The sequence below is a fragment of the Micrasema longulum genome, unplaced genomic scaffold, assembly GCF_059751315.1.
Source record: "Micrasema longulum isolate JH-2025_06_02 unplaced genomic scaffold, ASM5975131v1 h1tg001108l, whole genome shotgun sequence".
Classification (NCBI taxonomy): Eukaryota; Metazoa; Arthropoda; class Insecta; order Trichoptera; family Brachycentridae; genus Micrasema; species Micrasema longulum.
Window position 1 is genome coordinate 41,312 of NW_028278296.1, and position 72,089 is coordinate 113,400.

General features: G+C 31.6%; 7 protein-coding genes and 1 long non-coding RNA gene across 10 annotated transcripts in view; 3 read left to right on the forward strand and 5 right to left on the reverse strand.

The window, feature by feature from the left end:
* Window positions 1–1,648: 1,648 nt before the first annotated feature.
* Window positions 1,649–2,497, reverse strand: LOC148276997 (uncharacterized). Of its 2 annotated transcripts, XR_015823617.1 has the most exons (3): window positions 2,270–2,497; window positions 1,953–2,143; window positions 1,649–1,801 (listed from the first exon to the last, which is right to left on the reverse strand). It is a non-coding gene; the product is annotated as an uncharacterized LOC148276997 (long non-coding RNA). The 2 variants fall into 2 exon arrangements; XR_015823616.1 differs by having other exon boundaries at window positions 1,649–2,143.
* A 1,196-nt stretch (window positions 2,498–3,693) lies between these two features.
* Window positions 3,694–6,645, forward strand: LOC148276998 (thioredoxin, mitochondrial-like). The gene is made up of 2 exons (XM_088233463.1): window positions 3,694–3,941; window positions 5,300–6,645. The coding sequence occupies exons 1-2, from the start codon at window positions 3,766–3,768 to the stop codon at window positions 5,544–5,546; spliced, it is 423 nt and encodes a 140-aa protein (XP_088089589.1). The 5' UTR covers window positions 3,694–3,765; the 3' UTR covers window positions 5,547–6,645.
* LOC148276999 (uncharacterized) lies at window positions 5,942–6,520 on the reverse strand. The gene has a single exon (XM_088233462.1). The coding sequence runs from the start codon at window positions 6,518–6,520 to the stop codon at window positions 5,942–5,944; it is 579 nt and encodes a 192-aa protein (XP_088089588.1).
* A 1,472-nt stretch (window positions 6,646–8,117) lies between the features above and the next one.
* Window positions 8,118–16,888, forward strand: LOC148277000 (uncharacterized). Its single transcript, XM_088233475.1, has 5 exons — window positions 8,118–8,452; window positions 8,654–9,169; window positions 11,260–11,379; window positions 12,400–12,508; window positions 14,081–16,888. Exons 1-5 carry the CDS (start codon window positions 8,261–8,263, stop codon window positions 14,140–14,142), a joined length of 999 nt encoding a protein of 332 aa, XP_088089601.1. The 5' UTR covers window positions 8,118–8,260; the 3' UTR covers window positions 14,143–16,888.
* A 1,884-nt stretch (window positions 16,889–18,772) lies between these two features.
* Window positions 18,773–23,754, reverse strand: LOC148277001 (uncharacterized). Its single transcript, XM_088233476.1, has 4 exons — window positions 22,988–23,754; window positions 22,646–22,896; window positions 21,895–22,049; window positions 18,773–19,868 (listed from the first exon to the last, which is right to left on the reverse strand). The coding sequence occupies exons 1-4, from the start codon at window positions 23,117–23,119 to the stop codon at window positions 19,645–19,647; spliced, it is 762 nt and encodes a 253-aa protein (XP_088089602.1). The 5' UTR covers window positions 23,120–23,754; the 3' UTR covers window positions 18,773–19,644.
* On the reverse strand, window positions 23,119–45,424 carry LOC148277002 (uncharacterized). Of its 2 annotated transcripts, none has more exons than XM_088233472.1 (5): window positions 44,977–45,424; window positions 28,279–28,708; window positions 26,228–26,354; window positions 25,491–25,639; window positions 23,119–25,363 (listed from the first exon to the last, which is right to left on the reverse strand). In XM_088233472.1, the coding sequence occupies exons 1-5, from the start codon at window positions 45,041–45,043 to the stop codon at window positions 23,419–23,421; spliced, it is 2,718 nt and encodes a 905-aa protein (XP_088089598.1). In that variant the 5' UTR covers window positions 45,044–45,424; the 3' UTR covers window positions 23,119–23,418. The 2 variants fall into 2 exon arrangements, with proteins under 2 accessions (XP_088089598.1, XP_088089600.1); XM_088233474.1 differs by having other exon boundaries at window positions 44,851–44,996.
* A 13,745-nt stretch (window positions 45,425–59,169) lies between these two features.
* PDCD-5 (programmed cell death 5) lies at window positions 59,170–61,051 on the forward strand. The gene is made up of 3 exons (XM_088233469.1): window positions 59,170–59,341; window positions 59,697–59,811; window positions 60,637–61,051. The coding sequence occupies exons 1-3, from the start codon at window positions 59,276–59,278 to the stop codon at window positions 60,849–60,851; spliced, it is 396 nt and encodes a 131-aa protein (XP_088089595.1). The 5' UTR covers window positions 59,170–59,275; the 3' UTR covers window positions 60,852–61,051.
* A 719-nt stretch (window positions 61,052–61,770) lies between these two features.
* The window catches only part of Tmx3 (Thioredoxin-related transmembrane protein 3), a 10,825-nt gene continuing 506 nt past the window's right edge, over window positions 61,771–72,089 (reverse strand). The window contains exons 2-9 of the mRNA XM_088233468.1: window positions 72,032–72,089; window positions 68,491–68,674; window positions 67,857–68,001; window positions 66,992–67,214; window positions 66,062–66,278; window positions 65,443–65,638; window positions 64,349–64,429; window positions 61,771–63,546 (exon numbers count right to left, since the gene is read on the reverse strand). The exon at window positions 72,032–72,089 is cut by the window's right edge and continues 198 nt beyond it. Coding sequence (XP_088089594.1) covers window positions 64,410–64,429; window positions 65,443–65,638; window positions 66,062–66,278; window positions 66,992–67,214; window positions 67,857–68,001; window positions 68,491–68,674; window positions 72,032–72,089 — 1,043 coding nt within the window. The 3' untranslated portion in view covers window positions 61,771–63,546; window positions 64,349–64,409. The remainder of the gene's footprint in view (window positions 63,547–64,348; window positions 64,430–65,442; window positions 65,639–66,061; window positions 66,279–66,991; window positions 67,215–67,856; window positions 68,002–68,490; window positions 68,675–72,031) is intronic.

The window sequence follows — 72,089 nt, forward strand, 5'->3', positions numbered from 1 at the left end:
GTCCGCAAAATTTGTCAGAATAACATATTTCTATCTTGATTGCAATGGCACTTATTCAGACAGGAAGAGGTGCCAATCTCATTTCGTCTATTTCCTTCATTGACATTATGGACTCCATGAAGGTTATCACTGAGTTCCATGCTTCCTGTGACTGCAACATATAGTCAACAATGTTATCTACATCAATGTTTCGGCCCATTTGAGAACTTAACGCTTCCCGCTCTCCGCTCCATTTCGCACAGGCAAACAGGGTATGTTCCGCATCATCGGTTACACTTTTGCAGTACATGCATGCCTGAGTCGGGAATTTTTGGATTTTGTGAAGGTATTTTCCAAAAACCCCGTGCCCAGACATGCACTGCGTCATTCGAAAGGTGATTTCACCGTGTTTTCGGCTCACCCAACTCTTTATATCCTTTATTTGCCTGTGCGTCCATCTTCCTTTTAGAGAGATGTCCCATTTGCCTTGCCACCTATGATGAGTCGCCTCTCTTTCTTGACGTTTTATCTCTTCGGTGATCGGTGAGTTTTTCCTGAATAATTTTCCTCGCTCTTCAGCAAGTAAATCTGCTGGGATCATTCCCGCTAGCACTTGCGCGGCATCAGTTGAGATGGTCCTATATGCGCAGCATACTCTTAAAATCAGAACTATCTGTCCACATCTTATCATTTCCCTGCAGTACTCTCGACCGAGTGCTTCTTGCCAGATCGGTGCCGCATACATGATAATTGACTGTACTGCCATCGCCAAAATTTTTCTCTTCAATTGTTTCGGTCCACTAGTATTTACATTACATCTACTACCTGCATCGAATAATTTATGGTTAGTTGTGATTTTTTTTACAATCAAATTGAAATGTTCATGGAAGCAGAGAGAGAGGGAGGAAAGTAGAGTAGCTTTACAATGTCTTCTCCTTTTTATGTAATATTTTTATTTTTACTTTTTTAGAATTAAATTATTTTCCCCCTCTCCTCCTGCATTCATTAGTGTGAAATCTGTAATTGGTCTTACTTTTTAAAATTGTTCTTTTGTACCTTGTTTTATATAAAGACTGTATGATTTCATTAATAAATAAATAAATAAAAAATAAATAAATAATCCAAGACACCAGCCACAGGACCACGACGTCCACAACCCGACTCTTTTAAATTTATTCCTTCACTTTCCACACCTTTACTAATTTTTTCAGTCACATTTTTAAAAAATAATTTAATCATGAAATGGCGAATAGTAAATATATAACTTCATATCACCACCCAGATAGCAATTTAAACTTGCCTCAAGCTTGAAGTATCAAGAGTTCAAGCTTGACCCAAGTTTGAGATTGCAACTCTGTAAACTTGAGGCAAGTTTAAAGCAAACTTCCTAGTTACCATCCAACAAACTTGCATGATGTTTGTTTTTTACAAAAAAACAAACATCATGCAAGTTTGTTTTAACAAAAGAACAAACATCACGCAAGTTTGGATTAATTTAGCAAAAAAAAAACCAAAAAACAAAAAATACAAAAAAAAACAGAAAAAACAAAAAAACAAAAAAAAACAAGAAAAAACAAAAAAAAACGAAACAAAAAAAAACACTAACTGAAAAAAACAAAAAAACACGAAGCTTCTTGAAAATATTAATATTAAATAAAATATCTTGTTATTATTACTCAGTATATTTATTTTGAATAAATAATAAAAATTACGGGCTATTTTTGCCAAGAAAGTCAGATGATGTGATGTCAGATGTGATGACAAATAATTCATGTCAATTGACTGGAGATCAGAGTCCGGTGCATTCTTTTGTCTCTCAACTCTGAAACAAATAAATAAAACGGTTTTATGACTTACTAGCTTTTCGACTAGCGGGGTTTCTCATGGTAAAAAGTATCCGATATTCAAATCAAAATTTGTTGCAACAAAGGGAAAACGTTTTGGGAAGGAAGTATAGAAGTCTAGGTATTTACTGGGCTTATGTACTGTCATTGGCTGGTTGAAGTGGCCACTTTACAAACTGTGTAACATTCAGCGTTCTGCCTATGTTTAAACATCTTCATTTCCTCAACTCTTCCATCTGTTAACTTTTGTGAAGTATAAGAGCCTCTGGGGTTAAAGTATTGGTTTATTATATCGATATATTATCAACAGCCTTTTCGTTCTGTAAATAAAACATAATTTAATCAATTCAATTCAATAATAGTATAATTTTGTGATATTAAATCATTAATCAGTTTAAACTATTGTAAGCACTATGCAGTGGGTGAGATATTAATATCATACTTACTTTTAAAAAGCTCTTGACAAGACGGTTTTGTCGAGTGACAGTGCAACAAAAACTCATTTTTAATGTTTTTTCCTCAGTGGCATACCAATAGTTTATCCTTTAAACTGAGTATTAACACTTCGACAATATTAAAAGTTTTAAAATCGCCGGAAAAACGTCCAATGATAAATGCGTAATTAAAGAACCGCGCATTAAAATATCTGTAGTATGTGATTAAAAATGACATGAAACATGAAACCCACGGACAAAAACGGTGGAATATATCATTTTTCTATGACTTTGATAGTATTGCCAATCTGAATGTTGTTTGGAATTAACCACTTTTTTGGATATTTGTCATGCACTTATTTAATTCGGCGGCCTTCGTGGTGTAGTGGTTAAGACATTTGGCTCACTTATGGAAGGTTTTGGGTTCGATTCCTGGTGAAAACACAAAAATTAAATGTGATTTTTCTTAAGTGGGTGTACCGTGCTGTAATTCACCACCGTAATTGAGCATCACGGCCTGTTGTGGTGCTAAAAAAAATCGGTCTGGTAGAAAAGTCCTGGGATCAAATATAACAGTTTAAATAAAAAAAATTAAAAGTGGAGTTCTCTCCATATTTTTATGTATATGGCAATGTGTTGATCATCACTATATGACTTTCGGATTCCGAAATACCATTATTGACATAACAAGATTCCAGGAAGTTTTGTCAAAACTTGTCTCTTCAAATTTGACATAACAATATTCCAGCAACTTTTGATAAAAACTTGTCGCCTCAAATTTTCCTTTTCAACCTTCCATCAATCTTAAATCAAGTTTGTACCAATTTTCACTGATATCTGGGCAGTTCCAACAAGTTATTATTGTCAACACTTTTCGCGAAGAGATGCTTCAATTTCTGGAAATACTGTCTACATTCAATTTTATTTAATGTATAGAACATTATTTATGCAACTTGGCATAACTTTATTTGTATACTGGCAAGTCAGTTGGCAATATCTCCCAATAATGAACGAATGAATTTTTAAAGTTTCAACACGTAGGTACGTGAAATAAACAAAATATATAGATACTGATATAGATCGAGCGATATGTGTCCACAAATAAATTGATTCGTGCTAGTCTTCTACAGGAAATATAAAAAAAATACCGGAAAAGTTTAAAAACATATTTACAAAGTCGAACCGTATGGACAGTAAATAAGGTTGTAAAGTCGGAGGAATTATGAATATTAATCTTTAACCACGTTAAACAATACTATATAGTCGAAAGGGTATTTGAAAGTGCTTTTATCTTAGTCTGTAGGATTTTTCTTTCATTTCAGAGTGATTCGTTTATTTTTTATTTTTAGTCTATGGTTATAACCTAGTCTCTGGTTTTGCAGATGTCATATTTTACAATATATTTTACGTTATCTGGTCATATATTTATTTCATCTATGCATGTCATTTCATGCGCGAAGTAAGGTCTTTTTTGCGCGTTTAACCGATTAGATTAATATTAAGTAAACATGTTTGTTACTAAATTTATTAAAAATACAGGCTTAAGGACACAACACCTTACAAATACTAGAGCTATATGTCTCACTGCCTCCAGTAGGGAATCATTCAAAATCCAAGATTTAAAAGATTTTGATGAAAAGGTAAAAAATAGCAAAGTTCCAGTTATTGTCGACTTTTTTGCTACGTAAGTTACATAAATGTTTATTTTTATTCAAACTTATTGCATTTAACCACCAATAATTAAGTATCATTTCATTTTTGAGTTCTTGTACTCACCACGTAATTTAATGTGTCACCAATGAAAACCTACTCACCCAAAATAGAAGTAATTTAATGCAAAGAAATATTTTATTATTTATTTATTTGAATATAGATAAAATATACAAAAACAAATCAAATTAGATTGTGCCAAAATAATAATAATACTTAGTTTGTCAGTGTTTCTAACACAACACATAGGAAATAAAACTTGTATACTTGAGCATGATATGAATTGAGAGACTTATCAACTTCCAAGGATGGCACATATAGTTTTATATTTTGAAGCTAATGAAATAGTATCCTGTTGTGAAAAGATCTGCTTGAAATTTGAATACCTTTTCAGTAAGTTCTTGAAAACTGAGACAGCTACACATTAAGAATGAGGATTTAAGAGAACTTTTCCTACCCTTATCTGCATCCAAATGAGCTTCTAAAATACTTACCTTGCCTTCCATGTTACAAAAATGATCCAAATATGCTGCAATTGACGTACCAGGGCAGTGCCATATGCACCACTAGGTGCATATATATATAGGAAAATGGTGATGATGAAAGTATAATAATGACTCTGTTGACTTTTTACCCAAGTGTCGGGTTTTAATGTTCCTACTTGATTTCTATTTTCTAGACGTAGTCATTTACAACTAGTAGAATATTGAAGTATTTTTAAGAATATAATTAATGCGAGCTTTTGTTGTTAAAAATATCCAATATCTTTATATAATCACTTTGTAAAGCGCCCTTGAGGTATTATATTACGAAAATGGCGCTATATAAGTTATCCATAATAATAATTATTATTATTATCCACTGAACTAAACAAAACCAAATTTCTTTTAAAATGTATTTGCCGAGGCTTGAAGGGTATAATAGTTTGTTTGTTATGGATATTGCATCCCCCAAAAGTACACACACTGTGGTATGTCTAAATCGGTCATTTTGCAGGAAAGCAAAAACAAATTTTTAAAACTTATTAATGCTCCGTTTACTTTATAATGCTCAATATTTTTGTGGTATTTGCTCATTTGACAGTTTAATATGGGAAGAATGCTGTAGCATCATAATTACTGCAGTGTTCCTCTTGATATTTTACTCTATTGATTTCAAAGGATGCTGTAGTTTTTAGATATATCTCACTCAAAAAAATAACACAATACTTGCAACAGTGTATTTCTGGGGGTATGAAATATTTGTGTAAATCAGAGTATAAATTTATTTGAATTTTTAAAAAATCATTCCATTCAATCATAATCAATGTATTATTCTAACTAATTATTGTAGGTGGTGCAATCCATGCAGGATGTTGACTCCACGCCTGGAACTTGTAATAGCCGAACAACAAGGTAAAATCAATCTAGCCAAGGTTGATATTGATGAAAATACGGATCTGGCTTTAGACTATGAAGTTGGCTCAGTACCCGTTCTCCTCGCCATTAGGAATGGGAAGGTAGAACAGCGTCTTGTGGGACTGCAAGACACAGACAAGCTACGTAAATGGATCGATCAAGTCCTCGTAAAAGAAAATTGATTAATAAATAATTATATTTGCCTTTTAGAATCTGTATTTATCATTCTGTTGCTTTTGTAATAAGAAATAATGTTTACAAATAATTGTTACTTAGGTCACATTTAATAAACTATTGCAATGAACTAAATTATTATTTCTGACCACTGTCAAAAGCATAAAAGCCTCATTTGACCACACATTTCGCAGTGAAAAGTATACCCTTCTCCAGCTTATTGTGGGAGGAAAGATGGCAGGCAAGGTGTGGGGCAAAAATGAGTGTCACGGCTCAGAAGTAAGTTAGCTTGGTGTGACGGATGCAGTAGCGGTAATAAGTCTGACCCAGGATTGACGACGACAAGTTCAGAATGATGGTCGTCAACCTCAGATATAAGAGCAACAAAGGATGAAGATTTTTTTTATTCTTGTATGTTCTGTATTAGATCTCTTGCTCTCTGGTATCCCGTTTCGGACGGTTTAGTTTCAGCATTACTGGCTTCTTCATTTTTTTCGATCCAGGCTTCCATTTCTTCGATAACTTTTTTGGAGTCATTTATAATTTGTTGTGTGATACCACCAGAGGCTGCGGAGAAATACTCCACTAGCGGTTTCCACAACTCTTCAGGTACTTTGTTACTGTCGAATTTATGTTTGTGTAGCCATATTTGCTTAACTTTGTTAAACTTCCATTCTGCTTTATTGTGTTTCCAAAGTGAAAGGTAACTCAGTGCGTGCACCTGAACAGCCTTATGAGAGTTGACTTCGGACTCTGCGATTCTCTGGGCGTGTTTCTCCTTTTTCATTTGGCGTTTAGACATCTTATTATCAGAGGGTCCTGTCTGTTCTTCCGCCTTTTTTTTCTTCTTCTTTCGTTTGAGTATTCCTTCGCTTTCAGTAGCATCTCCGATTGTATCTGTAGGTTCCTGTGTTGATTCAAACTCATCGATATCGTCATTCTGAGGCGCTGTTCGTTTCTTTTTTTTGTTTTTTGACACCATTGCTTCAAATTAAACTATTTTATTTTAATATCAATAAGCTTTGTATTTTATTCTGTCAAAAACCCTTAAATATCGGCGTGTAGTCCTCCAGTCCTCGTTTTATTGATTGAAAGAAAACCGACACTAGAGTTTGAGGTTATCCAAAAACAATAAACATTGCGTTGTTGCCAATTGCACCATAGATAAAAGATGTTTGGTTGCCGAATAAAAATAATCGCATAATAGGAGCCCGCTAAAATATTTTTTTTTGTGGAAAATCGTATTCATTTTGCATTAAAATATTTTTATATCGGCCGATATTATCAATTATCATGTTTAGTAGAAAGCTTCAATAAATCAAAAAAAAAAAATCTTCAAAATCCTAAAAAACTGTATTTTTTTAACACAATAAGTCAGGGGGTCCATTATGAATCTTCTTGTGGGGGTGGGGAAGATTTCTATTTTGAGGATTTTAATTTTTTGCATCCGACTACAATTTGCTCATATTGCCACACTGATGATTAAACGTTTGTTTTTATAACTATTATATTTTTTTCCATATAACTTTGCTTAATATATGTTATTTCTTATGCATAGAATTATAATATACTATAATTCTTTGATATTTTTTTCTGCGTAGTTTACCGATATAAGTAAATACATATATATGCATGTAATAAACATTTATAAAAGTTTTTCGACTTGATAGTAAAGAAAAATAAAACAATTGGGATTTAGCACAACCCCCTCTAAAAGTGGTTTTGGATTTAGGCCCCTCGCGATACACTGCGTTGAGTGCGTTTATCTTTTATGCCTAGTAAATGTCGGATTCAATTCCCGGCAAGGATGACGTGATACGAGATTGAATAGTCTAGTTTTTACCGCAATATTTTATTGTGTGCCCCATTCAACATTAGGTGAGAGTTATATGATTAATGCTAGATCCTGTAAACATTAGACAACACTGGATAACATTTAAAAATTACTATCTCGGACCTCATATTGTATATGATAAAAACGTTCCAAATTTTTTATTTTGTTTTAGTTTGATTTTTAGTTTAACAACAAACCTGTATCGGACGGTTTCGGTTAGCGCTTGCAATTCTCAATCCATGTACCTACGGCCCGTTGCATTGTTGTAATCTGAAGCTAACTTCATGGTCAATAATCAAAGAATTTTTTTTTTTTGTATAGGCAATTCTATTGGAATATTACCAAAAAGTTTCAGATTAAAAATATACATTTTAATAATACGGGTAAAAATACAATTATTTCAATTTTAAAAAATATTATGTTGACTTCATGATTTACAAACAATATCAAATACAACGTACCTAACTCTAATTGAAATGAAATAACACCATGCACTTTTATTATTCGCAAGGGATATAAAATAATTTTCTCTAAATTTTCTATATCTAATTAATGGTTACTTTTACTTTATCTATTTGTTTTATGACGAATTATTTATACTAAAATAATAAGATTATTGCGAAACCTTTCACGTGCACAATAATTCCCACTCAAATTTTCAAAAATATGTGGGGCAAACTATGAACACCTTTTATGCAAAAAAACGAAAGGTGGCAGCGGTGGCAGCTCATGTCAATTTTTTTCTGTCACGTCACAGCCGCGTCATCATGAACCCGTATCAGCCGTGAGTTGGCTGTTGGCCGTTGCTTATCTGGCATCTGGACTGGCGATAGAACAGTGTCTTATGTGGAACCGTTGATTATTTTACTTGGCATCTCGGAAGAAAACATGGAATTACTTAACCAAGTTACGATAACCGAAATCCTATTTCCAGCCATAGCTGTGGCTGGAGTTTTGATAGGTGCTGTTTTAGTTTTTGTTTTCGGTTTCAAATCCGCAGAAGAACCACAGTTTGATAAGTTGCCACTCGTAGTCGATGACCGAAAGGCTTCTAGTAAGAAACGGAAAACTAAAGAAAAGGTATTTATAGAATATATCGACCTTATTTCATACAATTAATCTTCTTTCTCCTCGAACATTTCTTGTTGCCAATTTTATTTTAGACCTCCCCATATGTCGCAAATGTGTCACATGTCCACTCTCTTTTGCGTACTGCGTTATTTATCTTTGAAATTCACCCTTTTGAGATAAAATGTTGTTATTTGAGGATGTTTTTTGTAGAAATCTACTCCAAATGGTCAAGTTTCTCACGAGGCTGAAGTAAAAGCTAAAAAAGTGAGCTCAGAAGCAACCAAAAAGTCTCCCAGCAAGGAGAAAGCAAAGGAACAGGCAGAAAAGCCTAAAGCCAAACCAAAAGAAAAGGTAGATGTAAAAGCGGTCGAGAAAAAAACTCCTAACAAGGAAGTTAAGAAGACTAAGCAGCCAAATGTAAAGCCAGCTGATTTTGATGATGGTGAATGGGAGAAGGTTCCTTCAAAAAGCGACAAAAAGGTTAAGAAGGCTCAAGATGAACCCAAGAAGGACAGTCCCGCCAAGGAAAAGAGAGGGTCTCCTTCCAAGGATAAGAAAGAGAGTCCCTCTAAGGAGAAGAAGGAAAGTCCAGTAAAGGACAAGAAGAAGCCCAAGGAATCTCTTCCTGAGCCAGCTCCCGTTAAGAAGGAAGTAGTTCAGAAAATGCAAGTGATCGATCCCGCTCTTCAGCAACAAATTAATGAACTGCAGAGAGCTCTTAACGAGGTAATTTTTTCATAGATATTTTAGTACCATTTGACACAAGCAATGTGGCATTATTTAATGTGATTTTATGGCTGAATTCCTCACTTTATAACTATATTAGAATGCTATTGGACCATTGAAAAATATTTTTTCACATGTGTTTGTATAAAGTAATATCTAAATGAACTAATCTCATAAACAGGGATAATTGATATATTGTTGAAATTGAACAATATATTTTTACTTGTATAATATAGATACATTTTTGTGTATTTATCAATGACTAGCCGAACCCGGCCACGCTTCGCTATGGCTTTGTCTGATATTTATTATTAGGGTAGTAAATAAAAATAGTCTAGCAACTATACATTTACTGAGAAAACACATTTCTCAATTTAATATCTTAATTTGCTGTAAAATATAAGGAAATGCAATTTTCTATAAAAAAATTTAAACAATCCATTAATTACTTTCCGAGATATGGTCACAAACATACGGAACCTAAATTTTTATATAAATAGATTCTAGGGAAAATAAAGTTTTGTAAATTTGTCTAAAATTGATAAAATAGCAGCACTGTCTAGATCTGTCATTCAGTACTTTTTAACAATGACAAGTTATGAGTTAATTTAAAACATATAGAATGTTCCGTTTCCGTTGATACTTCCGAATAAAAAGTACATAAAAACACTCTTTTGCTAAAATGAAATGTTCTATAAAAAATTGAGTCAATCCATCGATTACAATCCATAATTACGGCCACAAAAATTTGGAACCTATATTTTTATATCTATAAATATAGGTAAATGCATATAAGATTTTCCAAATTTTTGCTTTTTGCCGATGATCTTAATATATATTCTAATATTCTTTCTGTTATCGACTGTGCAATGATGCAACAGGACATCACTGAAATTCTTAACTGGAGTAAGGAAAATAAACCAGATTTTGCTATTGACAGGTGCATGGTGATGTGTTTTACTGGAAATTATTATACTTTGTATTATAAATATAAGATGGCTGATGTTTTTTTGAAGCACAGTTTGGAAACCAAGGACCTGGGAGTGACCTTTGATACCTCATTAACGTTTCATAGTCACATTGTCAATGTGCGTTGCTCTGCTTCCAAGGTGTTGGGATTTGAATACGTAATTCTAAACACACAGAGTTGAATACCATCATTACCTGTACATGAGGAAGTATGGATACTACCCATTGCAGTACCCATCATTGGGGTTTTGGTAATAACCGGTAGCCACTGGGGGCTAGATCAGGTGAATATGGGGGGTGTTCAACCGATTCAAACCCAGCTTTGTAAATAACGGCCTTTGATACTAACGCCTTGTTGCTGGAGATTGTCCAGCATTTTGCAGTGGTCAACAGCCTGTTGTAATTCAACCATTGCAGGTTTCAACTTGTTGCTCGGCACTCTAGGCTACATAATACATACACATCAGCTCGACTGGTTAACTCGAAGCAGGTCCTGACCTGTGTAACATATCAATGTAATAAGAGGGTGGAACATATCAATCGATCCTCGTACTTAAGGCCTACGAACATCTCCTTATATTCTCTATAACATTTCTTGTATCTTAGTTGTAAAATAAATAGATATCCCTTATTTATTTTTTGAAAAACTACTTGTTCATTGAGCAATATATTATAATTTATCGATTTTCTAGTCGCTTCTCAAAAACTTATTTGACAATAATAAAATTATGACTGCATGAAGGTTATTACAAATTGTAAAAAATCCTCGTCGAAAATAAGTAGTATTGACTTGAATCCCCTTCTTCAGCAAAATAAATATATATTTTAAGCTCTCATTAAGACGAGACTATTTTTTTTCACGGGGCAACATGGTTGCCTTCCGAGAGCCTTAACTACAATTGCTCACTTCACAGGGAATCAGATTCTCGGCATCTTGGATATTACTGACAGTTTTCCAGTAGATTATGTTTGAGGTACGGGATGCAAACCTGATGCACGAGTACGTACAAAGGTAGCAGCCTGGAAACTATTTGTGGAAACAAGATGCTCCGCATAAGGAGTGTACTTGGAAAAAGTTAATAGAGATGTAAATTTTTAATGATGTTTTTTATATTCATTAGATGGAGAAAAGGGAACGCTCGGCTACTCCAGTGAAGGCTCCTGTGGTGCCCCCAAGCCCCACTGTGGCTCCCCCTGAAGTCAAAGAGAAGAAGAAGAGTGAGAAGAAAGTAGCTGAAGAAGTGAGTTCAACAATAAATTACTATTTATTTTTTTATTAATCCTTTTCTAAATTTCATAGGGGTAGGCTGAAAGAATGGAACGTCACATACGTCTATCCTAACTTACATTCCAAGTTTCTTCCACATTCATGTGTGTCTACTTAACATGACCAGACTTCAGATATTTTGGTTTATCTGATCATGACAATACCTTTAATAATACAAATTGAAGACATCAGTAATTGCATGACAATATTAATCGTGAATTATTGCTGATAATAAATAAATGCTAGAAGAAATAAAAATGCTAAAATGTAGTCAATTGTCAACTTTTTTCTTGTAGCAAATAACTACTCTTATTAATTATGTATGAAATATTTTTTAATATACCCTTGTATAGTATAAGTAAATATAATATATTATACAATTAACAATTGCTACAAATTTAAATTATTTAACATAAAAATCAAAAAATCTACATTTCTAGAGAATATATTAAATGTATACATATTATGTAAAAAATGTCCTTATTAACAATTGTCATACCCAAAATTCTCGATACAAGAAAATACGTTGATTGTTCCTTTTTCAATAACTGCACCGATATTTTTTTTGTCAGTGAATGAGCCAATTTCTGTTCTAAAATTAATATGCGAAAGTAGGGAAAATTATCAATCTAAAGGAAAAAATTAACACTACACATATATTAAACTCCTCATTAAGATTTGTATTTGATGTTTTATGTATTTAAAATATCTGAATTATCGATTTTGTTATTTAGTATTTTTGTCATACAGTTTGAATTTCATTTCACTAAAAAAAAATAATTAAAAATACACAAAAATGCATAATAATACAAGTGTTGTATGTATTTTTGTATTTTTATCCTTATTGAACTCAAGTGGAGTCTACAGAAGATTTGAACTTAAGTGCAATGTAATAATTTTATGCATTTCAAATAATTTGTAAAGAGTTTTCCACTTTATTTGATGCATAGAATGTTTTTAAAATATCTGTATATAATAATCTAAAATATTTTAGCCTGCACCTGTGGTTCAAAAAGCAGTGAAGAAAGAAAAACCTAAGTTGGAAGCCCCAGAAATTCCAGCTACTTCTGTTGATAACTCCCCGGTGTTTGATGAACTCGGAGGTAACATATTTTTTTTATTTATTAAACTTTTGTACACATTGACAGTTTTTTTACTATAATTTTTAACCAACCAAATAAAAATGAAAAGAATGGAAGTCAAGATTTATACTCAATTTATATGCATAATTTAAAAATATGTAATATCATCCATCTACTAAATTATATATTTTTTTAAAATATTTTTTAAAAAATTTAAATCTTAAAGTAGGGCACACATATCATACATATTGTTATGTGTGTTCTAATAATAACATTGCAAATATATTTAATTTATTAATTGTTTATCACATATGTCTTGACCATTATTTTAAATTTTGATATGTTTTTTTCTTCATAAATATTTTTTTCCATTTCGTAATACTTTTTGATTGCTTTAAATAAAATTGAATTTTGTGACTTTGCCTTTTTCCTAAATGGAAGTCTAATTTTGTTCTTTTCTCTAGTATTGTGATCGTGTTCATGCTGGTTCCGATCAATTTTTTTCCAAAATTCTGTTTTTTTATTAGAGTTTATAATTTTATGAACAAATATCATTGTATTGTAAAATATTCTTTGTTTATTTAATCAATGTTATTTAACCCTTAATAATAACTGCATCATTATTATAATAATAAAATGCTACCCTCTCTGCCTACCCTTACGGTGAAAGGGCGTGATGGTTTGTTTGGAAATACTCTTTAGCCACTCCAGTTTTATTTATAATTTTCTAAAGTCTAACGATGTCGGTCACGATGAAACCCTGTCTCTGGAGAAAATAATAAATAAAAGTGGAATTAAACTTAATAAGTGTTTTTACTTTTATAATCAAAATGGACTTACACCAAGAAATGTCAGTTGATTAACTCAACCTAATTAATTAATCGGTTTGTGGTCCCGTGGCTAGTGTCTCGGACTCACGGACCAAAGGTCAGTCGTTCGAATCCCACTCTACCCCAACTTGATTCCATTTTCTAATAGTGAGTTATTTACAATTCGTTAAAAATGGCTTTCAAAATGAAATATTTGGGTAAATCATAAGAACGCAAATATTTCTTTTAAAAATAAAAAATAAAAAAATTAAATATTTGAAAATACATGAATGATATACATATACTAAAAGTTTCCATTGGATAAGTTTATTTATTTAAAGAAAATATTTTTAAAGACTAAATATTTCATAGGACTTATAAATTCTGTTGAGGTGGGACAATGCATAGATTAAATATATGTATAAACATAAATAATAATGCTGTTGGCAAATAAAAAATCTTATGTGGGACACAATATGTAATACTATATTTTTAATTTAATAAGTTTTGTTAATTGTTTAACCTTTTGCAAATACAATACTTATAGTGTTTTGAAAATTGACAAATCTTGCGAATGATCATTTATATAAAATTTTATTTTAAGGATTATAAATGCATCTACTTATGTATTTTTTAAAAAAAGCAAAACTATTTTTTAATAGTAATCTAGAAATTGTTCATGATTCATAATTAAAATATAACATTAAAAAATATTTTAAACACATATTTTAAATTTAATTATCAAGAGAAAAAAACTTTAATATGTCATCCGAATTGTCCACAGATTCATGGACTGATGCGAAAGCTCCCAAGAAGGGTAAGAAGAAGGTCAGAAAAGATCAGTGAGTAACTTCACAGGCAGCGTGAGACCCACTGGTTCACATTGAATCGCACATTAGTTGCAAAACCACGGATAAGGAAGACATGGCTACGAGTCTGTTCCATTCCCAAACTCATACCATTAACCGGAGTAGAAAATTCTATATAATCTATTCTTTATGACAGCAATATCGTCACTTTTTTATAACACATTTCTTTCTCTGTTACATTTTTATCCTATAAATTATTTGGATTATCTATTTAAATTATTTTGGTGATTTGTATATTGATGTCTTGATGGTGCAAAAGGATAATATTTAAGGTTATTTATAGGTTTAACCCGAGCATTCATATTTGACTTTTGAGTGTGCTTTTTGTTTCTTATTTTAAGAAAGTGTAATTTTTTAAATATTTGTTATCTAAATTGATTGTTGATAAGTTTCCTACATCGTTTTGGCTTCTGAAGAGTAAACAAAGTCACGGTTGGAATGGAGAGTGTAGTACATAATAATATAATGGAGTTTTAACATTAGATACTGTTAATGTCATGTTGCTTCTAATCTTCCTAATTGCAGCTAATCGGAGTCCACACAAGTAACCCACTCTGTTGATGTACTACCTCGCTCAGTACTCGCTGTGGAACCTAATTCTATTTTACATGACAAATATAATTTCCACTTTGTTTTGCTTTCCGATATGGTGGTTTTCATTTTTCAATTCGTATTGTCTCCGAAAATTTAAAATGCTTTTAAGGATAAATACAAATTAGTCAAGGGGAAAAAGATAATAGTTGTTTATTTGGTAAATTTTTTACCTTCATATTTCAATGAGTATTTGTCGATTATGATGTTATTAACATTCAAAAAATATTTATAACAAGTACAATACTCACAATTAGAATATTTAAAAAAAAAACATGTGTAATATGACATTATATGCTTTGATCCTTAACAGCATTTCTGAATTTCTAGCGACAATATTATGTGACACACTATACGAAGGTACTCCTAAAGAACTGCTCATTTTATATCATAGTATTCATTATCTTCTGCAGTACCTAGTATGTTATATTAATTTTCTTTAAAATTATTAACTTCACTCGCTCGAGTGAAAGATTTTACTAGATTACATTTCTATGTAACATTTTTCATTTATATGTGCTATTTTTCTATTAGATATTGTTGTATCTATAATTCATTCTTCCCTGTCTATTTCCACTACTGCCAACTTTCTTCAAAGTAATCTACATTTGAGCTGATCGCCTCAGTTATTTTTAGATTGGCATTTTATAATATGTAATTAGATAATGGTGTAGCGTAACATTGTTCCTCCTCCTATTCCATATTGTCATTGTTTCGTTTTGTCAATTCATAATATACCAGAGATTATTTATTTTTTAAAAGTATGTTTTATCAATTTATTAGCTCATTATTGATTATTTATCCGTGATATTAATAATGTAATTATTCGATTTTCACCCTAATAAAAAGAAACTATTTATTTGATGTTGGTTAAGTTTTTTGTAAGTATTTTTATACTTGGTAATGATATTGTGATCCTGAGAAATTGAGTAGTATATATTTTTATCGCTAGTCTCCCCTCGGAAGTATGTATTTTGGCAATACAATCCTAGTACAAAATTTTAGAAATCTTTTTCCTCAACGTGGAAAGTTCCAATCAAATAGTTTGTCAAATATTTACAAATATCACTAAACTAAGGATATATTATCATTTGCTTGTGCCAAAGGGATTCAAATTTAAGATATTTCTATAGGATTTAACAATTTGGCATAATTAATGTACCTTTATCTTTAAAATTGCGTCCTAATGGAACAATGAAAAAAGGCCTTAAATTTATTAGAGTAGTGACTTTACGTTCGTTGAATTACGTATTACATAAATATATCAATATTTATCAAATAATACTATGCATTTTACAGTTCAAGTTCTTTGATTTGTCCACCTTTCACATTGTTTAAATACCACCATCATTGTATTGTAAATAATATGAATGGGATGAAAGAACAATAAAAATATATTTTTGCGATGCGACGTTTGCAGTTTACATAGAAGTCACATTTTTATTTAGATTGATATAAACTTTAACCACCCACAGTACACTAATGTCTGCCTTAGAACCTCATCATATATAATGTTGTTAGAAAAGAGAAAACCTATTTATTTTAGTATTTTTATACTCCAAGCCGAGAAATAAAGTAAAATGCCGAGCGTGCTCATGTCGGGTACGAGCTTGCATTTTATTATTGATGAATAGCAGAATTTGACCAATGCATAATTAACTTTTGTCAATATATGTATTAATGTTGCTATGGTTTGTATAAATTTGATAAATCTTAAATCTCTCCAAGATGGATGTGTGTGTATATAAAGTAATATCTATTTTCCAAACATCACCTCGGGTAAATGTGAAACAACTGTGAGAATATAGATAGTATAACTTTTTCATTTTATTTGTTGATGATTGTTTGTTTTACAATATTGTGATAAGTGTTAATTTTTTAGATAGATCATTTAGTAATAAGGATCCGTAAACTTTGTCTCGGAAAAGCCCAGCAATGTCGTACTAAACAGAAAGAGAATAATTAGTATGTCTAGTTTGTATTGATAACTCTTTGGTCTTTTATTTAATTATAAGGATTGGGTATCTTCAATACTTTGCGCTTTGACAAATGAACGATATATTTGTATAAATTGTCAAATAGCCTGTGTTTATATTTCCAGATTGAAATAAAACAATTATGAGTCATTTCAACATTTCGTATTTATTTAACATTCATTGTTACCAATATCTTCTATTTCAGCTAATCAGTGAAAATCCACTACATTGCAATATGTTCTAGACATGGAATGTATAAAGTGCAGAAAAATCCAGAAAATTAGTGTAGATTAAGAGAATGAAGTAAATACGTTTGTATTAAACCAGTTTTTTCAACTGCAGTTAAATCAAGTTAATTTTATTGTAATATTAAAACTTCACTTAAAAAGATTTATGTCAGATAATAACGATGTCTTTTAATTTAAGAACTTTTGCACTAAATATTCAGCTTTTGAGCTTCAATGTAACATTAATTAAGTGCTGTTGTAAAATGAAAAGTGTTGTGAAATTTCAGAATCTTATTGATTTAGTGATATCCGTGAAAATGAATATCGTTTGTTAATTATGAGAAATAAAACAATGTCATAAGTAGCACCTTTATTTTTGAGCTTAAAATTTTTGAAAATACCTAAATGCAGTACATACATTATTTATTTTTTTTATTTTTATTAGTGTTAACTAAAATGATCAATACACATTGAAGATACACCGCAAGACAAAAAAAATTACGAGTTTACCTGCTACCGCGCCCCTTGACTTTACTGAACCCTTTTTCTAAGAAATCCTTTATCGATACCTCTTTCTTTTGTTTAATAAATTAAGGACACTATGTGTCACCTTTCTACAATATTTACATTTTAAAATGTCTCAACAGTCTTGTTTTACCCGCGTTTGAGTGAACATGACACAACAATCATGGAAAGTGCAAAGCAAATGTCGATTGCGATAAAATCCAAAATAATCACATTGTCGCAAGAAAACATATCTAATTGTGAAATATCTCGTCGAGTTGGGTATTCAGAAGGTGCAGTGAGGTTTTTATTAAAAAAAATCCAAGAAACTGGATCCATAGAACGGAAAAAAGGAAGCGGACGGGGGCGCGTGACATCTGCCCGAGATGATCGCTTAATAAAAAAAATTGTTATGCGCGATCGATTTTTAACGGCACCTGAAATACACGCAGAGGTGCAGTCTACCAGCACATCAACATTTTCAGTAAAAACAGTGTCCAGGCGGCTGTTGGAGCATGGTTTCCAAGCACGGAGTCCCGCAAAGAAACCATTACTCACGGACAAAATGAAGAAGGCTAGACTGGATTGGGCGAAAGAGCACCAGAATTGGACCTTGGAGGATTGGCAAAATGTTGTTTTCTCTGATGAATCAAAATTCAACCTTTTTGGTCCAGACGGCAGAAAGATAGTTCGACGAAAACGTGGGGAAAGATATCATCCGTCGTGCGTCACTCGAACCGTTAAACATTCCCCCTACGTGATGATTTGGGGGTGCATGACAGCATACGGTTTAGGACCTCTAAATTTTGTACAGGGTACGATGAATGCCATTCAGTACAAAAAAGTGTTAAAAAAACATATTATTCCAACAATCGAGGACATTACGCAGTATACCGCGGACCCAATTTTTCAGGACGATTCTGCGCCGTGCCATAGAGCCCGCACTGTGAGTACAAATATATATATTTTTAAATGCATTTTGTGACCACATGATAAATAATTTATTGTTTTTTTATAGATCAATGAATTCAAGGAGAAAATTGGCTTAAAATCGTTGACGTGGCCCGGGAATAGCCCTGATTTGAACCCGATAGAAAATTTATGGGCGATTATGAAAAAAAAAGTCGGGAAAAAAAAATCAAAAAACATTGAGGAATTAAAAAAAAACTTAATTCAAGTTTGGGAAGAAGAAATAACATCAGAAATTTTAGATTCGCTTTACGCTTCTCTAAATAATAGAATTTTACATGTTATAAAAAATAAAGGTGAATTCACTAAGTACTAAATATTTTTAAATGTTATAAATATGTTTAAATGTAAAATACTTTAATTTAAAATAAAGCGATAAGAACCTACTTCTTAAATATGAATTAAAAAATAACATGTCTTTTATTATTCCATCACAAACACTCGACCATAAATGAACCGTTATGGGTCTCTAAGGTTCGGGTAATCTGATACCTGATATATAATGGCAATTTCTAAGTACAATTCATGAGTAAGATTTTTTATTTTAACCTTGAAATAACGAGTAGTCATCACATATGTCAAACAATATAAAAAAAACTAATTAAATATCAAGAATAATTCATTATATGTCAATTTTAGTTTTTTTTGAGAACTCGTAAATTTATTTGTCTTGCGGTGTAGGTAAACATACTAACTTAAAAAAAATATTAATATAATTTTGAATTATGTTGCAGACAACATCAGAACAACAAGCAGAAATCAGAATTTCGTAAAAAGGTAACTTATTAGATTTTTTAGTAAAAAATAGTATATGGACAAAACCAACACTTCTCTTAGTTTTTATGACATTATGCGCAGTGTTAATATTTTAAATTGAAAAGTACTGTATTTAAAAAATATACTTCATAAGCCACATAGGCACAATATCTTAAAATTTTAAAAATCACAATACCAATAAGTTAATAACAATATTGAACAATAAGTACCTAATACAGTTTTTTGTATTTGAAGTGAGAATACTTCCGTGACTTTGGCCTTAAAATAAACCTAAATACCGGTCTTAAATGTTTTACTACGCATTGTGCTGATACAAAATGCCTAAATAATGTGCTTCTTAACCAGCGAACTTTTGATATAAATAAACATAAATATTTCATGAAAGCAGATAAATATTTTAATATATGGCAGCGCAAAACTAACTATTGTAACTGATTACATTTCAGTATCGCTTTTGGTTCCAGATGTTTTTCCATTAGTCTTGGTGTCTTGTTTGTTTACAGCACTTTTACTCCTAGTTTTCCTCTTTCCTCGTCGCTTAATTCTTCTCAGTTTTCCGCCATCTTGATTACTTGCAGAAGGTTTCATTATTCCTTTTCTTTCTGGTTGAACTTGAACTCTTGCCAAACCATCATAGTTGTTTATACTGCACAATTTTCCTGAAATATTTCTATCTAATTATTAATTATTTAAGCGTAATTAATGTAGCATCACTATTTCATACTAAGTATAATATTTAATTTTTTAAGTACAGTAAAACCTCAATATAACGGACCTCTAGTTAATGAACTTCAGATATAACGGACAAAAATTCAGCCACATGTAAAAAACTTAAAAACGTCTTGGGGGGGAAAAAAGTATTTTCGTATTTCGTGCCCTTTTTTTTCAACTAATTAGTATATCTCGTTCATTATTAGTCACATCGGATCATACGATACGGCGTTGTAAAGGTGTGAGTGTATGCTACAAACGCTTCTTTGACAGCATTGCGCATGGTCGGTTCAGTCGTGAACCATCATGCGTCGAGTATGGAGGTCTCAAAGGAAGAAATTCGGCATATTTTACATTTTTACTACCTGAAAGGGAAAAACGCATCGAAAGCGACCAAAAAAATTTGCGATGTATATGGGGCCGATACTCTTTCGGTTCGTGCTGCACAACAGTGGTTCGAGCGATTTCGTTCTGGTGTAGTGGAGGTAAATGATGCACCATGCTCTGGCAGGTTAAATTCTCGTTGGCAACAAGTTATCGAACAGAATAGCGCATATTTGACTTAAATCGGATGATTGTAAAACTTTTTATAAAGCATTGAAATAAAGTGAAAAATACGAAATTACTTTTTCCCCAACCTAATATTATACATGCAAGTGTCGCCGCATGTAAACAATTTTTAGCGGCCATGATAATCACGTAATACGTCTAGCACTAGAATTTGAAATAAAATGCCTCGTAGATTCTACCTAGCCGGAGTGATAGGGGATTCCCTGATATAAGATTGCATAGGTTTTGAGGCAGCACACTGGTGTTTTCCATGCTGCTCGGGGATTCACGCAACTCTACAGCAGTTTAACTTGTTTACTCGAAGTGAATCAACGCATTTAGTGTATTCTAGTCAAGAAATTAAAATGTTCGCAACCCTGCCCTGACAAACAGAAAAGAATCAATCTAATTATCAATAAAAAATTAGAAATTGTACAAAAGTTGGAGTCTGGAATGTCTGCGTCTCGTATATGTGAACAATATGGCATAAAGCAAACTGTTGCCGACATAAAAAAAAGCAAAATAAATCAATTTGCGTTAATGTGTGATGTAGGAGAGAACAGCCATCCCAGAAAACGAATGATATTGGCTCGTGAAACATCACTTGAAGAATCAATCTTAAAATGGTACGGTATTGAAATCTGCTGCAATTAAATTAGCAAATCATATCAACATACCATTCAGAGCAAGTTATGGATGGCTCTGGCGCTTTCGCAAAAGGCACGGAATCATGAATAAAAGAATTTACGGCAAAGCTTCAAGTGCACCAAAAGAAGAAATTAAACCTTTTAGGCAAAAATTGATAGAACATATATGTAACGAAATGCTATTAGAATCTCAAATTTATAATGCTGACGAAACTGGTTTGTTACGGTGTAGTTTGCCTGAAAGCACACACGCCTCCAAATATGAAAAATCGAATTCTGGAAAAAAAATCAGCAAGGACGGGATCTCGGCCTTGCTTTATGCCAATGCCGTTAGAGCACATAGGCTGACTCCTGTAATTGTTGACATGTTTTCAAAAATATATGATTGAAAAAGGTTATTATGTTATAATTTCAACATTTGTTACATATAAAGGTACCTACTATATTCAATGTACTTGAAACATAAATGCTAGATTTTACACCTTGAATATTGCAAAAGACCTTTAAATATTAAAACAACACATTAAAATATTGTTATTATGTTCGTGAGTCATTTAGGTTTGTCCTCTTATTATGTTTTGTAAAATGGAGTCAACATAAATACATAAATATGTATATATATGTACATATACATATTAAAATTGATTTTTGCATAAGAATATCAGTGGGCGGTTCTTAAATAAGCTGATAAGTGTCCGTTCTAGGTTATTTGCTTTGATACTTGTAAATATCAAAGTGGGTGAGTAAAGGTCTTTATAAATAAAAATAATGCACTCACCATCACAAAATTCTTCCCCACACTCTGAACATGACAAGACTCTAGTTTCTACGACTCCAGATTTATTTTTTGTTTTCCTAACTGTTGTGTTAATCATTAGATCCCTTTTATCTCTTGCTATGGTTCTGAGCTCAGATTTTCCCAATTCTATTAACCTAAAAAACATGTTTTTTTTTCAGCATGTACAAATACAAAATCTTACTAAAAACGATGTAATAAATAAATTCTTACATTTGTAATTTTATTGATACTGGAAATAATTGTTTTCTTATATATTCTATTTGAAACATTCTATTTGAAAAATGGATTTTAGGTTTTATGATTTTTTTAAATCCTTTGGTTTTTCGGCAATCAAATAAAATAATGTTTTTTGCTAGTGTTAAGTTCAATTATTTTTTGGACGCTGTCAAATGTAGAATCTTTTTGTAAATTATTTTTAAGTATGAGACAATTATTAAATTAAAAAGTTGTTTTTAAATGACAGCTTGCCCACCACATACAGCACACCGCATTGAGAATATAAGTCTCCTTGGTGGTGCCCACATGCACTAAAAATTTACTCGTTGCTAAACGAGAAAAGCTGCCCGAAGTAATCTCTTAGCCCCTGTAATCTGGTAGCCTTAGCGTCTTTGTGCTAAAAGAAGGTAATCCAAAAGTACATGATATACAGATGTACTTCATTGGATTGAGAAAAAGAGGGAAGTGAATTTTTCTTAAATGACATTAAAGTATTGGGATAATCGTATCTTACCGGCTAAAATATTCTTCGTCAATTTTTAATTTTGGTCTTATAGATGTCAGCATCTTCCAGTCTATGGATACAGAATACAAATCTTCTAACTTTAGTGATTGCATTTCTACAGGAACAGGGTCCATGAATAAAAAATGCTTATCCTCATAACCTTTGGTGCCACGTTTTTCATATGTTCTGAACTCTTTTTTAGAAATTTTGAATTTTTGGGCCTCAACTCCATCTTTAATGCGAATGTCTTCTGGTCGAACCTAGATGACAAAGGAATTTTACTTTAAAATAATAATATCAGAAGACTATTTTTTTAATTTGAATGCACAACACATATTCAAAAATTTTTACCTTCTCCTGTTTCACTTTAAAATCTGGCACTTTTTCGAAAGTTATTCTAAAATCTTCTTGTGAACTTATTGTGACTTTCGACAAATCCAAAACTTCTGCAACTTCTTTTTTTTTTTCAAAAAGATCATCCATTTTTCAAAGCATTTACTTATATTATTGTAGTAGAATAAGCTAATCAAGGTTTAAGAATAAGCTGCAACAGAAGCAAACACCTATCTGGAGAGTTACATCAATATGTATACCTACTAAATTTATTGATCAAACAAACTATGGCTGTTTTCCCTACATAGTGACTGTCCATAAAGGTGGGTACATATTAATATACTACTTGATCCTTATTTATCAATCTTAATCCAGTTTACTTAATTAGTACATCAAGTATTTTATAAAAAGTATAAAATTTATTCATTATAAAAAAGCATGGTCAAATATTACTCCATTTCCAAATCAACATCATTTTTAGGGCTCGGAGAACGATCTGTTGGATCATATTTGCCCCAAAGCTGTTGTTGTTTCTTCAAACTATCTCTCAAAGATCTTAACTGATCTAATACTATAGGTTGGTTAATATCCCCATCACAGTAATATGCAGACTGTTCCTTCTTAACTCTGTTTACACTGTCAAGATATTGTTGTCTTTGATCAGATTTTTCTTTGAATCTTGTGTTCTGTTCATCTTTTACATCTTTCCTCTGACTAATTTTCTCATCTCCATTATTCCATATTTTAGGATTTCCATACTTATCGTTCATGAATTTTTGGGACAGAGTTATTCCTCTTTTAAAAGCATTTTTTGTTTCCGTATAAACCTTTTTTTTGTTTGTGTAATTCTCACCTATTCGAACAATGCCTGTTTGATCGCACTCCAAAGGTGATATCTCCGTTGTTTCTATTGTGAAATTAGAAATGTTAATATCTTTTTCTTGTTTCATATTTTTCTTTCGCCAGTAATTTTCACTCATGCTTACTCTATTTCTGTCTAATTTGGGATAATTTTTACATAACTCTCGAGGAGGAGTCGGTGACATGTTTTCATCGCTAGAATGAGATGTATAATTCTTTTCTTGAATACGCTTTCTTTGGCGTAATTTCCGCTTTTGTGGATAAAATATGTCTTTTTCACTTTGTTTTTTATATTGTGTTGGCGGTTTATTGACTCCCCATTTAGGTCTGATGTCCATTTCTTTAGATTTTTCATCTAGTCTCTTGTCTTTTTTATAAGAAAGGGAATTTAGTTTTTCCTCTGAAGTATTTTGATCATAATTCTGGTTGAGAGATATGTCAGATTTTTCTTTGATTTCTTCTTCACCTTCTTGCGTCATATTTTCCTGTTTGTAATTAGTTTTATATTCTATATCAGTCTGAGTATAAGCATCTTTACAATTTTGGTTTCTGTATTTGGAAGGTGTTAATACTTTATTTTCTCTTTTTTCACCTACATCATTTTGTGTCTGCAATAAATTATTTTGATGCATACAAGAACCCTCTGTCGGAAATAAAGCCTGCATGCTTATTGGCTGATGTAAACACGGATATATCGGGTTCATATGTTGGGGCATTAGAAATGCCATTTGAACAGTGCTTCCATGAGCATAATGCATTGGTGCCATAACTTCATGTGTCATGGGTATTTGAACTAAACCGACAGGGTTTTCAGCCATCAAATTTATCGAAGGATTGTTTTGGAATGCAGAATTAGAGGAATCAGAGTAGATTCTCTGACTTTCCTGTCTTTTACTTATGTCTAAGGATTGATCAGTCACATAATTTTCTGTTTGCTGATTATATCGAGCAGATTGTGGATTTGACATTATAATATTAGTTTCAGTACTCATGGGAACTATATGAGAAATATTTTCATGATCAGAGATAATTTTCCGCCTTGGGCTAAATGCTTGCTCAATATAGATATTTTGTATTAGTTTAGATTCATTGAAGGAATTTGGTTGCTGGCTTAAACTTTCTTTTCGGCTATACTGAGGATCATTTTCAGAATTAATGCTCATTGCATCAAAATTATCTCTCATTTTCCTGATTTTTTTATTTTCTTTTTCAGTTTTAGCTAGTTGTTCAGCCTTTTCTAATGCTTGTCTCAGAGCTTCTGCACGCTTTTGTTCCCTATGTTGTTTTTCTTCCAAGGCTCTTCTTTCCTCTGTCAGTCTTTGTCTTTCAATATTAAGTTGCCTTTTGAATCTTTCTTCTTCTTCTCTTTCTTCTTTAAGTCTTACTTCTTTTTCATCTCGCTTTTTTCTTTCTCTTTCTTCTAATTGTTGCATAATTGCAGCCTGTAGCTCCAATGCTTTAAGTCTCTTGCATTCACGCTCTGCTTTGATATTTGGCTCAATTTGTACATTTTGGCCAAGAAGGTAAGTGCCTCTACAAGAAAAAAAAACAGTATTACAGATTTAAATGTATACTGTGTAATTATGTATGTTTATATAATAGAAATAAGAAAACGTATTTCAAATTTCAAAAATATAATGCGATTGTTAGAAAATATTACCTGTTGAAGTTGTGTTCTGATTTAGATTCAGCATTTTCTATAGCAGAGGAATGATTACTCATTTGATCAATCATAAGAATTTGAGATCTTCCACTGTCGATCATGTTGAGGCCTCGTTCTACCCAAGATGGTGTTCCTTTCATGAGCATCTAAAAATATACATTTATGTAATATTTGTTTATTGTAATGTTTCGTATTTAATACTTTAAAGTGACAAACAAGCCAATAACAGGTCATAATCCTAAATTAAAATGTCAGTTTTGCCTTTCATAAATCTTACATCTTTATAATTATTTTCTCTATATTTAAAGGTCTTATTTATATTTAAACGAGCTGAACCCGGTAATACTTTGCTATTGCTAGATTTGAGTATTTCCTTGTATATTTTTTTTTATTGATTAAAATAATTACATAATTGATACGTTTTTTTTTCTCTATACAATCTATTTTTATAATTTTTTAATGTTATATACCTTTCACTTTCCAGTTTTTTGGTATATGCATTATCGTCGAATGCAGCCCTGGTGAACGATGAAAAAATATTTTCGCTCCCAACTTTTTTCTACTTAATAAATTGAAGATTTTAAGAGCCATAAATATACTCATGGTAAATATCTACATTTCGCTGAAAACTACACGTAAATCGGTCCAGTTATCGCCTATCAAGAACACACATACGAAGATTGCAAGAAGTAGATATTTATATATAAGTGCTGTTGAAAAAAATTGCAATCTACCTGAGGTAGTCTGGCCTCTGGTTCTTGTGGCTCCCACAACCGTCCTGCTGCAACTCCTCGATCCCCCCACTTGGGTCTTTCTTCCTCCCTCACCAACTTTCTGTATTGAGTACTATCTCCTCCACTTCTAAACATAACACATAAAATTAATGGCAATATATCATAGATCAAGCATCTAACATATTGATTCATAATATTTAGTTTGAAATCAATATATAATATATGTAGTTTTTTTAAATATTAATAAGGCAGTGATTTCAAACAAAGTATTAGTATAAATTAATGAAGTTTTTTTTTTTACTTTTTGATTTGTTTACATAAAAAAAAAACCTATTTTATGTATGTTGATATAACGAGTCAATAGTCCACCTCGTAGTATAATACATAGCTACCGTGATAAAATTAATTCCATGTAGGATACAAAAAATACTGGAAACATATACCTTGTCACAAAATTTGAGAAAAAATAAATCCTACAAGAATTCAATATTTTTAACAAGTAAAAAATCTGCGAAATCTCTAATATCTGAAATATAAGACGGGTAAAAAAATAGGAAAACTAAAAATTCTACGAATAGTGCTATTCAAAATTAAATTTTATAAATAAAGTTAAAGAGCAATTATATTTATTTTAAGCAAGTTTATTTTGGAAATAAAAGACAAATGATCCCTTAATCCACAAATTTGGAGTAACCAGTAACCAGTTTCATCACTTTCCCGACAGTTTTGAGACTCGAGTCTATTGAAACTCTCAAATATGTCACGAATACGATGAAACCAGTCACCGGTTATTCCAAATTTGTGAATTTAACTATCACCCGTCTTTTTTTTCTATAATGAATTTCAATGAACTTCCGCCAAGAATTTTCACTAGCAAATTTGAAAAAGGCAAAGTTTTTTATGATAAATTAATCAAATTTGCACGTCGTAATAAAACACACGTACATAGTTTGAAAAATGAGTGGCTATACCTTTTAAAGAGAGATAATAACTACTTTTAAATTAATTTCTTTATGCAGAAAATCATTAGAAAAATCTATGGTTTAATATTTACATATGTATGAGAGCTGTTATCTTAAATTAGTTTTGGAATGAATTAATGTCATTAATATTGTATTGTATACAGTTGTATATTAAAATTTTTAAAAAATAAACACGTATTTGATTAAAAACATAATTTCTAGCTGACAATAAATTTACCTTGCTTACAACTACGCACACTATGAAAAAATAACGTCTGAACACCTGAAAACCGTCTTGTACAAACTTTATAAGGGCAATCAATACAAACTGTGTTATCAGATATGGATAACGTTGCTATAATACAAACAACTTTTTAGAATACTCTTAGTAGATAAGAACGTGCCCAGTTTAAACATATATCCAACAAATCAATCGAAAAATCAACGAAAAAATTGGCTTCCATAATTTAACTTTTGTGAAAAATGCGTTCATAAATTTGGGATTTAAACAAAAATGTGCAAAGGTTAAAAATACCTACCTAATAATCTAAATTCACCAACTCTGTTTAATTAATTTTATGTACCACTGTAATACATTTAAACCGTAATTTTTTTTGGTAAACGGCTTCAACAAAGGAAAACCAAACATTTAGACTGCTGAAATCATCAATTAAAATTGTTTTTAAATTAGCTAGTCAAAACAAACACAGCCCACCATATTCATTCGTGTTGTACTCAGTCAATACGCACTACTTCAATGAAATTATTTAGTATTTAATTAGGCGCACAAAATTCTGAATAAATAAAAAGGTTAGTATACGGTCACTTCTGAAGGCGACTGGACTAATAATGATTTTAGCAATTCTCCGCAACCGCAAATTCGTAGATACCTTTGTATAAAAGCATGCATTACTTTTTCTATACACAATGTGCTCGATAAAACTATTGATTGTGAAAAGTGTGACGTCCGAATATAGAAGGAAAAATTGCGTGTGGAAAAATCGGCTACAGCGTAAAAACTTTTGCTCCACTTACAAAATAAATAATTAAAAGAATAAAATTTCAGTTGTGGTTTTATTATTAACAAACCTATCCGAATTTTGCCATGCTGGAAAAGATTGATTGTCATTGCGTGCGTCGCTCCCATCGTTTATTTTTTTTTGTTCGTTTTTCCAAAGTTCAGGCGAAGAATGTGGAGCAGAATCGCTCGCGTATCCCGAAGTTTCCCCCTCGCCATCTTCATATCGATATTTTAAATTCTGTATTTTTTCCTGTTGATTTTTATTTGAATAATTCATCTCATGTTGGTTTTCACAATCATGTCCCGTTTCTTGCGTTTTGAGAATAGGTGGCAGCGAAGGACTGCGCTGTCTGCGTGGAAGCAAATCCTGTTGGGCAGTTTGTGGACATGTGTTTCGTATTTCTAATGTCGATGCGTATCTGCTTCTATTTTGAGAGTATCTTATGTTAAAAGCCGGCTGCGGAAGACCCCATGGACTGCACAAGCCTTCCATTTCAGCTGGAAATAAAACACACATAGTGAATATCCCAAGAAAATTTAGTAAATTGACATTGTTTACAACATTTATTCGATAGGACTGCATTTTAATTGAAATAAAACATAGGTTGTATTGTTTATATAATAAACACGGCTAATATGCATGATATTACATAATTAAAGTACTGTTTTACCACTCCAGGGTACGTATTATGATGGAAAGTTGAAATGTATCTTCAATTTTATCTACAAAGTCAAATCAAGTGTTCTGTATGAAAAATAGAATATGTTTACAATTTTTTTTTCTAAACATGTTCAATTTCCGGTTACCGACGAATATTCTTTAAATTTTCCTACACATACACACTTTCGTACATAAATATCGATATTAGTTTATACCGTCTCAGTACATACCGATGAAGATAGCCGTTCATAATCGCAACCCAGAGCTACTTTAAAAAGAGATTTTCGGTTTGTTAAATTACAGTGGGTTGTTAAATTAATAGGAACAGTACAAATATAATGTGTTTTTAATGTTTAAATTGTCTCTATTTCTAAATAGCTTGGATTTGATGGGAACTCCTGTATTATTTTTGCTTCTACTACCACCACTGACACATAAGAAGTAAAAATACTAGAGGAATGTCACATTTGTCTAAAATTGAAAGTTATTTTCACGTAGCCAGCATTTTTATGAAAACGCGCGATCGAGGGTCTTGTAAAAAAGTATATTTATGAATTATTTTAAGGAGTTTTAACGGTTCAGCTATACCAAAACTTGAATCGGGTTGCGGTCCCGTGGCTAGTGTCTCGGACGCACGGATCAAAGGTTCGTGGTTCGAATCCCACTCTATCCCAACTTGATTCCCATTTTCTAATAGTGAGTTATTTACAACTCGTTGAAAATGGCCCTCAAAATGAAATATTTGCGTAAATTATAAGAGCGAAAATATTTCTTTAAATTTTTTTGAAAAAAAAGTCATTATTAATTATCTGTTAGCGTTGTTAAGTTTTTTATTCATATCTTCTTTCAATAAATAATATTGCCACATTGACCCCAGTATTGTGTTATTTCAGTATGGCAAGGTCTTCAGAGACGTCTCTAAGAAAATGCGCGGAAATGTAGACGCTATTATTGAACACTAAACATTTCCCAAAAGAAATAGCGGTGATTACAGGAGTTTCAAAGTCTGTAGTTAACCAGATAAAGAAAGAAATCGTTCAAAACGTGCCCTTTGATGTTGATTGCGTTGGGAAATGTGGCACACAACAAACCACCACACCTCCTACTGCCTGCAAAATCAGAGATATCTGTCTCCAAAACTGGAAAAAAGTGGTTTGTCTAATCTTGATGATCAATGGAGAAGGTATCGAGGTCTATCAAAAGACGGTTCAGAGAGAATTGGTTGAGGAGAACTTCATTGGTCATCGGCCAGCTAAAAAAAATAGTCTCACGGTATCTATGAGGAAAGAAACTACTGGAATAGGCCAAAGTACACTAACGTATGACTATTGATGACTGGAATCGGGTATTTATCATTTTTGTGGTTTTCAAGCATTTAAAAAATTGCAATCGTCTGACTATGGATTTTTTTATATGTACTTCTCTGTTCAGTCTATTTTTTTACAAATCATCGTTCGTTCGATGCCACACAGGAGATACATTCCATCCGGACTGCTTTATAGAAACGATCAAACATCTTACCAGTATCATGGTGTAGTCAGTCATCTTTTCCAAGTGGATTGGGCACCTCTACATCGTGCAAGGAACTATGAGACAAGATAGAGACAAGTACTGGAAAATCGGTTGCTTCGAAGTCGAAAAATTGTTTCCTGGTAGCTAAGAGTACGTATTTATGCATGATTTCGTTTTTACCTTGGTCGAGAAATTCTTCCAACATAAATGCCATTGAAAACATGTGGGAACGCACCAAGAGGGAGACTGCCGAGGAGGTGATCACAGCCAAGCGGCAGTTTATCGAAACCCTCATCCTGGTATAGCACCAGTCTTCTGGGCTAAAGCTTAACGCAAAACTGTACATTAAGAATGTGCTACGACGTGGACAAGCTGTAATTGCAATTAAAGCAATATTCAATTTTTTAAACTTTCTATGCGATAATGTTTAATTATAAGTAAACGGAAGAAATAAATACGGATTAAGAATGAAAATTGATTTTTAAATATTCCTAATTAAATGTTCTTATTTATAAATATTGATTACTAGGCATATAAATACATAAGTGACTAAAAACAGGCATACATAAGTGAAAAAATACATAAGTGAAAAAAAAATAGGCGTCCCTATTAATTTGGCAACCCACTGTAAATACTATCCACCTCATGGTATGCTGGTTAGTGTATTGGCACATGAGATACCGGTGTGATTCCTAACTTATTGAAAAAAGAAATATTTTTAAGTCTTCAAAATCAATATTTTTCTGTACACTTAGGCGTATAAGACTAATTATCTTCTTTGCGCAATAAATTATCAAAAAATACTGCAATCAATGTTCCAATAAAGTGTTCTCGTGCGGTAGGGATGAGAAGGATATTTTATGTATATGTACGTACATATTTATTGACTAAAATCAAAAAAATTTTTGCAACAAAAATACCTACGCATTAAGCAATCTTTATATGTATATATATAACTCCTCTATACATATGACGTCACTGAACTCCTTCTAAACGGCTAAACCGATTTACGTGCGGTTTTCAGAGAAACATAGATCTTTGCGCTGTGCGTGTTTGTAGATATTAAAATCTTTAATCTAATATGCAAAAGAGATGTAAGGAGCATAAATGTTTTATTTATCTATCTACCAGGATTGCATTCGAGGAGAATGCATTTAAAATGATGATAGGCACATGATGACTGAACTAACTAGACTAGACGAGACATAAAATGACTAGACAATATTAAATTTCTAATGTAACCCTTACGGGTTTTTTAAAATTGTAAATAAATAAATAAAAAAAAAAAATAGAAAGATGTTGGTTTTTTGTGTATAAAAAAGATTTTTTTTGAATGTTTACAAACAGCGTTTTTTTTGTGGATCTCAATCAGAATCTTTGAATTCCTTATAATTTCTACCCATTTATTTCTTTATACTGGATTTATTTTTTTTGTTAATACTAAAATAATATTAAATTCAATACATTTTTAAAAATCGTATTCCTACATAAGTACACCTCTCTGTTGGTTAGAAGACCGGAGTTTGACGTTTGCAAAAAGAATGCCATACACAAAAAAAAAATGTTTTGGAATTCAAACATAAACAAGTACCAAGGTACATACTTGAATTAAATATTTAAATATTAACAATTTTTAGTTTTGGAATTTAATCACAAACAAGTATCTAGATATCTACTTATCAATGAAAAGTCTGTTGCCAACGTTTGGGCAGGACAATGTCTGTCGGGTCCGCTAGTTCACTATAAAAATAAAATAAAAAGAGTCCAATTTAAACTAGAAATACTCAGCCTTATTCAGCACGTCATGTGCTAATTATTTTTTTTCGTTCAATGTTGAATGGGCCAACGGATAAAGAAACTCTGTACCAGAGGCAGACAGATGCAAATCCAAACGTCAAATGTTCAACCAGAGTCTAAATAATCTACTTTCTCTAAGTAATTTCTAATAACTTATAGCATTCATTTCTATTTTTAGTATCTTAATACATTGGTTTTTTCATTACAAGACTTACATTTCTTCAAAATCAATGGACATGATCATAAACTGGGTACAAAAATCGAAATGTCATCTCATCAAATTCTGGATTAGCATCTGTCTGCTTCTAAGGTTCAGAACTATTCATGAGGAAGTTCAGTACTATTTAAATATATATTTATTTTAATTATAAGACTATCAAACTAAGCCAAAAATAATGTAAAAAAAAAATTATATGTATCGTATTGTCGGCGTTATGACTTTTTGGAGTTTTGAAATTACTCCGCCAGTTATACCACAAGCCCTAGTTCTGCTGGTTGGTAAGTTGGCTTTCCGGGAACTGTAAATCTATCATTAGTCGATTCGGAAGAACTAATGACATATTTTAAAGGAGTCAATTTTAAAAAATAGATTTTCGAGATACTTCTCCGTACAATTAAATGCTCTAATTTCTACCCCATGCAAGAAAACATTTTTTTACATCCAATTTTCTGTAGCACTGAACTTCCTCAATACGTACATCACTAATTCAATACAAAAAAGTGTTTCATCATTAATTAATCGTAGTTCCAAATTAGATTTAAATAGAAAGACACCATATTTCTGTTTGAATCCTGTGTAATTTACTGTACCATTTCTTACACCACGTAAAACCAGTATAATTCAGTGATTTAACTTTAATTATTTTATCGCAAAACAATAATATATTAACTTGATATTTCGTTATCGCTGTGTCGCGTGTATGGATATTGCCGATACACCAGGAGTATAACCGTATCTCCTTAATCCATGGTCAAGTACTCGATCAACGTCCTCATTGGAATATTGGAAAATAAAACGTCAATTAACACTTTGTATCCCGGAGCCGTGTAAACACGTGATTATATAACCACGCGTTGTGTCCCGGTCCCGTGTTTTCACGTGGTTTACCAACTGTCTATAAAAATGCATTTTATTGAATGACTTTTATTGGTACTTCTTTACTTTTTGTAAAACGTAGACGTCACTTTCTGTGTTCGTGCACCCATCACCACCTGTATTCCTAGACAACAACAGTTTAACGGTAACTGCAAAAGTCAAATATCTAGGGCACATACTGACTGATAATTGTAAAGACGATCAGGACATAGAGAGACAGAGAAGAGCCATTAATGGCAGGGCCTCTGTGCTAGCGAGACGCTTCTTTCAATGCAGTAACGAAGTGAAGAAAATCATATTTACTTCGTATTTGACGTCCATGTATACAGCGGAACTTTGGAACAACTATATGCAAGGAGCGTGGAATAAATTAAGGATCACGTATAACAACTCATACCGACAATTATTCGGATTGCCTAGGTACTGCAGTGCCTCTGAAATGTTTACAGCTGGACGAATAAACACCTTCGCTACCCTGCTTTGCCAAAGAGCCTGGAGCCTATGGGAACGCCTAAAAAAGTCTAATAACGAAATTCTCCAAGCCACTGCAGAGTGGATCCAATCACCGCTGTTCAAGCGATGGCGCGATATGTTAAGACCACCACAAGTGCTGCAATATAAAATTTTATTTTATGTTTATATTTATGTTTATTGTTATATTTATGTTTATTGTTATATTTATGTTTATTGTTATATTTATGTTTATTGTTATATTTTTGTTTATATTTATATTTATGTTCATGTTTATATGGTAGAATTGGCTCTGCACTTTATAGCCATTTTACTGGAATAAAAATTTAAATAAATAAAACACGTAAACACACGGGACCGGGACACAACGCGTGGTTATTACAATCACGTGTTTACACGGCTCCGGGATACAAAGCACAAAAAAGAAGTGAGACCCCTGTATATGTGCTAACATTGCGATGTGGCTCTCCACAAAGGCCAATGTTGGAAAACTATCATACAAAAATGACTTATTAAATTGTTTCAAATAAATATGGGAAGTTTCAATTGATTTTACCCAGTATTTTCATAATTATGACAGTTTAAGAAACCCTTCACAAAGCATGAAATTTCACAAAAATGGGCCGGGCACAGGGTAAATTCTATGTGTATTTGGCCGGTGCTCAAAGTGTAAACTACCAGCAACATGTATATACGATATATTATTAGATTTTAACTGAACAGTGTTTGAAGTACGCTAAGTTAGGTATACTTATCGGATACAGACTTTAAGAAATAATGGAATTGATTGAAATCGCTAATCTTTACCGCGTAACGAATATCTAATGAATCGGATTTAGGGTTTACCCATCCGCGAAGGTTATTCAAGAATTAGTTTCGTGTTGTATAAAATAAACGAAACATTACATTGAATTGCGGACTCGCGGATAGGTCTGAGGTTCGAACCCTGCTCTATCACAATTCGATTCCTATTTTCTAGCACAGTTATTTACGATTTCTAGAAAATGGCATGAAATTGAAATATTTGGATAAAAAAATTAAATTGAGTTAAATATGACACTGGAAAAGTACATTATATTAATATACAGTGTCATTAATTTTAACAGTGTTTGAGTATGTCCAAATGCTTGCAGACTGGCTGGATTTCCTCCCTAGGGAGTTATTCATATTCAAATTTATTTCAACAGAGAGGGGAATGAATTAACTACCTGGAGTGAATTAACCACTTGGTAAAAGAAGAAGTATAAAAATTGGAAAATTGTTTTCAGGCGTTGCCTAGTAGATGATTTGGTTCAGCCGGATGAATTTCCCCCACGTGATAAAGGTTTCAGCTCTTTTACTTTACAAAAGTCAACAGATGGAAGAGTTGAGGAAATGTGGATGTTCAAACATGGGCAGAATGGTGAATTTTACACAGTGTGTAAAGTGGCCACTTAAACCAGCCAATGACAGGTCATGTAAATTCGTTGACTTCCATATTCCTGTAAATGCCTAGACTTCCATATTTCCTACTCAAAAATGTTTTCTCTCTCTGTTGAAAAAAAATTAAATCATTAATATTAATTCAAATAATGCTTGTAGCGATTTCCAAAATATTTTCCATACCTTTCAAATACAACTTTTTTTCGGACCTCCTTCCGTAACGCCTGACCAGAAATGTAATCAATATTATTTACAATAATATGTTACGACTTTTAAAACTAAAAACGCCTTGTAAACATCACCATCATCATCATAATTCCCTTTCCGCACCCAATGGTGCATAGGGCACTGCATTGGTACACCTATCGCAGCGTATCTTGATCATTATTGTTACATGAAGGTAAGAGGATTAGTGTTACGCTTCAGGTACCAGTCCAGGGACTATGAAATATTTTTAGGGGAAAAACATCCTTTTTTTAAATAAATATTTCACATCAACCATGTCGGGAATCGAACCCGAGACCTCTAGCACTGTAGACAAACGCGCTGACCATTACACCACGAGACCGATACTCGAAAACATAGCGGGCATCAATTAACAACGCGGAGGGTATAAATTATCTGAAATGGATTATTTATTTATTTTATTTGACACTTTATATACATATACAATAAATATACATACAAGGGCGGGCATATTGCCTTAAGGCAATTTCTTCCTACCTACCCAAACCGTTCAGTTTAAGAAAATTATAAATACATGGACATATTGAATCTTACAATTTTATACAAAAATTAAAAGCAAAGATTAAGAAAAATAAATATATTTAAAAAAAATTAACACTACTATGAAGAGAGGAGAGGGGATGGGAAGGAAAGAAGAAGGATAAAGGAGCAATTACAACAGGTACTGAATAGAAATTCAACATTTCACCTGACCTCATTTGCTGATAAAAGAGAGCATAGCAGCCTTTTTTTGTTTCATTGATTCTAGACCACTAAGAAATGCTGATGGTCACCGTAAGGCATTATTTGTAAGAGAGTGGTCCACAATCAAGCTGATAACTTGGCACAGAATTAATATGTATATTTGCCATTCAGTCAACTCAATCAGTTCAATTTTTTTTCTTAAAAAATGTCTATTTTTCACGCCTCCAACTACCTCTAACCCCGTAAAGTTCTAGGTTTTGTGAGTGCGACAACTCAAGTCAACAACTTTCAGTGTTTAGGTCTAGCGCACTTCACCATGTGTGTCTTAGATATAATATTGATCATGGAACCATAAAGCCATAAACCATTATGAGCAACGAATTGTAACAGTTGTGTAAAGGAAGTTAAATAAGTTAAATTAATGGTATCCGTGTTTTGTAAAATACTAAGAACTGTTTCGTGTTTTGTAGGCGTGTGCCGATTTGTTAATTATCCACTTAGAAACACTGCAAAAATATTATTATCTTTTGGCATGAACAGTATTGGTTTAAATTATAAGTTTATTGCGGATAGATCTTAAAATTTAACTAAATAAGTGACAGTTTGACAGTAACTTTTGTAAGTATTTAACTTTTTAGCATTTATTTAATTTAATCAGTGTCATAAAACCAGAATCCCATACGAGTATTTTTATCTCAATGGAATGATTGATACCCTCAGGTAAAATTTTTAAAACGGGAAATCGAATGTAGAAGACTTATGTATGTAGTGTTGTGTTTGGCGTGTTCGTCGCCGTGTTTACGGTTTCGGGTTCAATTTCTAGTTAGGTTGACATTGTTTTGTTTTGTTTTTCTTCAGCTCTTTGTAAATTTCCAAATTTTGTACATTAAAAATTTCCAATATATACATTATTAAGCATATTATTCTACCAAATCCCAAAAGGAACACTCTCACACTACCAGAAGCCAAACTAGAGGATGGGTCTACCACAAACTCTGAATTCGGGCAAAGAAATTTCAGGTTTCTGGGCCCCAAAATATTCAATTTGTTACCCGAACATTGCAAAACCATGACCCGGATTCAATTAAATAAATTTTTAAACATATAGTTACTGGGTTTCATGATAAAAAACGGAATAATTACTCAAAAAACTTGTAATTAATATTGTATAAATGTATAATAAATTAACTAGTAGGTATTATTGTTATTGTTTATTTTGCATAAAAATGTCTGCCTTAAAATAGGTTGTACCTAGTTAGGTAGACTAGACATGATCCAGAGAAATCTAACCTAAGTGTGTATGTAGTAGATAAAGAAATTGTTATTTTTATTATTAAACCATGATGATTATTATTATTATTATTATTATTGAGGGGTTCGAGTAGCGGGGACGGCGTAACTACTATTACTACTACTACTACTACCATCACGCCATTTCCCCGTAGGGGTAGGCAGAGAGAATGGACCACCACACATGTCTATCCTGGCATACATTCCTAGCTTCTTCCACTTTCATACATCTTGTCATACATGCCCTTCGGTTCTGTCTGCTTTTGACATGACCAGACTTAAGATTTTGGTTTATCTGATCATGCCACGTCTTCCTTGGTCGTCCTCGTCTCACGTTACCGTTCATTTTCGCCGTATATACTTGTTTTACCATTCTTTCGTCGTCCATTCATTCTACGCGACTAAACCATCTCAGATACCCTTTCTTAATCTTATCAATTATACTTGACTCAGATTTACACTCTCGGCTGATTTCATCATTCGTAACCCTGTCATACATTGATTTCCCACACATTCGTCTAAGAGATCGCATTTTAACCGCGTTCACTCGGCTTTCATCCTTCCTCTGCCAGTTCCATGTTTCACTTCGGCGTATCCATAGAAATAATTCATTAAACTTCTCTACGGGCAGTTGGCAAGAGTCTCGGGAACTTTATAACAGCTGCGGGTGAATGGTGAACTGTTGGATCCCCTCAATAAAATATTTCACTGTCTCTGGACTGGCGCCTGAAGCGTAAGACTTATCAACTAACCTTTATGTTATAAATGTTCAAAAAACATTGCATTTGGTGTTCCTATACTGTGTCATATGCACCACCGGATGCGGAAAAGGGTAAGATAGGATAAAATAGGTCAGGAGGATGCGCGATCCGTCTGTAGATTGGATGAAACCAATGCTTTCCTAAAAATTTGACTTCTAAACAATCAGTACTTTATATTTTCATATTATAAAATTATCTTCCAGTTAACTAATATTTTTAGAAATTACAAAAAATATTTTTTTAATTAGTTTGTTGTTAATCGCAGTGATTTGAAATGGGTTCGATTTTCATTCATTAATAACTTGCGACAAACTCACACACAAAATTTCGCGCGCGCATTTATGCGACAACTGGAGAAAAAGCATTGCGCTCCATTTAATATGGAACTGTGTGAGTCTGTTGCTTCCTCAGAGTAATAATTTGCGGCTCGCTTACAGACACGCCCATATAGACAAAACCCGTTTTAGGATTATCAATCACGAAGTTAGTTACAGTTTACAGCAAAACAACGGGCCGTGAGTAGGTACTTAGTTCAAGAATTGCAAGCGTAGCGACGAATTGCCCGTTACACGTTTATTGGTAAACCAAAAACCAAAGTTCATGGAGCGAAAGGGCGTCTATAAGCCTCTATCTATCTATGAACTCTATAAGCTGGCAGCAAATTATTACTCTGAGGATGCTTCCTATAGGGCGATCGCCCAGTCCGCGCACGCTCAAATTGAGATAATACGTGTTGGAAGCAATTCTAGCCAACCAATACATGTTTATTTTTCATATGTTGTGAGTATCGGCCTCGTGGTGTAGTGGTCAGCACGTTTGGTTGACATACATACATGGCGGCCTCCGTGGTGTAGTGGTCAAGGCGCTTGACTCACGTGCGGTAGGTTCCGGGTTTGATTCCCGGTGAGAACACAAAAATAAATAAATTTGATTTTTCTCAAGCCTGGGTGTTCTGTGATGTAATTCACTACTGTAATTGGGCCCCCTGGCCTGTTGTGGTGGAAAAAAAACAATAAAACAAAATATTGATTAAAAACGTGTTTTTACGATATAATATTATATAGTTCCGGGACTGGCGCTTGAAGCTTAAGACTTATCATCTTACCTTCATGCAACAAAAAATATCAAGATAAAATACGATTGGTATATCAATCCAGTGCCCTTTGCACCATTGGGTGCGGAAAGACAATAATGATGGCAATGGAGATGATGATGAGTGTTTGAAAACAAATTTATCAACTAAATATCTTTGTTTGTTGTCATTTTTTTTAAAGTTCGAGATTAGCAATTGCTAATTAGCAACAATTGTCATTTTTACTAGATATTTTTATGTTTTTTCATTATGTATTTTTGTATTATTTAATTTGGTACTCACTCTTATTTGGCACATTATTTAATACTCCTATTTCTTACTATAGTATAGAGTGAGCTTCTAGAAACCACATCTCAATTATCATTTCAATTATGATTTTATATATAAATATTATATTTCTATCGATTTCAATGATAACATTGTTTTGTACATTTGATTATGTATGAATCTAAATTTGTATAATTTATATTTTAATATTTATTACTGATTATCTTTTTTACATTATATTCTTTGGAATTTTATCATTTATTACTTATACCTTATTTTTCTGGATTGTTATTATATTGGATCATGATTGCGGACTCTTGTGAGTACTTTTTATAAGTTATCCTAAATTTTGCCTAAAATCACTCTTAAAATTATTTATTTTTCTTTGGTAGAATCAATAATAAGATATGGTATAAAGTCGTGGGGACATTCGACTAAAACTTATATTAAAATGATCTAGGGTCTACAGCATTCTATAGTTAAGCGAATTGTACCTGCAGAGATTTACGAACAAAGAAGTAATAATGATCTCCTATACAAAACGATCAAAACTCTGCCTGTTCGAGGACTACTGTGGCTTTGCATCATTTTGGAACAATTTAATAGTAATACATTCAAGTTTCCTCTTAAACATAACCATAATACACGCTTCACGTCTAATGATGGCTTGGTGGTACCAAAAGTATGTAATAAATATGGAAATAGAACTCTCAAATATTTAGTACCTAGAATTTTTAATTTATTACCAAAAGAACTTAAATTCAACTCACATTGTAACAAGAGCAAAATAAGAGAGTGGCTACTCGATCAAGAGTTTTTATATGAATAGTAGCTTAGGTGTAAATATTTTAATTTTTCATATAATTTCTTGTATTTAAAAAATAAATTTATATATTATTATTTGTACAAACATGTTTATTCTGATCTTTCTGGCTGGTAATTTTTATCTGTTATTCATTGTTTTTATAAATGTAAATAATATTATTAAGTCAGTATTTATATAATCTTCACCAACAAGCTACAAAAAGTGGCTTGGTGGAATTTTAGTTTTAGTAAAAATATAACAAGTGAAATTTTTTTAAATTGTCAAAATGTATAATTATGCTATTAAATAAATAAATAAATAAATGTCATTATAATTTAATCTAATTAATTTTACTATGAATTTTTTATTGTTATTTTTTATGGCTTGACACGGGCACAGCCTAAAAAGCCTTAATACGTTCATTAATATTTAAACAAGTGTAATTTTAAATGAATAAACAGTAGGTACATATTTTACCTGCATATATACCTAGTACTAAGTGACTGCTTTTCTAATCGTAAACTTCACCGCACGCCCCTGGTCAGAGGATTTAATTTTATTAATAAACATGAATTGCTTAAACCTATTTACACAAATATATTTTTAAAGGTTTTTATCTAATGTATAATTATGTAGTTGACTTTTAGAGTAGGTATTCGCAACATTCGTATAGGTTTGACGGTATAAATAATTCTCGACACACCTCGGTGAGTTCCTATCAGTTCGGTTTCGATTTCGAAGGTTGTGATTAAGATGCAATAGGCCGGGGTCGTAACCGTTTTGTGTAGTATTTTATTATTATCTATTAATAAAGTTCTATATTATATGAAATAGAACCAGAATCCTGGACGAGTGTTTTTGACTCGATGGCTGCTGTTCTCAGATAAAAAGGAAATTGAGTGGATATAAGTTCGCCTCGTAGTTGGCGTGTTCACCTAACATGCTTGAGGTCCAGGGTTCGATTCAAGCCGACATGTTTGTAACATTGTAAATACTCTCAGGTAATTCTGAAAAAGGGAATCGTGTCGAGTGTTCAACGCTTTATTTTACATGATTTTTTTTATTTCAGCAAATAGCATTTATTTACATATTACATCAGAGTTGAAGAACATTTTTAAGAAAGTAATATCTAGGTCTAGGCATCTACATGACATATGACCTATCATAAGCTGGTTTAAGTGACCACTTTACACACTGTGTAACATTCAACATTCTGCCCATATTTGAACATCTATATTCCTTAAATTCTTTTGTTTGTTGATGTTTGTGAATCTAAAGAGCTGAAACTTTTATTTATGCGGGAGAGATTAATCTCATTGAATTATTTCACCAGGCAACGTGTGAAAATTTCATTAAGAATTGAAGGAATATAGATGTTAAAATATGGGCAGAATGGTGAATGTTACACAGTGGGTAAATGGGCCACTTAAACCAGTCAATGACTGGTCATAAACCCTGTGGTTGTCTAGACTTCTATATTACCTCTGTTGTAATATGTTAATAAAAACAGCTCCCCAAGGAGTTGAATCCAGTTCTTGTCAACAAAAATTTAGACAAACTCAAAATATTGTTAATTAACATTTAGTAAAATATACAATAGCTTTGATGAGTAGTAAAAGTATACGAGTTCATGCATATTTTTTGGTTTTCGCTGGTGATACGTCTAAACTGCCTAGCTAGAGTTAACTTTCTCGTTTTAAGAAATAAATATATATTTTTTAGAATCTGTTATTTTTATCATAAATATCCAAGAAAGAAAATAAGGTCAATACATAATGTAAAATAACAAATGAAAAATAAAAGAAATAGATAAACCATTATAAATTTGAATAAAACTGTATAGTAATAAATTAGGCAAAGGGTTATTCATATCATATCAAAATTCAGACTGTAAGTAAATACACATGTGTTAAATTATTTACAATTACATGTTGATTTTGAATGATTATCTTATGTCATGTAAATTTTTTTATTCTAGTCAATTTGTGACGTTGAACATTTTTACTAATTATTGTATTTATTTATGCTGAAACTGAAATATTTTTATTACAAAAACGTTACCATGTATGTATGCTTTATATAAACTACAGGTAGGTACTGATGTTCACGATGCCTACACGTAACAATATACTCAAAAGCCATAAAACCTTATAATGCAGGCACAGAATAGACTATCTCCCTCCGTTACTTCTGATGGTACGGATGTCGCGAAGGTTGCAGATATTACTGAATAAACGAATACTTTCAGTGGTTGTATTTCAAATTCAAGGAAAATTCTCTGAAAAGTCTCGGGAATTGTTACATGCCTTTGTGTTTTTAACTATCCCTGAGCAAACCCGAATGCAAACAAAATAAAGGGGAGAAAACACAATAAACCTTTGTGTAAATTATGTAGGTCAAATAAGGGAAGAAAATACATCTATCTACTCTTTTCTTATACGCTCCTAATATTGCGTAGGGCACTGCTTCGTTACACCCACCGCTTATTTATTTGCTACATTAATCGAAAATGGTCAGTCCCGCTTCAGATTCCTGTCTATGTATTTAATATTGCAATTAATATTTCATCTTGTAAACGTTGTAGGCGAGCACGGAAGTAGCCAAACGTAATAACTACAACACGGGGGAAAAACATTTTTTAAAATTAAATTTACAGATTTGAAAGATAATCCCTGTAAAATAAATATCTGACGCCTATAAGATCTGTGCTGACTTTGAGGAATTTACTCTAGTTTATTGAAATAATAATAATAAATATTTTTTCTGAATCCCGAGGTTAAGCCCTACCTGTAGACGCCTAGACTTCCATATTACCTTCTCTAAAATGTTTTTTATCTCTGTTGTAATATGTTAATATTAACAGCTCCCTAGGGGGTTGAATCCAGTTCTTGTCTTCAATAATTTGACAAACTCTAAACATTATTAATATTGGATTAGGTTGGACTAAGGAAGAAACACAAGAAAGCGGCCCATCTCTCGCTCAAACTTGGAGTCTGATGCATACAGGCCTCCTTTGACGACATCAGCACCTTCTGGCTCCAGCTACCTGGTATTTGAACTTCATTAGTTCAGAAAAACCATGAACTCTCTTCTGCAAACATGTTGGATGTACTGAAATATCTTAAATATAATACGATATACGTCGTTGTACTGCACTCGAAGACGTTGTCTTTACAAGTTTATTTATAACAAGTTCTTTAACTTTATTTGTAATTTGTCCATAATTATATACAGATTAGGAGTTATTCTACTTAACGGTGCATAGAACACTGTATTGGTAACAGCAATCGTAGCAAATATTTATTATTACTTGATGAAAAGATGATTTGTCTTACGCTTAGGGATCATGAAATGTTGAAGTGAACAAACTCTTTTTAAATCAATATTTTACGTCGAACTTACCGGAAACCGAACCCGGAGCCTTATGCATATTATTTGCCACGAGATGGACGAAGATAGTCTATTAATATTGATCACAACACTTGATGGTCTATTTCTCCGATGAACAACTCAAAAGTTTTCTAGAGTATTTTTTTTAAGCCTGGTATCTTTATTAGAATATTAAATTAATTATTTATCCTTAGTGATTTTGTTTATAGATTTATAATAAAAATACCAGTCTTGAAGATGACGCGAAAGTTATGAAACCGGTCACATGTTGTTCCAAATTTGTGGATTTAAGAATCACTCGTCTTTTATTTCGATAATTAATTACAATGAACTTTTATCGAAAATTTTCACTAACAAACGTACCTAAATGTTTATTTTGTTGATAATGTACCATGAAATTAGTAAAGCCTCTAATTAATGTGAAAATTAAGTTTTATAGTCTTTGCATGACTTGAAGAAATAATGAAAACGCGTTCCACTGTGGTGGAAAGTGGTCACATACATAATACACATTAATATTTACATAACGGGAAAATGATTAGGTACTTTTCCTACCTACATATCACTATGGTGATGTTGTAATGTTTCGCTTTAGCCTATTTTCTTAAGAATACGAATTTAAATTTTAAAAATGGTAGGTTCTTCTTTATCTATGTAGAAATTATTAAAACCTAGTGTTTTATGTTTTTAATCCAATGTCAAAATATCACTCCACGCAACTTAATTTATATTTTTTCTATCGCCAGAAGCCGAATGCTTTTGAAAAACGTTTGTAATTTATGATAACTAATATTTTACACACAAAAAACGTACGATTGATGAAATTAACATTATTCATGATGTTTTAAAAATATAAATATACGTTTGTTTTTGTAGCATGAGATAATTAATTGTGCATGGTAATAATTAAGATGTTTTGTTTAATATGATAACGATATAAACTTCATTAATAAATATAAAAATAAATGAAAACATGCTTTTTTAGTGAAACTAGTCAATTTCGATGATTTGGTGACAGCTGCTTTACCTACAACTAAAGCAAAAAACTGTCTGAAACAATTAAGCAAATAACGCGTGTTATTAAATTTAAAAATAAGCTTTTAAGAGCATTTACTATAAAAACTTAAACACACTTTTTTTCTCACCAAAAATAAATTGCATATCCAAAGTAATAACACAAGGCACACGTTAGGTTCCGATGCAAAACTTCTGAATAAAATATTTGTATAAACAATTACAACTGACCACAAGAAGACAAAATCTCTACTAACCTCTTTCTTGCGCCCACTGCATCTTTTTCCGTTCCATAAGCGACATGTGCTTATTAAAATTTAACATAATGAACACATTATAATAATTTATTAACACTTTCCACTAACTTGGCATTGCAAGTAGTAAGTAGTAAGACGCACGTTACTGAAACTGCGCTTTCTAAAAACATGCGAATGCCTTTATTTCCGAAGCACGAATGCCGAGCGATTGCTTCTGCATATTTTAATTGTAAAATTAAAGAAATTACGACTCCGTTGGCTGAACACACTGTTATGATAATTAAAAATCATCAAAACGTCTCAGTGGATAATTGGAGCGAAGTTTTCGGTTCAGTCACCCGCGTTACGTGAGTTATCTGATAAGTTTTCTTCCAGGCTTCTGTGGCAATTCACACGTACTACATACTGCATACATACGTCAGGTTCACAGGGTTGATTGCCCCATACTGAAGAGTGAACAGACTTGTATACATAGTTTCCTCGCTACTCGCTACCTACATAAAGTACCGACATTATGGCCGTGGCAAGCCAACAAGGGCGCGAGGCCGCTTTTCTGACGAGAGTTTTCAGCTGAAATTACATACATATATTATATTTCACTGACACCAGCAATTAGTTATATAGTTGATTGTTGATTGTTGACAATGTATTTCTAAAATCGGATATTTAATAATAATGTATATTATGTAACAAAACGGATAGTTCTTTTATTTGCATTTATATGCAATTTGTTGCTTTGTTACCAGTGCCGGCGATACCTATGTAGGTACTCACAATACGCTCTGCAGGCGACCATTTATTTCAGGTTTGGGCAAACTTTTTCTAGTTTTTGAATGAAGAACTTCAGCCCTACGGGAAATTGGATACAATAAATGTTTTCTTGCGCGCGGTAAAAATTGGAGCATTAAGTACGGCAAAGTTTCCTGAAAATGTACGAAAAAAAAAAACATTTAAATAAAAGCGAACTACTTTGAATGACGTCACTGGTCCATATGAATCAACCTGTGATATTACAGTTTTGAAAGATTTTCGGTTTGCTTGCCGTGGATGTACCAATGGGAAGAACTGATCAAGAACAACCGGAAAAGAACCTCTTACGTCACACGCGGAGTTATTTCAGATATACAAAACTTTAAAAAATGTTGCGCTCATAATACGAGTTACAAAAATTGAAAAAAATATTTTTTTGGCTTAGTTTAATAGTCCATTAATAAGTAAAAAAAACACTGAACTTCCTCATTGCAAGCCGGAATATAAAAATAACAATCCGCTAATACAAAAAAATTATCCCCGCGAATAAAAATTGCACGGATCGAAAACGCTCTTGAGGAATGGTTACAATTAAATATGACATTATCTTTTGAACATAATAAATAAAAGACAATGTGTTAAAAACTATTTTCGCGAAAAATCCATTATTATTTACCTAGGTCTTATAAAAAGAAAACTTTGATAAATCACGCACACATGTTCGATATTTTGAATTTATGAACAAGTTTTGGTATGGTAGAAACATATTTACGCGGGCCGGATCAAAACGTCTCACGGACCGGGGGTTGCCCACATGTAATCTAGTCCATAGATTTCTGTGGGACAGTTGGACAGTGGGACAGTTGCCCCCTGATATTTCATGGTCCTGAATGCCGTGAAATATTTATTTAAAATCTAATCCCTATCTACCTCAATCGTAACTTATCAAACGAGTACCTTTATTGTAACAAATGATCGGGTTACGCTGATTAGATTAGACTATTGGTGACGATGATGATTTTTTATTTGATTTATTTATTTTTAGCCCCTAACATGCCATAACACCCAGGTTTGAGAAGAGTAACATTAAATTGTCGTGATCCCACTGGGAAATGAACTAAGAACACCCGTGCGTGCGCAAGCCTGGTACACCTACAATTTTTAATTCAATTAATAAAAGATTTAGGAGAAACAGATTAAATAATAATTGGTATAAATCTATGATTTGTTCCACAAATTTCAGAACATTGTTAAAAAAATAATCCGGGTTGGTTAATTAAAATTTAACTTGATTTAATAGTCCAGGGGTGATATTCCAAACGATTTCGTGACCGTAGAAAACACTTTTATCTCACGTATTTTGTATGTTAATACACGTGATAAAAAAGCTTTTTACCGCCGCGAGAGTGGTTTAGTATTCTGTGGCCCCCGCAGGACTGCGGGGGCCGCACATATGCAAACATATTATTTACATAAAAAATATTCATATTGTTTAAATCGTTTAAATCATTAAAAAAAGTAAATTTCCAAGGGTGATTTGCGTATTTTTGCTGAATAGGAAATAGTGGGTCGAATTAGGTAGATAAAATAATTTCAAAAATACTACTTGAAGTTAAATAAAATCTTCATCTGCTTGTAAACTACAGTGATTAAACATTTGTTTGATCTATCTACACCTACACATAGCGTTAGTTTTTAAAAAATCCGCATTAGAAATTAACTGGCTTCCGTCCTGTTCGTTACTATGAAATAAATTTGTCAATAATTAAAAAAAAAACACTATATTAAGGTTTTCTGTATTCATCAAAAGTATAAAAATGAAACTATTTTAAATGTTATACTTGTGTTTATTGATTATGAGTAAAATAATACATTAAGGTGCCTAAATAATAATATTTTTTCAAATTCGCAAACCATCTGATAGAGTAACAAATTACAACAGGGATGGAGAATACCATAAATTAGGGAATATGGAAGTCAAGGCATTTACAGGGCTTATGACCTGTCATTGGCTGGTTAAAGTGGCCAGTTTACACACTGTGTAACATTCACCATTTTGCCTATGTTTGAACATGCATATTTCTTAAATTCTTCCATTTGTTGATTTTAGTCAAGTTAAAGAGCTGAAACCTTTATTGTTGTAAAGAGATTCATCTGACTGAATTATTTCACATACTAGGCAACGCCTGAAAACAATTTTTCATCTGATAGAGAATATACATAACGTTAACAATAATAATATATGTTGCAAATAAAACATTAAAATTAGACAAGTTAGAAATCTTAGAAATTAAAAAAGCGAAAACCATTAAAATAATAATAAAATAAACAATATTTTCTATAGTCTACTTGTATCTGCTTTGCTGAGAATGGGTGCAAATGATCGTAGTTCAACCCCCTTTACCCCATACATAAACACAAAATACTACAAATTAATACTTGATTTGTTACCTCCTAATAAATTAGATTTATGTACGCAGTTGAAATTATGAAATAGGATTATATTTATTTCTAAATTATACCTTGATCATGTAGCTCCAAAACCAGTCGGTAATTAAATTAATTAAAAGTAGTTAGAAACAAAGCTTTTTAATTATACTATCCTATTTATTTATCCACTTAAATTGCATTTTATGTCATAATTATTATAAAAGCCCTTTCGATGTTATCCATGTAAAATCAACATATATATTGTGAACATGATATATGTGAATATTTTGTGAACATATATTGTACGTTTTTTGGATTATTTTTTAACTTTAAAAAAAATCTTTCTTATCTTAAACTTAGATTTGTATTTTTTTTTGTTTAATGTAATTATGATCAAATATATACCTACCTGTCCTCTTTTTAAAAAAATAACTTTAAAAAAAAACATTTTTCGTACTTTTTAATATTTATATTCCTTTTAATGATTTACATACATATAAACATATAAACTTTTAACTACACGTATAAACTTTTTATGCTTTTTTTCCCTCGTTTATCTGCTGTATATTATTTAAAATGTTTATTTCTACACAGTATGTATTTTTGGAAAGTAAAAAGTACCACGTGCCGTCTATATTGATAAATAAATAAATATTACTCGTAGGTATATATTACATTAAGTTGTGTCCGTTTTTTTCAAAATTTCAAAATGAGCACCAAATGAAACAAAATGGTAAAATTTATTCGTCCTCATCATCATAATTCCATGTCCGCTCCCTAGTTGGAGCATATGGTGTCCACAAAGAGCCTCCATGCATTTCTATCGGCTCCTGTGCGTCCTTCCACGTCAGGTTCGGGTCCCGTAGTTCTGACTTAAACTGCCGACGAACAATGAATGATCGTTCATTTTGGAGAGTAGGTTAAAAAACCTACTCTCCAAAATTAATCTTAATGACCCCTTTCGCGTGACAAGAAATAAGTATTTATTCCATCTGCCAGTCTGTAACACTAACTATGCCCAACACTCTTTCCTCTATCGTTCTTGCTCTAACTATAGTGCTTTTTTTTCATCTATTGATATATTTAACACGCCCCTTAATTTATTTCAAAATAAATTAAGACTGATTCTTTCTGGCTGCGATACGATCCCACTTGCTATTTAATGATGCTCACACTTAAACACACTTGAACACTTACTCCCACATACACACAAACACACCTATACAATTACTCTCATACAAATACACATAAACACACCCTTTTGTTGTACCACAATTTAATATGTATGATTTTTATTTAGAAACTTCGCTGGTCTGTCCTTAAACCGTATCTTTTTTATGTTATTATATCATTGTCGACTGTTTGTTTGTGTAAAATAAATAAATAAATAAAACTGTGTCCGGGGGAATAAAAAATACAGTTCTGAGTGTAGAAAAAAAACAGGAACCCTAGATGAGCGTTTTCGACTCGATGGCTACTCTCAGGCAAAAATCCTGAAATAGGAAATCAAGTGGAGATAAGTCCGCCTCGTTGTATAGAGCGCTCACCTACCATTTTTGAGATTCTGGGTTCAATTCCTAGCAGGGTAGACGTAAAATGTTGGCTTTAAAGGTGACTCTATACTGCATAATTTTAATATATTTGTACTGGCACTTGAAGCCTAAAACTTATTACATTTTTTTATTATTTTTATATTATTTTATTATTTTTTTAAATATATATTAAAAAGTAATGCCTAGTAGGAGAAGACCCGTGCTAAGGCAGACTAACATATATGTTTATTTATATATCTCCATATACATACACACACACGTGTGCACTCTTATAAACATTCATACACATACACACAAATACATGCAAATATACATACACATATGTATACATACACATACACATACCCACATAAATATTCATACATATATGCACTCACATATACATAAACACCCTTACATACACATACATAGATACATATTTATATTTATAAATTTTATCCTTCTTGTCATTGTATTGTTTGGTGTTTAAATTGTCGTGGATGGTATTAATATTAATATAACTTACCTTGCAATGTAGTTTAATAAGCTTTCAGTCTCTTTTCTTCCTAACTTAATAAGCCACATTTTTTTGCATAGTAGTTACATTGTGTTGGGTGAAAAAAATATCTTTAACCTTATTATAAATTCTAGAAGCCATAAACCTAAAAGATCTCTGTCTGAAAGAAGTTCTCGTCCGCGGTACAATGTGTTTCTGTGACGTCACAATACGAGTTGATATATTGTGTGCTGTTAAGACGTGGTCAATTTTATTATTGTGATGATTAATTATTATTGTTTTATTGTAGTTAACTGTGGTTTATTATAAATACTTATTGTACTGTGGTAAGAGAGCGACTGTTTACTAGGAGAGACAAATCTAGAATGACTTGCCAAGATGTGTGGGTATGCAGACGACTGTAGATATATTGTTGTCACCAACAATATACCTACATTCCTTACACATACAATTGTCTAACGTCCAAAACATTAAACTCCTTGAAGAGTTGCTCTGAAGGGTAGCGATATGGTTTTTTTTATTTATTACTCTAAGAACAGACCTTTGACACTTGATAAGAGGGTCGAGACAAGACAATGATGCACCTCCCCATCCTAAAATACCGTACGACAATAAACTTTGTACAAGATCAAAGTACACAATTTTTATCAATGAGATGGATTCAATGTTTCGTAGAATTTTGAATATATATATTATTTTTCTTAATTTATTTATTGTTTCCATTATATGATTATCCCATCTCAAAGAATCACCTAAGGTTAAACCAAGGTATTTAAAAGTTTTAACTGTCTCCAAAATAGTACAGTCGCATGTTGATGAATCAAGAGTGACATCACTGTGAATGTTTAGACACTGGTGGATTTTTATTTTCCCTAATGGCTGCTGGTTTATATTCTTTCGGATTTTGAAGTTTATGGTTTCGGTTTTTTTCTCGTTAAGAGTCAACAAGTTATAATCTAACCAGTTTTTTACTAGTCTTAATCCTTTTTCACATCGACTATTTTCATTTTTCCACGTTTTGTCAGAAAATATAATGGCCGTATCGTCTGCAAATGACACTGCCTCACCACCATCGATGTTGGTCATTCAGATATATCAAAAAGAGAATCGGACCCAGTATGCTCCCTTGTTGAACTCCAAAGTTGATACATTTTCCCGAGCTTAGTATATAATTTAATTTGGTAATTTGAGTTCTACCTGATAATTTTGAAACCATTTTAGGGCAACTCCGCGTATACCAACTGAAAACATCTTTCGATTGGATCTATGCGATTGGATTGCCAACGCAGTGCACAAGGTGCGAATAGGCGAATAGCATAATCAGAAAGATGATTATGATACATACATACAATTTAAATTGTCCTTTACAGTTTTTGAAATTTCCATCAAGATTATGTTTGTGTACGTTCAACTACAATAAACTTTAATTCAACTACAATTAAATCTCCATATAAATAATCAGAATAAATACATTCATTAAAATTTTAAACATATTTATTATTCAATTTATGTTTGGAAATATGCGCCTTGTACCATTATTTCTAGGTCACAATCTTATATTTTATTAACATGTTTTACGTAAACAGTTTGTGCTTGTTCACGTTTAATATTGAATAAGAACATTGACCGCTGTTTTCCATATTTTAATTTTATTTATTTAATTTATTTTACATACATATCCGTAAGGGCAGACATATTGCTTTAAGGTAATTTTTTCCTACCTACCCAAACCGTTCAGTGTGATAAAATCAGTGGTATATGAATATATTGTGGGCGTATTATAGCATTTTCATTAAAAACAAAAAAGAGGAAAAGAAAGAGGGAGGAGAAAGAAAAAACTCAAATATTTAGGAAGTGAAATTTCAATCGTGATTTAAATGTGAATAAAGAAGTCTCTGGTATTAATGGGTAGATTATTTCACATTTAATACTATCTTAACATTTTCGTACCAAAGAACTTGTCAAGAAAGGTAACATTATAGATAAATAAAATAGATAAAATTCAGGCAATAAAAGGTATCAATAATTTCAGGAAACCAAATACTGAACACTCTTCAATGGGTCGTAAGATTTGTTGACGAACGACAACAGGCCGTCTTATCCTAGCGAGTTTTCTATGATTTCCTCGTCATTAGAGCAAACGCGGAAAAGTTCATAAGCAGGCTGCATCCCAAATATCTAACCCGATCCTTACAAATTATAAGCATACATTCATAAGAGAAACGTAGGACGGAGATGGAGCTTATATGCATTTTGAAAATACTTCATGTTATTCGTGATGTCCCATCTATGTTGTAATTAATTTATTCCCATGTTCCCAACCATGTCATCAGAAGTCAAAATATGCTATATATTTTTTCTAAGACAATTTTTGTTTTTATACCCCAATGTCCAAAATGTGTAGATTAGTCAATTTATCGCACAACTTGGAATTTTTTGGGTTAGATCTTCCTGCTTTTCGTAAATATCTTCGCCACTAACACAGTGTGGGATGAAGAAAGATTGCCATGGCTTATATGTTGATCGTGTTCTTGAATATATTGTATACCATTATTTGGTTGCCCTTCTTTGTCTTTCCACATGATTTTATGGTATTTATGTTTAGTTTCTTGTACGCTGTTTCTTCATACAAGTGTTGTAATTAGCTTAGGCCTTATATTTAATAAATAACAACCCTTTAAAGTATTTCTTTAATTTAAATTTAAAAGTAAATTTTTTCAACTAAACAAATTAATAACGATCTTTTTGAAGTAAATATAAACCTTATACATTATAAGCAATGTAAAAAATGATACTCTTATATACAAAAAATATATATATATGTAACAGTATAAACAGTAATTTTGCAATAATTATGTGATGGATTTATTCAATTAAATATCGTCATTTTTTTCATCATTCTTTTTCCGTACCTAATGGTGTATAGGGCACTGCATTGGTACACCAACCGCAGCGTATCTTGGTCGATTTTTAACATTTGGTAAGATGATTAGTCTTACGCTTAATCGGTTGTTTTTCTGTGAATACATACATATTGAAATGCATGATATAAGAAACCAATAAAAAATAAAGCAATGTTTGCTACAACCGTCTCGGGTAACAGGAATTAATATTTATTTTGTTTTCAGAAAATTGCTATGCTTTGGCAACCCCGTCTTGGCTAATGAGGTCATAAATATTTTGTGCAAATTATTGTAATAGTAGTTATACATACAGACCATAATGAGGAAGGTAAGTGCTATGGGAATTTTTTTTCTTGCACGTGGTAAAAATTAGAGCATTTAATTCTAGAGTGAAGTTTCTCGAAAATGCATGAAAAAATTAATAAAAATGAACTACTTCGAAACGTCACAGGTTCGTGCATAAAAAAAAATTAGATCTTAATTTTTCAATAAGACAAAGTTCCATCTTATAAACATGTAATGTTAAAAATGAAGAAATATGACTCCTGCGTTTAGGCAACTCGCATAACGAACAATTTATTCGTTTCTTACGATAATAATAATTATTATTATACACAATATATAGGGCCATTTTCATAATCTACCTTCAGGGCGTTTTGCAAAGGAGATTCTATGCAATATTGAATTTGATATAACTTAAAATTTATGCAAAACAATATATTTTTTTCATCTTAAGCTTTTTTATTCAAATGATTTAAAAGAACAGGTGGTTTAGTTATTCATAAGTTACTGTAATTACAAAACAATGTATGTTTTTTAACATAATGAATAAATAAAGTATAATATTATTTATTATTATGTCCGTGTCTAATAAAGAATTCAATTATTTAGCAAACTCACAGTGAAAGTGGCAATGAAATTAAAATCGCGGTTCATGAGAATTGATTTTTTTTAAAGGTTTACTCGTTTACTGGCAAAAAAATCATTTTTTTATTATGAGCAAAACCGATAATGGTATGTAGAAAGAGTGCGTTCATTGTCCCTAGAATGCAATAGAAAATAATAATTGTTATTTGTATTGTACTTGTTTTTTCATATTTTTATGAAGTTTTTGTATTTTTTAAATATTTTATTTTTAAATAAAAAATAACAGAGACGTTGAGGGGATTTGAAAGGTGGGGACAACATTTCGACCTTATTTAAAAGACTTTATGCGCAGCTGATAGAGAGTTTTCCAGAACTCAACAGCTGCGGGGGGGTGGTGGGCTTCTGGATCCCCTCGATGTCCCTGGACTGCCACCTGAAGCATGAGACATGAGCCTGATCACTGATCGGTAGGTACAATTATAAATTCCTTTTTTTCAATTTATTATTTTTCCATTTAATGAAATATGTGTGTTCCGTGCTTTGATACCTGTAGCTGAATCACAAATAACTATCGACGTGCTAATAAGCGACGTGACAACAATTTCTCACCATGATTGTTTATCGTATTCAATGCAACATCCGTGAACACCTAATATTAAATGTCAAAATATTTACGTTTCGCGGTGTATAATCCTGCTGCGCAGTCACATATTTGAATTTCACCAGTGTAAATATGGAAAATATTCCAAAACATCTATTTTTATTTATTTATTCATTATTTATCATGCTATTTATTGCATTTAGCCGGCAGTTAACAAGCCAAATGTCAAGAAAAGCAGTCGCCATGGTAATTGTAATTAAATTTAACTTTTTTGTATTGGATACTCCTTATTATTTTGAAAATGCAATATATACGCTGATATTTCGCCAGTGAACTGTATTTATTTACGAGGAAAACAAAAAAAACAAAAACAAACCGACACGAGCGTGGACTTAGAGATTACACACGCGTCGACTTATGACTGCGATAACTTAAGCATGTTCATTATTGTTCATTGTGATCGTTCAAATGCTTAGCATGTTTTTAAGCACGTCGATAGTTATTTGTGATTGAGCTACTGGGGTGGTATTCTGAAACGCAAAAGCGCGCATAAAAAACGCATTTTTAACGCATATTTACGTACTGAATACATGCTAATATACGACCTCTTCGCGCGCAATTCCGTTCAGAGTACCAGCCCAGGCTCATTTTTAACTGGTGTTAAATACTTTTTTTCACTAATTTGTATTTTTTCAATCATTTGCAAAAACGTTGTCGTGAATATTTGGGGGTGCAGTGATTGAGTTAGTGTATTGAGTACAGTTATGCATTTAAAGTAATAAAAATAGTTTTTCATTTGTATATTAATTTATTTCGAAAGTCATAGATTTCCATTCATTACTCCATGTCAATTAGGGTATCTTTACTACCCTAAAGGCACATTGAAAAAATCATGTTACCTATGCTTAGTAAAAATATAAAATACTGGATTCAAATAAAACTTTCCAGAAGTTGGCTGGTAAGTCCCATTAGATTTTTAACTTTTAATTTACTGGGATTTTTCCAATATAATGTTCGAACATAATTTTATAAATCTTTTTAAATCTGAAATTGGAGTCCTATAGAACATTAAAAAATAACAACATGGATTCCAAAAATTACTACTTGAGGAGGTTCGTGGAAGGTGAAATTTAGTTTTACCCTTAATATTTCTTACTATATGTAAATGTTTATTACTATGCTTTGTTTTAATTTCGTTGCATTATATATTTAAGTCGCAAATATTATTTCAGTTTTATGTACATATTATTACTTATTACTTTATTATTACTATATCTTTATGTAAATATTGTTCTGTCCCAAAATGAGTTTGTTGTAACTTCTGAGAGTACAAAAAAAGTATGATTTAATGATGAAACAATAATAAATATCACTGTGTGATTTTTTTTGAAAAATGCTCAGTCAGTTTTTTTATAAATTTGAGTTAAATATGCCAATTTGGAAGTTCTAACTGTGCGCTTTGTTATGTCATCCAAAAAACTTAGCTTAATAAACATTATCAGCCATCGACAAAGTGGTCAAAAAGTTTTGAATCAGGCGAGAGAAACATGATTAGTCAATAAGAAAAGTGAAAGAAAAAAAGAAAAATATAATCTATTATTGACAAAGCATGTTTCTGCCGTCCAGTCTTCATATTATAATATTTTACTGAGTAACATCTCGCTACGTGAGTAACACCATGCTACGAACTGTCCGCGTCCGGGTCTTACTAATCGTGGGTATTCTGCGAAAGGGCACTAAGTCAAAATTTTGCTGTTTTGACTTAATGATGAGGTTATACTGTTGAAAAAATACTCTACAATCTGCAAAAACGCACAAAGTCCTATCTTCACTATCTAAGATATTTTCTGTCAATATAACATAAATCCGTTCAGGGAAAAAGCACCAAGGGACAAGGGACGCCGTACTGGTGGGCCATCAATAACAATATTTCGGATGTATTCAGCGGAGTTTATGGAGCAGTACTGACTTGAGAAAAGGTGAGATTGTTGGTCGGCGACATGATATCCTGGAGATGTCTAGTAAGTGATGTCTACATGTTTCACTCAGGGGCAAACGCGGCAATCATTATTTTCTTTCTTTTCTCTTTTTACTAATTGATTATTATTTTACCTAATGTAATAGGTACTGTACATTAGATTAAATGATTACATAACTTTTTTAATTAAAGAAAAAAAACATTCTACTCAAAGTGACTATAGTAGGTACAATGTGACTTCAATTTGAATTTATTACTGTGGTATTATGTATCAGCGAAAATGCACTAAGTCATGTCAATCCACCATTATTTTGAAAAAAATGTTGTGAAAGTTCAGTTATTATTTATTAAACTATTTGATACAATGTAGTAAATAGATCATCTTACCATTTTTTCAAGTTGGCTTAGTAATGTTTAGTATTTAAAAAAAAGTTATTTCTTTACAAAGTTTGAACTTCAATTATCTCAGAAATAGTAATTTTGACTAAGTGCTTTTTCGCAGAATACCCACGTAATCACCTTCATGCGACGGATGATCGAGATGCGCTGCATTGCGATGTACCAATGCAGTGTCCTTGCACCATCAAGTGCGACAAAGGTGGTAATGATGATATAAATAATATTGTCGAGGTCTGAATCTAAATAAATCTTTATACCTATGTTGCACCCCGGGAATAACGGTGGCACAACTCAAACTTATTTCTACAAGAGAGCAGTTATACACACGCTCGCGCTATTAGTAAATATTAACATTTATTACCAAAACAAAAAACTATTATTTCTTAATATTTTAGTAAAAAATATATAATTGACATTGACATTTTTTATGTGAAGGCCGCATTTTCAAAGAATTATGCTGTTAATTAACGCACAATTGTACGGATGGAAATTATATTGAGGAACATTTCTGCATACATAAATTAAATCAAAAACGTTAATTATGGACTTATCCCATTACTATCACTCAAGTGCCAAGTGAATTAAATGTAGGTATAATCATTACATTGTGCTATAAAACATATAATATATTTATAAATAATCTAATGACACGCATGACAAGATAAAAGGATGTTATGCCAAGATGAACTTATCGTGTATAGCGTTTCCTTGTGATTTTATATACCTTTGAAATGGCGTGACGGTATTAAAAGTATCTTTTGACATGTTGATATTACATTTACTAATCTTAGGCTGATTTTGAATTATAAATTACGGCACAGATCACCCAGACTTAAAACAAAACATATTGTCGGTGATAGTGCAATACCGCGTAACCTGTTTTTTTTAACGTAAATATTTTACTGCTATAAATTCGTTATAGGGACTAAGTCGCTAGTTTTAAATTACTGCTATTTTTACAAAAAAAAAGAAAGCTTTTCTGATACTCAAGCAGTATTTTTGGTTGATTTAATTAGTAAGTAATATATATTTAACAGAACACTTTTTAGGTTCACCTGCCAAAAATGCAATTGATAGTTACGTGGTATTGCAGTTTCACCGACGATATGTGAACTCACCGGGAATCAAACCCAGAACTCCGGTGATAAGATAAGTATCTTGGCCAATGAATTACGGAGGCCGCCGAATAATAAAATTGTAATTTGCCACTATAGGCTACAGATTTAGATCATTGCATCAATCATTAAACCAAGTGAATAAATCAATAGTTGAGTCTTTGTTTCAGTATCCATAGTAATGCTGAGTTTCACGTTATGTCGCTGGCATACTTATACTTTTCCAGAAAAATCAATACTTTTCAGGATGTGTTCAAGGGTCATTTACCCGGCCGCAATGATAATGAAAACTGACCATCAGCTACTGGTTGATGTGCACGTGCATATATATAAGTACTACCCCTTAGTAGCGCGCGCATTATTACTCAGAGTACTGTTGAAATTTATGTAATATGTTGGTGCTTCACACCCACGAAATGATTTTTAGTAAATAGCTACCAAATAAATATATTTTATTTCTAATAACTCAAGTACCGTACCTAATAAGAATGTTCAGTTTCTTAAGTCGTAATTTGTTTTTCTGCGTCTTTAAGATACATACATATATAATCAATATAATAATGATGTTTTGTTCAAATTTGGTTCCAGAATATTTTTTTATTATTTTGCCATTTCAATTCCATAGACAAGAATAATAATAATCGAATACACCCACAAATAATAACAAGTGTCATAAACGTTCATTCGTTCAATCGAAGAAATAGTTGATAATCGATTGATCGACCGATTACCAACTACCGTGGTATAATAGGTCATTATTATGGATTACCTACAGTATAGCGTTATTTGTGTACATAAAATAATACCTTACGGGTGCTTTTCAAAGTGATTTTATGTTGTTTTTAATGTTAATTTTTTATGGACTCGGATCTTTCCAATTTTTTTATTTATTTAAGTCTTTACTGATAGTGGATACTTTTTCTTGACCGATTATCTAGCCTTCTACAAAGTAAATTCATATTACCGATGAGTAAGTTTTAAAGATTTTTCTATAACCGCAAATAACACGATAAATTGAGTTATTAAATTTCTATAACAGCAAAAGCAGCCCATCACTATTAAGAATTTCTTCATCTATGTATTTCGGCATATCTTTTCTCTATGTATTTCAGTTTTATTTTATAGACGCGCAGGCTGTTAAGGCGTTTAAGATATATTTATAATTTATACATTAAGTTTGCGTTAGTCGATATCAGATATTTTTATCATGGAAGATCCTGATCTTGAACAAATAAGAAAGCAACGTCTCGCCCAACTTCAATCTCAATATGGGGTAAGAATTATAATAAACATTCCGGTACAATCTTGAATCTGTCAAAAATGACAAAACACGCTTTATATTGTTTGCATCAGTTAGTAAAAATACGTTTTTCACAAGTAATATCAATTATTTCAAAAACTTTTTCTCTTTTAAAAAAATTCAATATACTTAAATTACCTAATTCTAGTTATATTTATGATTTCTGATACTGTAATTTAGAGGTTATTTATTATTAAGACCTTAGACCTAGATGTCTTTTTAGTTATAGTATAATTATGGATACCAGTTATGAACAAGATTCACGTTGTAAATAATTTAATAACACATATAATATTATGTACTATTTATGAATATAATGCTTTCTTAGGGCCCTGGAGAAGGGGGTCAGAACCCCAAGGCTCAAGAAGATCGTGCTAAAGCAATGGAGGAGGCTAAGCACTCTATACTATCACAAGTCCTAAGTCAAGATGCCAGAGCAAGATGTAAGAATTTAATTGTAATAATAATGAAATGAGTAGCGCCACTTGAAACTGTATTTAAAAATGTTCTCTTTGACATAGAATTTTTATCTATATTTTATCTTCATTCACGGTTCCAATTACGAATGCCAATTTGAAATAATTCATAAATATTTGCTTAATTATTTGTTTCAAATATCACAATTTTGTTAGTACGTTTGTTAAAAATAGTATCAAAACTACAACTCAAATTTTAAAATATCTTAGCATGGTAATTATTAAATAATTCGCTCTACAAAACAGCTATAGGTACACTAGGCTCCGGCCTAGGTACCCATGACAAAAAAAAAACTTGGGCAAAAAAATTACCAAATTTCATGAAACTCATTTTATGTCTAGTTTTTTTTTTAAAGCTCGTTGTTGACATATAGCAAATCTGGCCGCCAGGGGCCCCGGCTTTTAAGAACTGCCATAACAAAAAAGCAAAAATGCAGTATTTGGTATTAGATACTTATTTATATTGATGAAGAATGGAGAATTAGCCAAAAAAACTGAAAAATTTTCCGTTTTTATTTTATATTTTGTGAAAAAAAATTTGCCCAGATTTCTCAGTAAATTAGTTTGCTCATCCATTTTATGTCAAAATACCTATGTAAATATGTATAAGAAATTTTAGTTTTTTTGCTCAGTCACCAAAAGGGCCTCTGACTCCTCAGGGCCCTGGATCTCTTTCCCTGCTTTCAAGGCCACGTGGTATATTTTTAACATCAGTACACATGCATATTTTTAATGTGTAATTTTTTTCTTCTATATTAAGTTATCTAAACTAACAATATTTTTTTTTCACAGTAAACACAATAAAGTTGGGGAAGCCTGAAAAGGGTCAGATGGTAGAATCAATGTTAGTTCGGATGGCTCAAAGTGGACAAGTTCGGGGACAAATCAGCGAACAAGAGTTTATAGGAATATTAGAATCTGTCAACCAACAGATGCCGAAAAGCACGTCTACTGTTAAATTTGATAGGAGAAGAGCTGCTCTTGATTCTGATGAAGACTCTTCCTAACATTTAACATGCGATAATACTTCAAATAAATTACCTTATATTAATTCACGAACTGATTTTTTTTGTTGCTTAGTTATTACATTACTAATCATAAAGCTTGCATATAATTTGTTTTTTTATTTTGAATTCCTTAATATCATCAATTTATATTAGATTTAAGCTATTGATATTAAATAAACTAATTATATTTTTAACGCTTTTATTGTTGTTTTCTTTTTCCCTTGATCATAAATAAAAATAGAGATGTTATTATTAATTGGATTATTTAAATATATTTGCTACTGTTTATTTACATGCAATTCTCTATTGATTTTCAATGGTATTTTTCAATTACTTCGGTCTATTTTTGTCACACGTACATAATACCACTCCAAAGTGTGAGATCTACAAGAATCAGTTATTACCTAAATTTTTTGAATGACAGATGACCTTAGATACTACGCTACTTGTATATTGATGGCCAAGCCCAAAAATGTCTTAAGTACGAGATTACTAATTTAGATGTTCTGTTCGATGTGCAGCCAGTGTTGCAAACACATTTGTTTTAAAACATGCATATCGTACACTATGATAACAGTAAGCGAAATATCACTTGAAAACATCTGCGCACCACTAAGTATTGTCTTGGGTGATAGGTAAAATGTACTAAACTCATACCTAATATCGCACGTGACACGTGTGCGCTAGGCCATCAATGTAATATATTATGTTGTCGTGAATCCAATTAATTTTTTGAATCTGAAAATCTCTTAAATTTGTACTCCCTCGTAGTTTTATTATGTGAATGTTACAAAATATATTTTTTTAAAACTAACAAATAAAATTAATTGTAAAAGTAAATAATTAAAGAGAACAAGCTAAAATGTTTTTTTAGGATTGGAGGGCAATATTTTTTAAAGTAAAATAAAAAGCCATATTATTAACATTTTTTTAATCATACACAATATACTTAATACAAAATGACTAGCTTTACGTGATGTATTTTACCCACTCCAAATAAATATGTATTCTCACTACAAACCCAAAACTGCATAAGGCATTGTGATATTTCAATAGTGATAAAAATATCTTGAAAGATTTTTCCAATTTGATATTTCCAATCCATGTAGAATGAGTATCTTTAAAAAGCAATAGTAGCATAATCAACTTTTCTCTTTTATTAAAATTGTGAAATAACATGATGGATTCATAGTGAGGATATATTTTTTTAAAACCACATATTATTAGTGTATATTATAGTATAATAAAACATATAAAGTCAATACAAAGTTTAAAAAAATAACACAACATAGTTGCATAGCAATAATGATTGATATTTAAAATTTGGTTTTGGCACTTCTATATTTTTTGGCCCATATTTAGGCGGAATGAAGGATACAATTGTGTGAGTGTTTTCCACTCAATAGCTACTCTCAGGTGAAAAAAATCCTGAAAAGGTAAATGCGTGGAGACCACCTCATGGTGTTCTGGTTAGTGCATTTGATTGGCATTACTGAGGTCCTAGGTGTGATTCTCGAAGAAGGTCAATGTGAAATATTAATTTAAGAGATGGAATTTATCTGTAATATTTCATAGTCACTCTCGACTGGTGCCCGAAGCATAAGACTGATCATCTTACCTTTATGTATATTACAAATGGTCGCCAATACACAGCGATTGAAGTACCAATGCAGTGTTCCTTGCGTGCCAGAGATGTAGATAAGAGAATGATGATGTTTTCTCTAAAGCAATTGCATAGATAAAAGCATGAAATTCAAGAATTAAATATGGTTTAGTTTTACAGAAAAAAAACTAATTATGAACACTTGAATAAACTATTGTTAATTTAGTTCTTATTTTGATATTTAATGTACTTTTAAAAAAACAGTATCTCAGAACCTAGAAATTTTCATGCAATAAATCTTTACATGAATCATGAAGACAGTTTTTAACATTTCTTTTAAGCAAACAATGCCGTGGTTTAATATAAAAACTAAAGCTAAATAATGTGCAAATTGAAATTACACATCTGTAATTCTAAGTAAACCTCGTATGCATTTACCAACATAAATATATTTTAAATATCAGTTTAATATAAAATTAAAGAAATTACAATGCATTTATAAATAATATTGTTCTAAATAAATCAAGAAAATATTAAACAATTAATTGAATATACTCTTATATGGCACAAGAATCTATGAAAGTACTAAGTTAATAACAATAACTTATATGTAATCATACTTATATATTTTAAGTACAAATCAAGTAAATACATTATTATTTGCTAGTAATAGCAAAGAAAAGGCTAAATATTATAAATGTAGAAAATACCTGGACTAGAACAATACAATATTATAAATATAATTCTATACAAACTCATTATTTTCATGGTTTATGTATTCCTATGGAATACGATTTCACAAAAACTTAACCTAATAATCTTGAAGGAATGACAAATATGTATTTAAAATGCATCTGGGGGTAAATTTTTGGAATGAATCATCAAATAAGATGCTTCTCGGTGATAATTTACATCTAACTATAGTGATTAAAAACACCTATAAAATAGTATTTTACTTAATGCGGAGACTGAGTAAGCATTGTAAATTATTGATCATGTTGAGCTCATATTGAATAGATTCTGTCACTGTCCAGTTTCTTCTCACGAAAAGATCCAACAAGTAACATCACAAAGCCCACTTTAATCGGTAATCTAAAAAAATAACATGTTTTGTTATCAGGTGTATGATATTATAGATACATAAGTATAAATTGTAAATTGTTGCACAAAAAGTAATAAATTTAGGTTAGCGTATTAATTAAAAGGTTTGTTAGCGAAAATTCTGAGGCTTGGATCTTAAAAGACCAATGTCGGATTTCATATTTGCCTTGTCAACATTTTGTAGAGAGAAGACACAGAATTATTGGTACAAGCTCATTGTAATTTATTATTGAGTATTTATTTAGCATACAGCAGGATTTTTTTAGAAATGAGATAAAAAATCTAAGCAAAAATTTGGAGGTCCAGATCCAAGCCAGTCAAATATTCAGTTGATTCAGGAATCGCAGTCAAGACCGATGGATCACCATGGTAACTTCTTGTTGGGCAATCGTCAACGATATGCTTGATGGTTTTCCTTTCGGCACCACAGTCACAAATATAGTTTATAATACAAATAAAAGTGAATTCCAAATTTGTGAATTTAAGTATCGCTTGTCTTTTATTTCTATATTAATGGAAATTATGAACATACACATACGTATTTTGTACTTTAAGTGGCCAGTCGAAGGACATGCTTAAATATGTATTTTTACCATTTTTCAGAAATGCAAATAAATATTGTCACCTCGGTTTGTTCAATACGCCATTGTAGTGATATTACAGGAATGTTTTCAAGGAAATTAGCTTAGTATTTGTATGAGGCTAGTGCTGACTGTTTTTAACATATCAAAACACAAACATGGTTCAACTGTTGCTGATGATGAAAATAATGATGATGATAAAATTATTTTACCTGGTTGTAGTGTAGACAACTTTGTAATTTGGAAATAAAATGGCTTTTTTATCCACATTTTTTATTCATTCTTCTTGTAATCTAAAAAAAAAAAGTATAATAAATAAAATTATTATGAATTAATATTCAATATTTAAGTATTTGTGAAGAATTTATTTAGAAGGGGTAAAATATATGATCTTAAAAAAAGCTGATATGATCACAGATCTTGGCATTACTTTCGATACTAAACTAAAATTCAATAAGTAGGTATTTAAGCAAACATCCAATATCTGCATATTTCAGTTTCAGTGCTGCAGAGCAGAGTTTATTTAATAATTTAAAATACATATAACAATTTTTTACCCACTAAGTCTAAAGACTTTTCGGTGGGACACATTTATTTTATGACGGTTTATTTTACATTATTTTATTTTTATTACACAAATTTATTTATTAACGGGCACTATAAAGTATTTAGAAGATATTTCTTCAGTTCTTTTTTTTCATTTGAAGATCTCTCATGTTAATGATGGTTTGTGGGAGATCATTGAACAACTTTGGAATAACGCAATTTAATGTTCGCTCTCCAAAGTAATTTGTAATTCGGGGAACGATCAGAGAGCCCTTAGTTTTTAATCTAGTGTTGTGAGTGTGGGAAACTCTTTTTTTATATTCCGGATTAACAAAGTGATCTACAATCAATTTTTAGTCACAAAGTTGTTTTACCGGCAGGACATAACAGAATTTAAAATTACACCTTTCTATTTTGTTTCTTTAATTTAAACGAACATAATAAAGCATTAATAAAATAATAAATCAATAAACTACTCCCAGCCCAGAAAAGGATTTCACTTTTTACAAATATCTGACTTAGTTAAATAGAATGGTCTTCTAACTATAATATTAACACAATTAAATGAATTTAATCAAAGACTTTTACCAAATATATGATACATTCATTACTCACTGCTGCATGATTATGACATGGTATGCAATTGATTTGTAACTTAAATTGGAATCTGTGGTCTAAAAGGTCATAATAAAAATAATTAAGATAAACATGACACTAGCAAAGGGATAAAATGATGTAGTCATTTTATAAAAGAACATACCTTCTGCATCTTCTTCTTCTGCATCCATAATGTCTGTACAACAAATGGAATAGAATATCAGAGAGAGGAAACCAAGGGGCAGTCCAAATATAAGTGTAGTCAGAACAGGGTTTCCAGTCCACATATACTCGAGGGAAGTTCGAGCTTGGAAATACATGCGGTATAGCCGTACCAAAAACGTATCCCCACCATACACCTGAAAAATAATCACCAATGAAGGTCTACTTCTCAATTAAAATGTACAACCTACTTCCATTATCTGTCCGGAGTTGACAGCCGACAGAGATGCCTGGGGGCTTTTTGTGGACACCATATGCTCCAACTAGGAAGCGGACATGGTACGATGATGACTTCTATTATCCGCAAGGACAATACTCATAATATAAAATAGCTATCAAAAAGTAGATAATGGAGACGGGTTGTAGGTAAAAGAGTAATGTAAATAATTGTATTTTTAAGTGTAAAATGTTTCTCTCAGCACAGAACATCCCAGGAAGGGAACATTATTCTTAATTAACCCATTCCATGAATATAAACACATTGTGTGTTCACATTTGTTTTTTTATTTTTGTTAAAAAAATATTTCCCGCAATAAGAGTATTAATAACATTATAATTACCGGAGCTGTTTGATTGAATATTTGTTCCAAGAAAATATGCACAGCCTCTGGTGTTAGCTGATTGGGGTCATCTTCAGGAATATGGTGATGTTTTGTTGTGGAGTTAATAACAATCAAATGTGGCACGGATACAACTGACATCACAATAGAGTTAGCCAACTCAGGAGAACCGATCCACCCAAACTGGAAGTTCTTGTGAAGAGTATCTCGTTTTTGCCTAAAATAATAAATGATTTGTAATTTCATGGTTTGAGATATATTTTTTTATGAAAAAAAACTATGGCGATAATCGAGAACAATTTTGTACCTGCTTTGAACATCTCATTTTATTCAAATAATTCTCAAACAAATTCGACAAACAATTAAGCAGTACATTTTTAATATAAAATATTTGTTTATTGCTGCATTGTCTGTCTCTGTTATTAAATATCCCACATTATGTTATATCGTTTTTAAATTTTTAATGTATCATAAATATTAATAAAGTCAAAATTGACTTCGGTGTTAGCTAATCAATTTTCTTCTTCTTAGTTTTTTTAGCCCTTTTCAACTCCTAACTGGGGGGTGTTCTAGCCAATGCCGAGTTCCAGATTTTTATTTATTTAAATATTTACACGTAGTTAGTACTATATACAAATTAGTGTGTTAGTATTTAATATTACATACATAATATTACAATAATTTGCAAGCGGAACTAAGAATCACCTGATCTTTTTGAATTGGTATAATTTTATATTAGACACAGTTAACAAGGTAATAAAAATAAGTAAATGTATGTTTGCATATTTTTTATAGTAAACTATTTGGCAAATACAATCATAAACATGCCTGTTAAAATTCTTTGGCTATGCAGGGAGAGTAATGTAATAAAGTACTGTGATCTCTAAATATTTAAATGATTGGGATACAAGTTTGTAAATAACAATTTACCTTATGACGGACTCAATCATATTACGAAACTCGGTTTCTTCGGGAGATACTTCATTCAGTTTATTTTCTTCAACAACTGCTAAAACGAGGAATTTTTCCAGAGCCAGTAATTCATTTATATTAGTTCTGGACACCTTGGGGAATGTACCAAATCTCTCAGCTTCTAACCACTTGTGAAATGACGTATTGAGAAGTTCTTTGTCTTCCAAGATTCTATGGTCCTCTATACAAAAGAGTGAAATAATTAAGCATTTTGTCAAGATTCTGAAATACACATTTTTTTTATTGACTGTAATTCGAAATTGTGGCAACCTTAATCTTCTAAAACACATAATTCTAAGAAAAAACTGTTTTAATTTTTTTACTGCCAAATCTCAAATTTTTAAGAGGTAGGTAAGTACCAAGTACTTAAATTATTTTAATGACAACATTTATTTATTAATTATTCTATATACAAAATTAAGGACACAATGAATTATTTTCATTTCCTGACTTGCTAGATAAATCCGCGTTAACTCAGTACTATACACAAAATTATTAAGTTATCCACATATATACATTTATAGTGACATACACACATAAAATAAAATAAAAAAACATCAAATTAACAAATATGTAATTTTAAATTAAAACACAACTGAGCAATTTAATAATACAATGGTTTGGCAGTTTTTAGATCTTTAACTATATATTTTAGTTTTAAATAGTTTAATAATTTTACAATTAAAAAATGTAATTTTAATTTCTTGGTATTCTGATACACTTAAAATATATACATGGCAAATTAAATGTTAGCTCTGTAAAACACCAACACTGCTGATGACACTGACCATACTCGATGCATATGCAATTCAAAATACTTTACCTGGGAAATAATAAGGAGTGCTATCCTTGTAAACAAACACAACAGGAACATTATCCAATGGAACATGTTTACTGGCCACATCTTCTGAAGTTGCGTAGAATGAGTTTAGGGGTTGGTACTTCTCAGCAATGTAAAAGAACATGTCCTGGAAATAAGTAAAGGTTGATTGTGAATTTATATTATAAATATTTTATAAGTAAGGTAGATTTAGAGCTGGTGGACCTATAACATTGTTTTCTAAGTCAGTAAGTAATTATGTAGGTAACATGTTTAGTAAGATGATAACTCTAAATTTCACACAAATATTTCAACTGTCCTATGTAAAATTTGAGCCGATTATAATTGTTATTGTACAAAAGGATGATGTTTCATGACCATAGAGAAGATTACTAAAGGCCATACCAAAAACTGAGATCCAGAAATGTTTCAAGGATTGGAAAAAATGTATTATATCCAAAGGTGATAACTTTGAAGGAGAAAATATTAATATTGTGGAATAAATATATATATTTTTTTTAATACAACTTCAGTATATTTTTTATCAAACTGTGTATGTTCATGATGGAATGTAAATGTAACAACATTAATGTATCCATGCAATGGCTTTATTTCTTATGTTTATTTGTATATTTACCCATAAAGGTCCCGATTGCTGTCCAACATAAGTGAAGAAAATAGGAGTCCTTTCTTTAACATAATCAACGGTGTCCGAGTTACTCAGGATATCTACGGGGGGGCCTGACATACGCAGGGCGTAGTTCACTAATTCATCTTTAGTCTGTTCCCCTATGAATTCGTGCTTTAATGATCCCTTCAAACTAAAAGTAATAATACCTAACGTTAAAATCATAATGTAAAAAATGACAAATATCAAAAGTCTAGTTTTTCAATGAAATGCAGTTGTATTAAATAAAGACCATTTCGATCACTGATGTATAATAAATAGACCCGTTACATATAAGATATAGCAAATACTCTATTGCGCTCAACAATTAAAAAAAAATAAATAGGAAATCACGATACACATGAAATAATTTATTTAAGAGAGAGATATACACATTGATCTACACATGTTTTGGAAAGTAATAAACCAAGAAACAGGCGAAGTTAAAGCACGCGAAGTTGAATATAACATGAAAACAGATAATGGGATAATTAGTTCTGAAACACAAGTGGCCGGTGAATTCCAAACGTTTTTTACTAATATTCCATTGAAAACTATGGAAAATCTTAATTCCTCGCATATTCTTGCTGAAACTTTCCTTAAAGAAAACGTTAACATGTGTTCTTCCATATTTAAATTAAAGCATATTGTCCCACAGACGGTTATAAAAGTTTATATATGCTTAAAATCCAAAAATACTGAAGATTTGTGGGGCATGTCAGTTAAATTGTTAGGTTCCGTGATTGGTATATTAGCCCCATACTTAGCTTTAGTTTTTAATAATTGTGTTGACTAAGGTGTCTTTCCTAATTTTATGAAACATAGTAAAGTAGTACCCCTTTTTAAATCGGGGGATAAAAAAGACCCCAGTAATTTTAGACCAGTTTCGGTATTACCCACACTCAGCAAGGTTTTTGAGAAAATTTTGTTTAATCAATTGCTGGCTTATTTCAATATAAACACTCTACTTCATCAACAACAGTTTGGTTTTACCAAAGGTCGCTCTACTACTGATGCCGCGGTTATGCTAATGCAGCACATTTTTAGTGCCTGGGAAGAATCTCAGAATGCTATTGGCATCTTCTGTGACCTATCTAAAACCTTTGATTGTGTTGACCACAAAACACTGTTGATAAAATTAAGACATTACGGAATTGGTGATGGAGCTCTTAATTTGATAAACTCTTATCAAGAGGATAGAATTCAAAAAGTTGAGGTAAATAAAGGTTACATCCTCGAGATCAAGAGTGGAAATGGGCGTTCCTCAAGGTTCTATATTGGGACCATTTCTTTTTTTTAGTTTATATCAATGATCTACCATTCATGGTAAAGAATTTATCAAACATAGTTCTATTTGCAGATGATACGTCTCTAATATTTAAAATAAATAGAATAGCTAATGATTTTATAGAAGTAAATGACACTCTTTTGAGAATTCTAAAATGGTTTAATGCAAATAATTTAGTATAAATGTAAAAGAAACTAAATGTATTAAATTTGCTTTACCTAATGTAAGAAATGTTGACATACATATAATTCTAGCTAACAACAGGCTAGCTAACAACAGATTCTACCCTACAGTGGGCCCCTCATATAAAAGCTTTAGCGGCAAGACTTGGCGCAGCAGAATATGCCGTCAGGAAGATCCGACTAATAACGGATGATTATGTCTTATGGCATTTTAGTGTGGGGTCGGGCTGCCGATATTTCCGCAGTTTTGCGAAAGATGGCAGTGAGAGGTATTTACAACTTAAATTTTTGCAATTCTTTAAGAAATATTTTTAAAGAAATAAAAATTATGACTGTTTATAGTCAGTATATTTATGATAATATTATGTATGTGCGTAAAAATATATCTCTCTTTCAAAAAAATAGCGACAATCATAATCATAATACTAGAAATAAGGGCAAATTAGTAATCCCAAAATTGAAGCTAAGTAAGGTAAGCACATCGTTTGTGGGGCACTGCGTATGCTTCTACAATAGAATACCCGACAGTGTTCTAATTATGACGGACAATAAGTTAAAAATTTTCATAAAAAGCGTACTTCAAAAAAGGCCTATTATGGACTTAATGAGTACATGGAAGATAGCAGTATAAGGAACTAATAGTATTATTTTATTTGTATTATTTTATTTGTATTAGTTTATTTGATTATTTTTATTTATTGAAAACTGACTATCTCTTTGCTTTGTTTTCTTTATTTATTTATTTATATATTGACTTCCAATAAGCGTAAAAATTATACCTATATTGTAGAAAAATAAAAACTAAAAACATAGACCCTATAGAGTAAAATATTTTTAAAAATTAGTGTCAAAAAATGAACCCATAGTTACCGAGTTTTTTCTATTCAACGAGAATGTATATAAGTACTAGAAAGACTATGTTTACTATCATAAACTAACAACATTAGTTTTTGATGGATCCCAGTCGGACTCTTTCCTTAAATTCAATTAGTTTCTACCCGTTTATTTCTTTATACTGGAAGTTGGGGAATGCTAAAATAATATTTACACACATTTACTATATTTTTAAAAGAGTATTTCTACTAGTGCACTCCTGTTAGAAAATAACGTTTTGCTATCGAGCAGCTAGGTGTAGTTTGACATTATAAATAAATACTTATATTTGTAAATGAATTATTTTAAGCTTTGTTAATCGCTTATAAACAAATACACTCCCAATGAAAAGTTACAGCATTAATTTTACAATGTTTATCCGAGCAATTTTGTCACACTTTCACAACACAAGCAGGCATTGTGGTTTCAATTCTAAACAACCTGTCACACCTGGCTGGCGGTTGAAAAACAACTTAAAACACGCGTTTGGGCATGAGTCAAGTGTCATCATTTTTGAGGGCTTAGCACACGTGTACTAATAGGTCGAAGGGCAAACATATTTATTTAGTTCATATTAATTTTGCAAAATTCATTACCATAGATAGACACTAGATGGGAACTGTCAACATTTTGAAAAATGTACTTAAAAATATAAATAGTAATCCACGTACTCCTTATTCTTATGATTAACCCAAATATTTTAATTATGGGGCCATTTTCAAAGAGTTGTAAATAACTCACAATTAGAAAATGGGAATCAAGTTGGGTAAAGAGCGCTGTGAGTGTAATAAAATGTTTTTTAAAAATGTTTTCAGTGATTATATTTCAAATATCATCACTTTTCAATTTAAATACAGTTGAATGAAGCAGTTGCTTATTAATGTTCCATTTTGTAGATTTTAAATCCATCATTTTTGTATGTGTATTGACTACATAGCACCGGAACACGGGGATTTTTTTAGCACATTAAGGGGAGTGTTCAAAAAACAAATGACAAATCATGAGCTTTGTAAATGGTTAGACTTCTACATACCGTTCTCTAAAAATTTCTTCATCTCGTTAGGGAATCGCTTATCTAGGTAAAAATCTTGAGAAGCTCGAAATCCAGCACTAGTTCCAAAAAGTTTTAGAGATTCTTAAAAAAAAAATTGGGATATTTCATACTTACAACATGATTGTGGGAAAGGCTTTTATTTTATAATGCATTGCGATATTGTTGAACCGGG

What these genes read in the sequence shown, in the direction of transcription:
- PDCD-5 (XM_088233469.1), top strand. Translation starts at nt 59,276, where the DNA reads ATGGAAGATCCTGATCTTGAACAAATAAGAAAGCAACGTCTCGCCCAA. An exon ending in AACTTCAATCTCAATATGGG is followed by an intron (nt 59,342 to 59,696) that starts GTAAGAATTATA and finishes ATGCTTTCTTAG; the next exon opens with GGCCCTGGAGAAGGGGGTCA. An exon ending in TCAAGATGCCAGAGCAAGAT is followed by an intron (nt 59,812 to 60,636) that starts GTAAGAATTTAA and finishes TTTTTTTCACAG; the next exon opens with TAAACACAATAAAGTTGGGG.
- LOC148276998 (XM_088233463.1), top strand. Translation starts at nt 3,766, where the DNA reads ATGTTTGTTACTAAATTTATTAAAAATACAGGCTTAAGGACACAACAC. An exon ending in ATTGTCGACTTTTTTGCTAC is followed by an intron (nt 3,942 to 5,299) that starts GTAAGTTACATA and finishes TAATTATTGTAG; the next exon opens with GTGGTGCAATCCATGCAGGA.
- LOC148277002 (XM_088233472.1), bottom strand. Translation starts at nt 45,043, where the DNA reads ATGTTAAATTTTAATAAGCACATGTCGCTTATGGAACGGAAAAAGATG. An exon ending in CAGAGGCCAGACTACCTCAG is followed by an intron (nt 25,640 to 26,227) that starts GTAGATTGCAAT and finishes GTATATTTTTAG; the next exon opens with ATGCTCATGAAAGGAACACC. An exon ending in TCAGAACACAACTTCAACAG is followed by an intron (nt 25,364 to 25,490) that starts GTAATATTTTCT and finishes TTTTTCTTGTAG; the next exon opens with AGGCACTTACCTTCTTGGCC.
- LOC148277000 (XM_088233475.1), top strand. Translation starts at nt 8,261, where the DNA reads ATGGAATTACTTAACCAAGTTACGATAACCGAAATCCTATTTCCAGCC. An exon ending in TGCAGAGAGCTCTTAACGAG is followed by an intron (nt 9,170 to 11,259) that starts GTAATTTTTTCA and finishes TATATTCATTAG; the next exon opens with ATGGAGAAAAGGGAACGCTC. An exon ending in GGTGTTTGATGAACTCGGAG is followed by an intron (nt 12,509 to 14,080) that starts GTAACATATTTT and finishes AATTGTCCACAG; the next exon opens with ATTCATGGACTGATGCGAAA.
- LOC148276999 (XM_088233462.1), bottom strand. Translation starts at nt 6,520, where the DNA reads ATGGTGTCAAAAAACAAAAAAAAGAAACGAACAGCGCCTCAGAATGAC.
- LOC148277001 (XM_088233476.1), bottom strand. Translation starts at nt 23,119, where the DNA reads ATGGATGATCTTTTTGAAAAAAAAAAAGAAGTTGCAGAAGTTTTGGAT. An exon ending in TTAAAGTGAAACAGGAGAAG is followed by an intron (nt 22,897 to 22,987) that starts GTAAAAATTTTT and finishes TTTGTCATCTAG; the next exon opens with GTTCGACCAGAAGACATTCG. An exon ending in GACGAAGAATATTTTAGCCG is followed by an intron (nt 22,050 to 22,645) that starts GTAAGATACGAT and finishes CATGTTTTTTAG; the next exon opens with GTTAATAGAATTGGGAAAAT.